The sequence below is a fragment of the Gavia stellata genome, chromosome 5 (assembly GCF_030936135.1).
Source record: "Gavia stellata isolate bGavSte3 chromosome 5, bGavSte3.hap2, whole genome shotgun sequence".
Classification (NCBI taxonomy): Eukaryota; Metazoa; Chordata; class Aves; order Gaviiformes; family Gaviidae; genus Gavia; species Gavia stellata.
In genome coordinates this window covers 9520533-9592621 of record NC_082598.1, presented here as the reverse complement: position 1 = coordinate 9592621, position 72089 = coordinate 9520533, and the positions used below count along the sequence as shown (strand labels likewise).

At 41.1% G+C, this 72089-nt stretch overlaps 2 protein-coding genes across 2 annotated transcripts; one reads left to right on the top strand and one right to left on the bottom strand.

Annotated features, from left to right (window-relative positions):
• Positions 1-3992: 3992 nt before the first annotated feature.
• LOC104256096 (neuropeptide-like protein C4orf48 homolog) lies at positions 3993-13132 on the bottom strand. Its single transcript, XM_009810405.2, has 4 exons — positions 13050-13132; positions 10929-11071; positions 9021-9109; positions 3993-4104 (listed from the first exon to the last, which is right to left on the bottom strand). Exons 1-4 carry the CDS (start codon positions 13130-13132, stop codon positions 4033-4035), a joined length of 387 nt encoding a protein of 128 aa, XP_009808707.2. The 3' UTR covers positions 3993-4032.
• A 26934-nt stretch (positions 13133-40066) lies between these two features.
• Positions 40067-64753, top strand: NELFA (negative elongation factor complex member A). The gene is made up of 11 exons (XM_059817570.1): positions 40067-40291; positions 47778-47949; positions 49125-49286; positions 50230-50319; positions 52168-52298; positions 52485-52554; positions 53426-53514; positions 57384-57495; positions 59804-60060; positions 61147-61246; positions 62768-64753. The coding sequence occupies exons 1-11, from the start codon at positions 40082-40084 to the stop codon at positions 62950-62952; spliced, it is 1578 nt and encodes a 525-aa protein (XP_059673553.1). The 5' UTR covers positions 40067-40081; the 3' UTR covers positions 62953-64753.
• Positions 64754-72089: the final 7336 nt, after the last annotated feature.

Sequence of the window (72089 nt, the reverse complement as noted above, 5' to 3'; positions counted from 1 at the left end):
GAGTCTGAACAGCTGCTTTTTAAACCCATGTAAATTTTTAGCATCAGAGACATCCTGCAATGAGGACTTCCACAACTGCAGTAGGTCAAGAGTGACATTCTCCTATTTGCTCTGATTGTGCCTACAGCTGGTTTCATTCAGTGCACCCCAGTTCTTGCTTGGGAAGGGAGAGCAAACAGTCATTCTCTGGTCACTCTTGGTTTTATAAGCTTCTGTCATCTCCTTCTTCAGTCATTTCTTATCCAGACTGAAGACTCCTAGTCTGTACGTTACTTCAAATTATCCTAGCTGCTTTTGTCAGCAGTTTATCTGGTTCTGCTGTATTCTTTTGCTCTATAAACAGTCTTGACTCTTGACACTGTGTCATTTTAAACCTGAGTTTACATATTCAAATCCTTCAAAAGTTTCTGTTCACTTGCTTAGAACAGATAGCCTGGTTGCTGCGTGCAATTCCCAGAGCTCCCTGCCAATCCTTTTTTAGAACTGGTGGCATATTAGCTGTCTTCTGCTCTCCTGATATTTTGGTGGTTTTGAACAAGAGGTAATACAGAACAGTCATTCAACTAAAGGAAAATAGGTAAGGTGGGTTTTAAAGGATCATACAGCAATTTCCGCTAGGAAATTCCTGGTTGTAATGGATCTTCTGCAGACTGAAAGGAATCTTTAGTTTTTCAGATTCTGAGGAAGAGCGCGAGATAGTTAGTTCCCTTTTCTCATCTATCCCCTCCTGGCTGCTTTCTCTTGGGGCAACAGCTATTATGCCCTGTGTCTCACTACCCCAGTTCTGGTGATGTAAATTAGAAGGTAGAGGTGTAGCAAAATGACTGAAGGAAAATATTCCACATGGTCAGATTTTCTTTTGTTCAAGCTGGTGTCTGTGCAGACACCAAGGGAAAAATTCACCAAGATCTACAGGTGTTTCCAGTTGTGCCAGAACATCTATTACTCAACGCCTGACAAAACAGCAGCTGACCAGGGCTGGGTTCCTGTCCACACCTATAACAAGCTGGTGAGTTTATAGCATCCTCGTGGACAGTCCACGGATTAACTCAGCCTTGGGAGCAGAGTTTTTACCGCCTGAACTGTTCCGGGACTTTCTCCAAGTTCTGCAATGGCAACGTTGGCTTCCCAGGTAAAAAAAAGGCCCTTCCCTACAATGTCTTCACTGGACAGGGAATGAGATATCAGTGTTGCTTGGCACTGTGTTCACTCACTCCATGGTAAATTGTAGTGCCATTCATTGCTCCTGCAGTGCTGCCAGTTGGATCTAAAGGGACTGCTGACCTGAGGAGTATCAGCCCACCACCCACACTTCCAGCGACTACCCACAGAGTCATCAGGACTCTGATGGGGTTCACTGAGAAATCCCTGGGCCTAGAGAGAGGGCAGTGACAGACTGGAAGGGGGAATGGAGGTTGCACTGGAGAGGAGAGCCAAGGCAGGCTCAGAGCAAAACAGAGGAACAAAGCCAAGTCAGAATGAAATGGGGATGACCCAAGTACAGCAAAAGCCAAGAAGCTCTGAGAAGCCATTCTGCTACAGCCAGAAGCAGCTGAAGCCCTCCAAAGGAGGCCAGAAAATGCTCTGCCACGCATGAGTGAGGACTGCTGCCCTTTCCCACTCTCTGGGAGTGGAGCTGCAGGTGAGGCTTGCAGTTAACTCTTATTTTGCCAAGCAGCCAGATATGAGCCATGCCAGTGCTCCCATGCTGTGTTGCTCTGGTTTTGGCTGGGATAGAGTTCATTTTCTTCCTAGTAGCTGGTATAGTACTGTTTTCTGGATTTAGAATGAGAATAATGTTGATAACACACTGACGTTTCAGTTGTTGCTGAGCAGCGCTTACACTAAGTCAAGGACATTTAACTTCTCATACTGCCCTGCCAGGCGCACAAGAAGCTGGGACGGGACGCAGCCAGGACAGCTGACCCGAGTTGGCCAAAGGGACATTCCATACTGTATGACGTCATGATGAACAAAAAAAACCTGGGGGGTGTTGGCCGGGGTGGGGCACGGCTGCTGCTTGGGAACTGTCTGGGCATTGGTCAGTGGGTGGTGAGCAATTGCATTATGCATCACTTGTTCTGTATATTCTTTTATCAATATTATTATGATTTTCATCTTTTCTGTCCTATTAAATTGGTTTTGTCTCAACCCACGACTTCTACCTTTTCTCCGATTCTCTCCTCCATCCCACTGTGGGAGGGAGGGAGTGAGCGGCTGTGTGGTGCACAGTTGCTAGCTAGGGTTATACCACGACAGTCCTTTTTAGCACCCAAGGTAGGGCTCGAAGGGTTGAAATAACAATAGATCTGACCAGAGTGTGTTAGAACAAATTTGTTATAAGCATTCATTATTGGGTTAATAGTCGCTGGGCACAATGTTGATTTATTTGCTCTTAGAATTGTTGTTCTCAGAGTCATGTGTGAATGGGCTTAGTGAAAAACACACAGCACAGGTGCTCCTTGAGGGAATTTGGAAACATAACATCAGAATCCCTGCTCCAGTTCACACTGAGCTTCTGTGTTGGCCTATGTCCTGGTCCCATGCAGAAGGGCATGCTGCACTTCTCAGTGTGCAGGAATTGATTTCCAAGCCCTGGACAGGTTTGGCAAGACACTGAGGCTGTCTATCGTGTTCCCCTACTCCCCCAGCTGTTTGTTACCATACCTACAGCTGCACTGGCAGAGCAGTAGTTATGTTTCCTCTCTCATCCACATCCAGCAAAGTCCCACCAGTTTAGTTAGAGAAGTAAGACCACAGGCAGGCCCTTTGTTCCAAATTCAGCTGAAGAGATTTTGGCCTTCAGATGTCCACCTCCCACCCACTAGCCAAGCCAGGTTAGCACCCCACAGCCCCACTGCTGGAGTGGTTTGAGACAGCTCTAAATCATGTCAAACAAACTCAGAGTATCTACTCAAACTGCTCAGCCTAATTCAGACTTGTGAGTAGACACAGTATCTTCAAATAAAGTGGTAGAGGTGGTAGAGTGGTAGAGTTGAGGATAAAAATCATCTCAGCTTTCAGGTACACAAGTCTGTCTTCATGCCTGAAACAAAAACAGCTTTCAGAGGCAACTACAAGAAAAGACTAAAATGTTCAGAGTTCAGTCCACCACAGAATGGACCAAATATGTGTAACCTAACCACTGTGTTTCTCCTGAAGTAAAATAAGGAGCACTCTCATGAAGAAACTTCTTGGCACTGCACGGACCTTTCCTTCAATGTGATGTTGAGCAGTTGCTGGTGGTAGCATTTGGTACAGCTGGAACTGGCAAGGCTGCCTAGTCATACCCTTATTCTCCTTTTTCTACTCTATCCATTTGACCTGCTAAGATACAAAGCTGTTTAGCGATACGGTGGGTTAAGAATGGAGTGTCCAGGGAAGGACGGGAAGAAACTAAAGGTTTTAATTAAAGAAGACCTCTTATGCAGGATACCAGAAAACCAAGCGCTAAGATATAAACTGTTTTGGTCCAAGTACAGCGCACATATACCTCCTCATGACACATACCTCATTACAGCTGATGATAGAACTACAACATGCCTGAATGTGGTTACAGTGCAGACAACAAACAGAAAGGACTTCCATCATGTTTAATACACAGGCAAAACCTACAGAGACCACAATTTCCTGTCTCAATATAACTGGGTAAGTTGCCACAGAGATATGTTCATATTAGAGACAAAAAATAGCTGCAAGTGTCTTTAGAGCACTGCTGGCCATATTTATCTTGTGGGTTACACTTGGCCAACTCTGATTTAAAAATCAAAGCAGGTACATTTTTCCCCCACTCTAATACCAAGTAACAGATTAACTGAATTGAGCCCTTACTGGCAACCCAGTGGATGTGAAAAGAGGGTACTCTTTAAAAAAAAAAAACAGAACAGACAAATACATAAGACACAGCCCCCCAATTTCCTCAGTACATTGGGGCATACATGCTTGCAACATGAACTCCATAAAGCTGTATTTTATACAGCTGCATTTTAAAAATTTCTGAACAGGTGATACTCCTTAGCTGGCCTCCAGGATTCAGTTCAGCAGATTTGCAGTTACACAGTCGCACAGATTTCTCTTTTCCACCTGAAGAAGCAGAGTTTCTGTCTACAAGAGGGGGGAACAAAAGCAACATCAAAAACCAAGTGTCAGCACTGTAAAACTAATTAGCTCCCAAAGAAAAGTCCATTTTACTTTTATTCTAAGATTTGGAATTTGTTGTATGAGATTAGGCTTGAGGTAAAAATCAGACTTACTGCTTACTGCTCTACAAAATAATTTAGCTTTTGTGTGATTAATTGCCATACCAACATGGCAATACTTCCTGTGATACGGAGAAATTCAGTCTGGTACACATTAATGTTTTTCACATTAGTACATTCAGTATGTGTCTGGGTGCTGTTATTTTTGTTTAAAGTTACTTGTCTTTCTTACAATCTTACTTCAACTGCACAAATTGGAGCATAAGCTCTCAAGTTCATGAGAAGCTTAAACAACCCCAAAAACTTGTCAGAAATTTTCTTTTTACTTAAAAACAGACTCAAAAAATTAAATTTAGAGTATTACAGCCTGGACTCACTGTTGAAAGTTATACAGAGAAAGTAAGGCATAATTTAACCATAGAATATCTCAAGTTGGAAGGGACCCATAAGGATCATCAAGTCCAACACTGTGCTCCTCGCAAGACCACCTAAAACTAAACCATATGACTAAGAGCATTGTCCAGACACTCCCTGAACTCTGACAGGCTTGGTGCCATGACCACTTCCCTGGGGAGCCTGTTCCAGTGACCGACCACCCTCTCAGTGAAGAAATTTACTTCTGTTTTAACTTCCCCTGCCTCACTTGTTATTGTTAATATGCTGTTGGAGCCTACAATAGATGATAGGTGCTGAGCTGGCATACAGCTATCACAGTTCAAAGAAAGATGTGATGAGATTGCTGGCTTCTTTAAGGAAAGGGGTCCCAAACCAGTGAAAGCAGAGGTCCCCCAGTTGAACTGGGGTTCATCAATATCAAGAGATCATTGCTCCTCACAGGGATTTTCTGGAGCAACGAGGGCAGATTGGGAACTTCTCAGAGCTGGAGCTGGGTATGATCAGAAAGGCCTGCACCCTCTCAGCCTACCTGTGCGAGAAGGGCCTGAGGACCAGGGAAGAGACAGCGGAGCTGAATAAGGGAAATTTGGGAATCCTTCCTCTGTAGCGCACATACACTTCGGTTTTCCTGGCTGTTTGGAGCACTTGTGGCTTCAGCAGATGCATGATGGAGCACAGATCTGTTTGACATCAACACTGTATCTTCATCTCAGTTTGTCTATCATGAGCTGAAGCTGTATCTGAGAATCAGTCTGATCCAAGAGAGGACTTCCTCCATATTGTCATGGGGCACACTAGCTGTTGGAAGTCCACTCACCAAATTAATCCCCACTGGTATAACCAGCTACACAAAAAAAGGGCATTATGAAGTCTACCAGCTCTAAATGCCAGTGAAATCCATCCTTAATCTGCCTGTCTTGTGATTTTCATATGAGATGCAATTGCCATGTAATTAAAGGCTGTGTTTTAAAAGCTATGTTATCCATTGAACCACATCAGCTAAAGGCACTTAGAGCAGAGCTAGGCTGAAGCATCCTGCTTACCACCTGCCTTCTTAGTACAGGAAAAGCTATCTATTGGTCAGATGATAAATCACTAGACACAGCCCTGTGGTTCTATATTAAATCAGGTATCGCTTTTGATTGTTTCAGCTACCCTGCAAAACTGGAAAGATCTGATCAGACTTCGCTAATCACCTAAAAGACATTCAATTGCCAACTTCTAACCATCTCCTTGACATCATTTGCAATGGTTTGAATAAGGGAGGTTGACAGCATGTGAACAGCTTTGGAGCTAAGCCGCAAGGCTGCTTACCATCTTATATATCTTTAATAACATTTTCAAGCCTTTGTTTTTACTTTCATGGTCACATCTAACTTAATGTGCTTTGAACATTCCAAATAACCATTGACAGTTTAGAAAGGAATAAAGAACAAAATGAATGGCACTAAATACAGCTTTGCTGACTGTTTTGTGAGCATGATCACAAAACCATTTGCACAGAGATTTGTTATTATCCCCTGGTGGGTTAAAGCATGTTTTTTTAAAAAAAAAAAAAAGCCCACCAGAAAACCAAACAGAGCAGGGTCCAGATTCTGAACCTACAAAAAAGCTGATAAGTTGCAGCTAAAAATGCAGTTCCTGAGCTCTTTAAAGTTGTAATGCAATGTCCACTGGTTAACTCTGAAAAACGTGTTGGAATTTTGAAAATAAGCATCTATAGTGCAGACTTACAGTGACCTGTGTAGCCCATTGACTGGATTTGTTTTCCAGGATTTGTTTTATGGCCTGCTCCCTGCTGGCCTCTGTCTTGAGCAGCTTTTAGATGTAGTAGGGAGCTGGCTGTGAACCGGCTGAATGGTTTTGATGGTAGCAGCTCCATCCCAGCAGTACAAGAACCCTCTCCCTAGTTCATGATCAGAGCTGCACCTGCCACATCCTGCACTTTGGCTGAGTGGTGAATCACAAATATCCCCAGAAAAGATTGCCCAGAGTTAGTTACTGCTGTTAAAACAACTAATCCAGCCTGCAGCCTTCTTCAAGGGGTCAGCAGCAACGAAGGGGTGGAAAACAATATGCAGCGGGGCAAACAGATGTGGTATGTGCATGGGTAGTAGCCAGCCTCTCAGAGGTGGTCCGTGACCCTTCTCTTATGGCATGAGTAAAATGCAGTCAGCTTGTCAATCAGTAAGTGATCATCACATCAGCGTAGGTTACAAGCATGTCTAGTCTTGTAAAAGGAAAGAGATATAGCCTATGGCCCCTATAAAAGGTATGTTGTGACCTATGCTAGTCAGTTTGCTTTGTGAAACACCATGCAGATCAACACAGGGCCAAATTAAGTGTGAAAACTCTTGAGTTGTGCAATAAAACTATATGGTTTCTCCTGCACAGAACTGCAAGGTGAGATTTGCAGGAGGAATTAAATGGGAGTTTCCTTTCTAAGCTTTTGGGAATCCCTCCCCCTCCAACACAGTTAGGAGCTGCTTAGTCATCATCTAAAAATCTTGCCTGCAAACAAAAGAGAGTTTTTCAAGGAAATTAGTGTCTCTAGGGGGAATATGAACAAAGGGAATTGTATTTCTGGGGACAGAAACATTTGCCCCACTAAGGAGCAAAACAGACTAAAATAGCCAAATGTAAAATATATATGTAGCTGAAAGCAATTGTCTTAAAACTCCCAGTTTGCATCAAATTGGGCCACAGCTGAGTAATAAAACTAAGAATTGAAACACTGTAGAAGGCAGTTCCAAGAAGTCTTCAACTATTAAATATTTCCATGTCTTTTGAAAACGTAGGCAGAATTCCTAGCTTAATGACTGGAATAGCCTGTCCTAGTCCAGAGGCATTGAAGGATCTCAGTATGGATTCAATTATTTAGATGATAAGTGATAAGGAAGCGATAGGTTTGTTTTAGTGAGAATATATCATGGAGCGACATTTTCAGGCCTGCTGTCAAATCTACAACTGTGAAAGTCAATAATAGGACATTCCTCTCAACCGAACCTTTTTTGTATCCTCATTTTCTCTCCTTGGCTGTCTTTTATTTTTATTTTTTTAAAAGTATTAAAATACAGTTGCTATCTTTGGGGCTCGTATTGCTACTCCTCCTTTGGATATCTGTAATTTATAAAGCTTCTCTCTTGGTCTGCAAGCTGTAGGTGTCATAAAGGTCACTGCCATAGCCAGACAATCAGAAAAGATTTTAGAAGCTGAGAGATTTTTGAATCAAGATTTAGAAATTCTGGCGAAAAGTTCAAAGGTTTGTAAAAGATGGAAAAGGTATGCTAGAACCACTTTACAGCACAATCTGAACATCTTGTTTGGGCTGTATACAGTGTTCAGCAGTCGTATTCATTAACAAGATTTCTTCATGAAGAACCCTAAACTACATTTGACCTGCAATTACTGAACAGATTTTGTTTAACTGTAAATGTGCTACATCATACCAATCTGGTTCTGCTGGAATGTTTGTTTGGTTTTTTTTATTATGTCACAATTCAAGGCATCTTCATTCCTGCACCTGCATTTTCACCTAATCATCATGGACCCTGCTTGGAGTTAGCTCAAACCATTCTTCAAAGATGCCAGTTCGCAGGCTTTGAACTATGAACAACCTTGACCATAGATTATAATAGCAAAAAAATTTGAGTGCCTTCTGTTGAAAAATCTGTGCAAGTGTAGATATAGCACTTCAGCTAAAGAGTACACAGTAGGTGGGGAAAAAGCTACCCTCCTGAGACACCGCTATCTGACAGCAGCTGGGATACAGCTAGTCACAGATTGCAGGTTGCAGTAGCAAGAGACAGATTCAACTTCCCTCACAGAAGGAAGATACCAACCTTGGCAAATTCTCCACACTGACTGCAAGCCAAACAAGTTTCATTCCCTATGCTGTTCTACTTTGTCACCTTTTTCATCATTATGGAATCAGATCAATGTAAAAACTATCTACAAGTTTATGTTTCTTCCCTTAGCCTCTCCCCAGGGGTAAAAGCATGTGCAGGGGAGTATTTTATTTTAGTAGGCTTTTTGTTTGAGCTGGCTCTCTCCTTTTGGGTAATAAATATAAATTATGCTGTCACCTTACTCACCCTAACATAAAAACAAAAAGGTGTGCGCTCAGCATTTGGAATGAGGATAGCAGTGCTAATGGCTGTAACTGAGCAAGAGAAGGCTAGAGGGCTGAGGACTGTCAGTTCTCTCTTTCCTAAGCTTCCTAGTGTCCCTGATACCCCAAAGCAGAAGAATTCCACAGATTATTGCATAGAGAGGTGAAATGTAATTACCCAGCCTCACCTTAGAAGATGATAGGACAATATAGTTGACTATGTGTCTTGTGCAAAATCCATCCACCTTACCTACTTTCATCCACAGCATTTTCTTCCATATTATAAAGAAAAAAGAAATTGAACATTTCCTTACCCGTGTGTCTAGATTATACGCTGTCTTCTTTAAATCCTGCAGAGCCCTCTGCATGAACTCAAACGCATGGCAATCAACACAGGGACGACCTAGGAGAGCATTTAGTAGAGCATTTAGTAGAGAATCATGACTATATGGCATGAAGTATTAAGTAGAAGGAGTAAACTGATTTTGAGTATGAGAAAGAGCTACAGAAAAGAGTCCACAGAGTATTGATGTATGTACTCTTGAAAAATCCACGTTATTGTAAATGGCCCATCATGATGGTCCACCCAGTCTCTCAATGACAAAATAATTACTTCAACAAATTTTCATTAAAAATTTTCTTCCTCTGTTATTGCTGTTCCCTTCGTCCTTCTTTTGTCATAGTTCATAGTGTGGAAACACTAAACCCATAACTTGAGTCTTTCATTCTGCTCCACCAACCCTGAGCACATTTTCAACCTCATCTTCAGATTTTTCAGATTTTTCAGAAATTACCTCTGAAACCATGAACCTGTTCCCTGAAAAATCTTGTCTCGTAATCTCACAAACTTGAGCTCTAAATAGAAAACTAATGGAATAAAATTGACTACATTATCACAAAGACAGATCACTTAGCCTCTAACTTTGAATATGATACAGCTTTGTCCAAAGCTGGTGAAGCAAGCAGCAGATAAACACAATGTCCTGTCATTAGTGGGCATTGCTGATAAGCAGAACTGCTGCATTCTGGACTAACTGCAGTGTTTAAGATAGTATTCCCATATCTAGATATCCAGACTGAAGGTCACAAGGCTTGCTTTGCCTTGATCATCATGTAACACAAAACTGTGCCCTAACAGATAGCAGTACTGAGGCAGAACAAATATAGACATGATGAAATGTCTTCGAATCATCAGGCTCTACATATGCTCTTATTTGCTTCTCAGTGCCTGTGCCTCTCTGACAACTTCATAGGAAATATTACGCAAATGAGAAATTCTGAGCTCAGGTTTAGTTTGCTCTTTGAGGTCTGGTAAGGAAGAAAGGATGAAACCTACAGTGCTGTTGGAAAATCCTGTAGTGTCTGTCAGCATATTTTGCAAACACTTGATATTTGACTGATTACTACATGCCTCTGATCAGCTGAAGTATGAGCTTCCAGCTCATGATCTGTGTGCTAATCAGCAGACAGGAATCCTGCCTGCTGGAGAAATGGAGTCTGCCAAATTCTTTAACTGGCTAGGAAAAAAAAAAAGGTATAAAAAATAAACATTGAACAGTATTACAGACCTCCTCTTCCATTGTTGTACCACCACCCAACCTTAGTGTTATTATATATGGACCAGACATAAGGAGAGAACAGCATTTTCCACACCAACAACTTGATGCAGGGACCTGCCGTTATGTTTATGATGTAAATTAAACTCAACACAGATCAGCAAAGGAGAATTAGGTGGTTGAAGGCTGCAAAACTAAGTGTTGACAAAGTGTGCTTTCTTGGCATCTTTATTGTGAATTTTTTTAATAAAAACTACTGACTTTAATATAGTAGACATTACCAAGAATGAAAGATGTAATGAACAGTCAATGTCAGTTGAAAAAAGCAAGTCTCAAGAATGTCTCTGAAAAGCAAACAAGGTGACTCCTGGCATAGAAAGGGCTAACACAATGAAAGGGCTGTACAAAAGAAAAGGTGCAGAACAGTGGCAGATTTCAGGTACAAGCAAGACAGCAACAGGCAGGAGATAAGGGTAAGAGAGTGGAGAGCCTTGGATGCAGGAGAAAAACAGCACCGGTATGCTATCAAGTTGTGATTTTAAAAAATCATAAGCAAGACAAGTCCAAAATAGTTTGAATTATTTGGACAAGCTTCAGTGATATCAAGTCCTGCAACATTAAAACTACAGTATAAGCTGTATGAGAGGACTGTAGGTTGGTACATACTTTCAGCTGGTATGGCTGTTCCCGCTTCTTGATCAGATCTAACACACTCCGCAAGAAGCAGTGAAACCACAAAAACTAAAGGAACTGTAAGGACCACTCTTCTCAGAAGGCAGGGTGCCAGCATCTTGGGAATGGGTGCTTCTCTGTTTATCAAGAGACACAAACAAGTCAGTGAGGAGCATTACAGATACAAGGCTTTGTTATAAAGAACTTAATGTTCCTGATGGCTAAAGCATTGGCAGTCTTCCTTTGAAAGAAAAAAAAAAATATCAGGAGATCTAGAGCATGGACAGAAGTTCTTTGTACTTTTCCAGCAGTGCACATAAAACCCAACTGGAAGAGAATGTCCCTAGATGTGAAGGAGATGATCAGAAGTTCCTAGACAGTTTTTGGTTTCATTTGCAAGCCAGGATGCCAGCAACTTTACCTGTGACTCCAATCTTTTTTCTAACTACACAGTTCCAGAGCAGCAACCTTGATGGTTGGACTTGATGATCTTACAGGTCTTTTCCAACCTTAGTGATTCTGTGATGAATCTGGACAGCTGGTTCACTGTTAGACTTTGAGATCAAAACTGCAGGGATTATAGAGCTGGCTTAAATAGACCTGAACCTGGAAATGAGGTTTTTACCCACTGACTTGCTTTATTGATGCACCCTCTTTTCACAAGAATAATAACTAAAGCTAACCATTATCATTAACTACATACCACAGTGATCATAAAAACTTATTCCTTTATGAAAGTAGCTGAAGGAAAAGACTTCTGTTAAACCTCCACTAATTCATAGGTAGAACTTCTAATGGTAAATGCATCAAAAATCTTTGCCCTTCCGTTTCCCCTCCTAATCTGGGCTTCAGACCTTTATTTGCAGCCAATCATTTGTTCCTGAACATCACAGCCAGACCACTCCATGCCCTGAAGATAGGTATAGTCTCGTCCAGCAACACCTCCTCTTCACACAGAGGTAAATTTTTTGATAAGTACACAGGTTTCAAATGAAGTATTTTCTTGATCCAACAGGTAAACTGTTTAGATCAAGAGGGAACACAGGAAACTTGGACTGACTTAAACTGCAACTTTCTATTAGAGATTTCAATCCAAGCCTCAAGGATCCTGGCAAACTGCTAGGGTGGTCCTTAGTTCAGCCAAGTTTACCTTCCCTTCCTGTATGTTTAAACGGAAGAAAGAAAGAATCAAATAAGGTTAAGTCGTAGCAACACGATAAAATGCACATGAAAATTCTCTTTAGATAAACCCAGGAAAGCAGGACAACATTCTGTCGCTTCCTGATTTTTAAGTTGGTGCATACTAAGCAAAAGATGTTGCATAAGAACATCAAATCTGCATGTGCTAAATGCTTGAGTACAGCAATCCCCAAAACAGCTTGTATGGATGGTTCAGAAGCAAGAGACACACACGTACATATAGAGTCACAGATATATTTTGGCCCATACCAAAATATAGATCTGGTAATGTAACTCCTATAACCCCAGGACTGGGGTTCCTATCCCTTCCACTATTTACAAGTGATCTGAGATGATCCTTTTTCTTATTTCTACACTCCTTAAAATAAAGGGATTAAAATCATAACAAGCGGTTTGATTTTTCTGTTTTAATTAATGGTGATCTGCAATCAAACCAAGTACAAAGACACCAGGCTTTGCAACAGGATGCAGCAGAGTGTCTCCAAGTAACAGTAAATTAGGATAATACCGCCCTCCTTTGAAAGTACCTAATGCAGAAGCCTCCTGGTCAGTAGGAGCAGAGGCTATTCACGTAGTTGACTATGAGTGCTAGAAACGTTCAACAAAACAAAGCAGATACGCTGTTAAACTTTTTCATAGGACCTTACACATCACCCACCCCAGCATCAGCTCAGCTTCATATGTGAGCCCTGCTGCAAAATAATTGCTCCCCAAATGCAGGAATCGCCTTAGGCCACATCTGACTACTGGCTCTTAATTATTCCGCGGGAATTTGCCATCTGCAAGGAATAATGATGACAGGCTTCAAGGGTGGTCCCTCTCTGCAGTGCAACTGGGAATGGAGACAGATCTGTGCATGGACTTCTGTGAAAGAGAAAAGTCACCCCCTCTAACAAAGGAAAAAAATATCAGTACCTGATCTCTCTCTTGTCTGTGATGGTCTCTTTGAAATGGCCGCTGCAAACTGCTAACGGAACAAGCGCAGCATTTCTGAGCATGTGCACTGTCTCTTTTTAACCTTCCCTGAAAGAGGTTATTACTAAGGGGAGATTTCTGCCATGGCAACAATGCAGAGCACTGCAGCACATAGCACAGATTTAAAGAGGAACAGGCTGTGTCTCCCAGGTCGGAGGAAGGATGTTTCTGCTTTGACATGCAAGCTCCAGCAGTGACTTACCTGCTCTGGGTAAGGTTTTTAAAACTGGGCCATTTGATTCATCTCTCTTGAAGTCTACTGAATGGTTTTCCTGAAGTCTGCTCAGCTGGATGTGGTGCCTGATTCAAGCAACTTGCTTCCCTGGTGCCTAAAAATAACCATGACAAATTACACCTGCTTTTGGGGAAATCAGGAAAAACCATGGGATTGCACTGAGAAACTGCAGGACACGTCACAGGTGAGACTTTGGTAAAGGCCAGGAATTGTTCAGTGCACAATCTGCCATTTCAACGGTTCTCAGTTACAGGGGTCATAACTACTCATGACTGCTTTCCTGGGCGTTCCTGTGATCCCAGTCTCAGGGCTGCCAGGAACAGCTGCAGGAGTGCAGGCACTTAAACTCTGAGTGGGAACTTGAGTCCGAACTCAGAGTAAAGTTCACCCCCCTTTTCCAGCCTGCACCTTGGATCCCCTTTCAATGCCTCACAAGCTATACTCCAGAACAACAGATGGTGCTTGTGCTGAATGCAATACAATAATGAAGCGCAGATGATAAAAGTGCTTTGGTCAAAGCAAAGCTAAGTTTAGGGGTCCCATCTGCCCCCCAAAACACATTTCCCATCACAAATTAGACACTAGCAGTTCTTGTTCCGGAGAGAATGAGCAGAGCTGAGGGCAGGCGCAACACTGAGAAGCATGCACAGAACTTCAAAGGGACCATGCTCTGTGTTTGCTTTAGCTTGTTCAATAGGGACACAATCTTAAATGCTTTCGTGGTGAAAGTTGGGGACACTCAGTGTCCAGGAAGGTCAGGTACACAGAAACTCCTTCTCAGAATTATGACTAAATTGCTGGCTAACGTTTTTCTTTTCAACATGCTCTATAACCTGTCTCTCCTGCACAGCCCTAGGGGAATGGTTTGCTCCCATTAATTCAACTTTTTAAGTAAGACACTAAAATTTCAGGTTGTTCAGTGTGTAACTATGCTGCTATATGAAGTTACAGCATCCACAAGCAGAGTCAAGAGGGGATTAATTATGGTACTGCCATCCTTATAAATCACAAAAACAGAAAGAAGAGGAAAATAATTTTTAGAGACTGTTCTTTTGGGCAAACAAGATGTAGCATTGTTCTTGCAGAGATAACCATACAGGATTTGGTCTGATTAAGTATCTGCCTATGCACAAACTACAAATGCAGAACTTTATTCATGATCATTCTGAGCCATCTAATCTCACACCTTGGCCTCTCTTCCTGATAAATAACACAGATATTCACATACACACACACACACACATATGCTTTTTCTTAACCTGTGCTCCTGATCATTACCAGTAAATTTTACCCTGTTCTCATGAATCCTGTCCTTTCTCTACCACAACAGCAACACCAAGCAGCCAGCCCCAGTAGCTTGGGTGTTATCAATGATTCATTCTTCTAGACGTATGCAATGGGCTTCTGACTCCATTAAATACAATTTTTAAAATCTATTTCTAACATTCTCAGCTGCCAAATTCCTTCCTGTAAGCATCTCATACCAGCTACTGTGACCTCTTTAGCCTTGTCCTAAATCTACTTGTCCTGCAAGGAACAACTTCCTTTTTAGCATTTTAACCACATCTCCTCTTTATTCACTTCTCCCCACTCTGTACTGTGTTAAGCATCGGCTTTTCTCTTCACTGAAGCTCATATTTTCTCAACTGGAAAGTATCAGTTCACCAAAGAGGAGATCTTCCACAGAGTAGGTAGAGACCCCATTTTAGGATATTTTTATTTGAAAAATGTTTTCAAAAAATTATTCTGACAATTTTCAAATTGATAATTTCTGTCTTTCTGCTTCAAAATTATTTCCTTTTTAAACTTAAGCTTAACAGAGTAAAAATATATTTCATGCTCAGTTCATAGAATTGCAGAGTGGAAGCAGCTCTTATGTTAAGTGTATTGGGGCACATCCCCACCAGAACATTACAACCCCAATAAAATCTTTCCTGCTCTTATTCTCCTCATGCACAAAGCATGGGTGGTACAGATGCTAGTCCAAGGGCACCCCAAAACTGGAAGTACAGACCAGAACTGGTACTATACAGCACCTGCACAACAGCCCTCAGTGGTGATTTCACTGGTGTGCCCAAAGTTGCGGTGGTGGTTATGCGTCACCTCGGGCTGAGCGTGAAAAGTGACATTTGGGTGAAAGCTGGAACATCCTGACTCCCCAGCTGCCCTGGGGGATTATTCATGAGGTAAGCAGAGAGAATTTATAGTTTCTTTTTATAATGAAGTCAAACACAATGGACTTTTTTTGAGATCACCACGAGCTAAAAAGCATCAAAGCACTGTTCCTGAGATTTCAATTTTTCATCTTGATAGCACATGTTTTGATACTATAAATATTTCTGTGGGATTGGGAGAAAAGCTCAAGCCTTTACCTCTAAGCCTCTTCAATGCTTGGTCTCTCCTTGGCTCTTAAATCTAATACTCTGTCACAGCAGAAAACTTTCTTCCCTCACTAAAGATAACAGATTCTGTCACTTCTCCTGCAGACACTTTTATGCTTTCTCACAGCCTGCCCTCTAAAACATGGTAAAAATCTCCCCACAAGGTACCATCTTGTCTTCCATCAAATCCTCTTTTAAGCTTTACCTCTGCCATGAATCCTACAAAGCACTGCTGCCTGGCAGAGCCTGGGGAGAAAGCTGGCTGTGACTGCTGATGGTATGCAAATGTGCTCGTTATACCAATATCTTGCTGCCTCACACCTCCCTCTGAGTCCCCGCCTTGTCATCCCGCCACAATCCCAGGCTGTGAATGCTTGAGGGCAGGGGCTGTGTTTGCACTTGTTGGCGCAGCACCACCAGGCTGGAGTGTTGATTGAGGCTTTCAGGCAGATGTGATGAATAATAATGTCAAACTACCTAAAGCTGCTCGCCTTGTCCCACACTCTGATATATGAGCTATTCATAGTGCAAGCCTCTTATTCTTTTCCTTCCAATTTAAAGCTCTTAGGAAGTGTCAGAGTGACCAGATTAAGAAATGAAGCCTTCCTTTGTTCCCTGAACAGGTCTCGCATATCTTGGTAGCAGCAAATAATTGAAATTGTTCCTCCTTCCATTTTCCCCACCAGTAGTTTTAGGAATAATTTCCTTGTCAGTAACTCTGATTCCTGCAGTCCCTATCTGTCAGAGTATGGCTCATCTGAAATCATTCTAGGCTCCAAAAGTCTTGAGTTTCAGTGCAACACTAAGATTGGGCTCATGTCCAAGGCTGAATTTTCCACACAGCACTCAGGGAGACCTGCACTGTCAGAACTACTTACTACTTTTTGAATGAGATGCTAAACTGAGGTCAAATCTTTCAGCATCTCTCTGGGAATTGAGAAGCATTTAAAAATCCCATGGCAATATTCAGGAAGGGTTAGCATTAGCTGAGCTATCCTTGGCTTGCACTGTCCCTATCCACCCTCCTGCATACATGTCTTTGGGGAAATAAGCTGTGTTCCAAGCTGTGCTTGAGCTATTTCTAGGTACATAATAGTTGCAACTTTAACTAGTTTGCTAAGTCCACAGGGATGTCTTGAGTACTTTGCAGCAAATATACAAATATGCATGAATGGGCTTTGAACAGGAGGGGAACAAACTATCCTTCCAAGCTTCCCATTCTAGAACCAGCCTACAGAGTCCAGGGGCCTCTTCTACCATGGGTGGCCTAGAAAGGTAAAGAGCAGATCTCATAGCCGAGAAGCAGTGCACCATTAGCCAGTTTCCTTGTGAAGGCTGCCTTGAAAAACAGCAACTGAGGAAAATAAAGGAAATGAGATTGTTAAAATTGAAACCTTATCAATGACCCTTTTTTTTCCCAGAATATGTTTATTATCCAAAGCCTGCATAAGGACTCTTCAGCTTCAGAATCCAGAAGACCCACAGTCAGGGGGCTCCAGATCTATTCCCTGCTCTAGGAATTAACTCCTTCACAGCTAGTCACCTTAGACAATTGATCCAGGATGATTTTTATGACACCAATACTTGGATCTCATTAATAATAATTCTGACATTAAGATCTCTATGATTTAGTGGCTTAAAGATGGATGTACCTGCATACATTTATGTTTGAAAACAGCATCTTTAACCTGAGTTCATGTTTACAAGCTGACAGATATGGCTTCTCCTTTTTACAATTTTTTTCTCCTTTCTACAGTCACAGTGCTACAAATTGCAAGCTGGTTAGTGCAGTACTATCCTGACGTTGCACTAACTGACTGCACAGTTTCCAGCTATGAGCTTAGTCATGTGTGCCTTCAAAATGTCTTGTGAATTAATTCCTCATTTGTGATCCAGGGATGTTTTTAGACAGTGGCCAGTGACAAATAAGCAATTAATATTCCTTAAGTATCAGTATAGTGGTCACAATCTTGACTGAGATGCTGGAAAACAGACCAGAACCACCACTGCTAAAAGCATGGCTAATTACAGCATAAGCGACTGAGTCAAGAAGCAGTGATCAGAGCTGGGACAGACTCCCATCCTCAGGAGGTCTAGAACTTGATCTGGGCAGGGATCAAGTTCTAACACACACTCATTAACAAATTATATTCCCCATAGTCCTCAAGATCACCTGGTTATCATTTTAGAAGGGAGACACGGTGACCACCAGGGCAGAATGGGTTATTTGTTCCTTGAAGAACTTTTTCTATCTGTTGGCAAAAAAAGTGTAATCCTCAAGCCAACAGACTGGGTTATTCTTCTGAAGGAAAAAGCATGAAGAATCCTATGTTAGTCTTCTCGTTTACTAAGTTACAGTTAGCAGGAGCAACTACTGCCAACCTGTGTTAGCACCCCCAATGCCAAATGTGCTGTCCAAATGCACTGTAGGGCACTTCCCACACCACAGGCGACTGCCTTCCTACACTCTGACATCCAGTCTTGGTTTCTAAGCAATGCATTCTTTCATTTCTAGCATTCCGGGAAATATCTTTGCTTTCTTCCGCACTTGTCCTCCTGGTTATGTTATTGGCTTTCACTGCACACTGCTGTAAAACACATGAATGTAAGCAGAAAGATGGCATCTAGTCTCTAGCTAGTACAAGATCCCCATCCAGTTTTAAGCAGACAAATGCATGGTAGCTCTGCTTTAAGACTGTTCGTTTGCTGTCCACTTCCAACACCTGTTAGAATACACAAGGCAGTTAAGTATCTCATGCTCCAGTAATAATCAAACTCATCTTACGAAACACAATGGCAGTTCCGCAGCTCTGAGACTATGCAGAATGCACTTTAAGAGAGCTGAGAACAAATCAATCTTGCTGAGGGCATTTGCCTGCACAAGTAACTTCGGAAGAAATATGGTGAATCCAGAGTCTGGCCAGAATTAGAAAATACTGCAAAAATCTTCCTCTCAATAAAAGCCTTTCAATAACCAGCAACCTCCCAGGAGGTTGAAATGCTGAGATGCTCCACTGAAATGCTTCTTTCTTTCCTGAACTCTTTCTAATCTTCACATCTACCCACTTAAAAAGCAACAAAAATCCCTACCATAGGCAAAAAAGTGTATTCTAAGGGGATGAGGACGTAGAAGGGAAGCAAATATGCCATGATGATAGGTGTATTTAAAAACTATAAAACAGATGGATATATATTATTTTAATGTCAGGCTGGATCAGGCTTTGAGCAACCTGATCTAGGGAGAGACGTCCCCGCCCATGGCAGGGGGGCTGGACTAGATGATCTTTAAAGGTCCCTTCCAACCCAAACCATCCTATGATTCTATGATTAATAGATGGCAGAAAATCTTAGAAAACTGAAAAGCCAGGAAAAGGAATATTTTCCTCTTATGGACAAAAAATAATAAGCTGCCCATCCATACAAAGAAAACTCTTTGTACTCCCATCCCTCTCCATGGAAGGGCAAAGATTCATCTATAATTCATTTACTGATATGAGAAGGAGATCATGATAAAATTGTCAAGTAGGCTGAAGGACATGTGGGGAGTAGCCCCACATACAGGTCGAATTGAAGGGAGATTTCCTTTTGCAGAGAAAAGAGTAAGCACGGTCATGCAGGATGCAGACAAAAGTGGGGAGCTGAAGTTAACACAGCCACAAGGCAAAAGTGGTATGAGATAAGAAAGTAGGTTGGGTAGGGGAGAGAAAAAGAAGGGCTAGTTTAGCCGGAAAAGTGGAGGAAAGATCCATTTTATTAAACCTCTCAAGTCCTCAGACGAGACTGGTATAATTGTGATGGACAAGAATGGTTTGTATTTGGAGGTGAACAACAAATAATTTTTTCTAGACCCTCTCAAATATGTTAATAGTGATACACAGCACTCTGAGGAAGAAACAGATATCCTGACTTTGAAGGTCTAGAACTGATCTATGAACTACAAAGTGTTGCTAAAGGGATGTAGACATCAGGGTGACACATCATAAGGAATGGGATGCCATCATGCAACTTCGTTGTATGGGGTACTCTCTAGATATGTCCCATTACCATGACTTTTGTGGATTACTGTTTTTAGAAATTTAAACCTCAGCAAATGAAGAAAAACAGGATTTTCACTGTTATGCTGGAACTCAGAACTGTCAGAAAGCCCTAAGCATGTCTGTCTAATAGGTGAATCTGCCTGCCAAAACAGCTGAACACTTCTTCCAAAACTCAGCACTGCCTGTGTGGGAGTTGGACAGATGCTTATACAATTTTACTAGATGAAACAGTGCTTATGTTTAAAAGCGGGAGCAGGTTATTTACAGTGCAGCCAAATTTTCACACTGAGGAGAAAAAGAAATCACAGAAGATATTTTACTGGGTGCTTAGAGATGTCCATAGGACAGTATGGCAGCTGAGAGAAAAGGAAAGCGGTGTCTGTCAACTAAGCTCTTCCCTTTCTTACTTGGCCTCTTGTTCCTTTCATATACTCCTCTTCTCTCTTATACAACTTCTACTACAATTATTCATTCTCTCTATCTCTGTCTCTTAGTTCTTTGTCCCCCATTTGACATCCTTTGTTCTCTCAGCCCTTGTTGTTCTCCTGCAATCCTATGCTCAGCTGCAGTGTGTGAATGCTGACCCCTGGTTTGGGCCCTCAGCTGTCTCAGTGCAGTTTAGCGACCCTCCAAAGAAATAGTTGTTTGTGCACCTCTCCACCACCTTATCCCTCTGCCAAAATGCTACTGTTCTCTAGAAAGATGGCTGGAGCAAACACATTGGCTTCTCATCCCTTTGTAGTTGATAGTCTGGCATACTATGCCAGAACGGATCATACAGTGCTTTGTAAAGGGCAACGTGGAGCATCACTGAATGACTACATGCTTGTCCCATCTGCCAGAATTAGCATCAGCTCAGCTGGCTTTCTGCTCCTAACACGGCTAGCTCCAAGCAGTGCAGACTGTAAACAAAGATGTAGCCAAACGTAAAACAAAGAGAGACTCCTGTTTTTAAAAGTCATGTAACCACCTTGAGAACTTCAAACATGCGTGGAAGTCTCTCAAAATACTGCAGATAGTCAGTGGTGTAGGTTCCCTGAGATCAGACAATAAATCAATACGGGTAGTGGGACTGTGCTGAATCAGTGCATATCAGCTATTTGGGGACAGTAAGACACAAATATACATTTTTTTAAAAAGGAATGTTATAGGCAGGGTAGGGCTGCGAGGAAAAATGTGCTCAATCCATCTCCCAAAAAATAACAGCTGGCTCCAAGTCGAACCCTCAGCCATTAGCAGGAGGCCGTAGGACTGCTGAAAAGGCCCTCACTAGAAGTTCTCCACCTTTTCCACACCGAGGCCCATCTTGACTTTTCTACAACTTTCTATGTATTTTTAGGGATATAGGAAAGACAAGGCAGTAACCACCTGGTTATTCCTCTTCATTGCTTCTGGATGAGGAGTCTGCAACAGAAAGGACCGCCCTGCCCAGGAATGTGGGCAGCCCACAGTACCATCCTGCATTATTTTAAGTGCTATGTTTGAATCTATGATAATGCACAAACTACTTCTCATCTCCACATCTCAAAAAAGGAAAGAAGGTAACAAGGCAGAGCTCTCAGTTGCATAAATACTTTTCTCTTGCCAAGGAATCTTCTCTGGGCAAGCATCCTGCATTTTTATCCCAGAAAGCAGCATTGTCTCCTCAGAAAGCAGGTATCTTTAACTTAGTTTCTCACTACATTCTGGAAACTGCATCAGGAGGGAGAAAAAAGATATTATGCGAGGGTTAAAAAATCCAATTTTTCAAAGCAAAAATTCCTGCAATGTCTATGCTAATGGTGCACTTGTGATATGCTAATTTTGCTAACATGAGCAGCCACCTCTCAGGAATTACTGTCTAATCTAATATGACCCTGACTCACTACGGGGCAATGGGTTCACATCTAGGGCATGTAGTTGTCACATGGGGAGATTTTTTAATAAGCAATTTGAAGTAAATATTTTTCAAGTTTTAAAACCAATACCTTCTAGTGGATTTATGTCAACTTTACAATATAGTTGAGGCAAAGAAAGGTTTTTAAGTAACATTAGATGAAGCACCCTTTTGACAAAGAGGTACTAGGGCTCTCTACACTGTTTGAAAAAGCATGCACTATACATGGCAGATAAATGTGGCTACAGCATACTGAGTTGTTAAAGCTGAATTACAGCTTTTATTGTGATCCTCACTTAACCTCTCCAATTGCTAATTTTTTCATACACTGTCCCAGCACAGAAGTTAATTTAGAGAAAGCACCTTAAACAGAATTGATGCACTGGTGTGAGAACAAAACAAGCCTACCATTCCTCATTGGTTCCAGTGGGTTTTTTGACCCTGACACACTCCCACTTGGCTCAGCTGTTTTTGAATTTAAACTTGAATGGTTTTGAGTAAAAAATAAAGAACATCTGTTCAGCAATTTTAAAGCTAGAAATATTCAACATTTTTCCCTTGATGTGCACATTTTGATTCACTGCCCTGTTGTATTGATGTTACTAGAGGGGCTTTGCACACAATTTAGAAGACAGATCAGCAATGCAGGACACCCAATATGGCAAGTGGGCAGACAGCATGCTGTTGGGCTGGTGCAGGGCCAGGAGCCACAGCTTCTTTAGAGAGGCATTTGTGAGAGGCAGTAGTTGTCAGCTCCTGGTTCAAATTGAGTTCTGAGCCCAGCAAGAGCTGCTGCCTTCCAGAGAGGCAAAGTACCTCCCATTAGCCAGCCAGCTGCAGGACATTGTTTCCTTGAGAGTCAGGATCACCTGGTTCCAGCCAGGTTTCTGCAGGAACACATACCCTCTTTTTGAGGAGAGAAAAATGAAGCACTTCCAGACCAGCAGTGTAGCCCTCTTTATCCTGAACCTCAGGACTGCCTCCTCTCATTATTATCACTTAGACCTGCAAAGTTGCTTTTCTGCCTAAGGCTTGCTGAAAAAAAAAAATAAAATAAAAGCATACATGTAGTCTGAAATTTAAAAACTCTGAAAGAGAGGAAAATATTTGCTGGTTTACTATCAATTATTTTTATTAGTTGGACTGTTTCCACTTATTCAACTATTTTATTTATTGGAGAAAGTGTCAGATATATTTTTTTAAAGGCTGTAATTAGGCTCAGTCAGGAGCCATTAGATTATTCAAAAAGCCTGCTGCTTCCCATTAACTAATAGCAAGTACCAAAACAAGGGGGTTTTTTATGGACTAGGCCTAGCTCTAAGCGTAAAAGTATCTTGGAGGGCAAAGGCATACACTATATTTAGAGATCCCATCTTCATGCTATAGAATGCTGTACTTGGCAATTAGTTCCTTCCAAGCTGGAGTTGAAAATTGCCTCTTTCGAAACACTGAAATTAACAGAGGATTAAACTGTCACCTTTTGCATAAAAATGATCTTTGAAGATTGATTATGCCATGAGTCACCTTTTATCTTGAGATCAGCCATTTAAATCTGATGCAGGTTTTACTGTTTTGCTAGCACTTTTTATCTAGGTGGAAAAGACACTGGATATTGTGGTGTGGGATGTTTCTGAATCAGTGAATTCTGGCTTTTCTATCTTTTAACCAGTGTTAAATTGCAAATGTCATTGGAGAAAAAGAGGAGGGTATAAAGGTAGCAGAAATGGTAACTCTCCAGAACAAAGAAAATATAGTCTTAAGACCCCATCTTCATCTGAGACAGACAAACGTTAAAAAATACCTTTGTTGCACCAGCAAAAAAAAAAGCCATAAGAAAATGTTTGGGCGCTGTTCATGTCACACCATACTATGTTGGCATTTCCATTTGACACGCAGACTTGTCAGTTTTGAGCGTAGCTGTGAACTACAGATGCTTTTAAAATAAGGGATAGAGGAAAATAGATTCCCATTCAAAATAGAACCTGTGCTGAATGTCTATTCCAGGTCTAAAAAGGTCTGAGATTTACTAGTCATACAGACAATTTTCCAGCTGCACTAACACTGAGGGAGGGAGAGAACATACTGAGGTGCTCTCTGCCCTTTACCTTTCAAGACGATCTTGAAATCTCCAAACAGAAATATTTCCTCTGTTTCTAGAGACCAGCTGTTCAACAAGAGGTGGGAAACGGAGGGAGCAACAGAGAAGCAGCTTTGAAATCTGCTCATATTGGCATGGCTGAATTGTATTAACTCATTCCTTGGCTGACAGCATGTAAAATATAAGACAATTCACAGAGAATTTTCCCACCTGTGCATTTGTAAGTACGTAGAGGAAAATTAGTTATAGTCCCTTTTTGCTGTGTCTCCAATGCTAGACATTAAACCAAGTGTGACTGGCAAAGGGCATCCTTCATCCTGCATAACAGACTTGCAGTGGCTGGGGCTTAGCATGTGTGCCACCTTTTGTTGGTTATCATCTCCAGCTGACATTGTAGAAAGGTGACTGAACTGAGGACAGATTAAATAGGAAGGCAAATTGAAGGCACTGACAGGCCAGAAGCAGTTACTCACATAATAGAGAGCAACAGAAATACTGCACAACAAACCACCCACCTGCTGCTGTGCTGCTGAGGAGCATCTTGATACAACCACCACATCAAAATCCTCCAGCCTCCCTCAAAGGCATCTATCTCTACTTATGACAGACCCAACCTAAAGCCTGGAAATCATCCTCCATATGCGCTTTTACATGGCCTCATTGCTGTGTATATTTTAGTACTTTACATTCATGTACTGGGCTAACATCACGTAAAATTTTCATTTAAGTATTGTTGTTCCTCTTCTACTCTTATGAGGGAGAATATGATGTTTGGGGAGCTTTTTTAGTTAAGTGTATGATGCTTTCTCAAGTTGAGAGACTTTATTTACCCTTGTGATAAAAAGCTTCATAGTGCCTCAGGAACAGTACTGTTAACTCTGGCCAACACCCCTGAGCAGTATCATTTACAGTTCCCAGGCCAGGCCATGGCGCAGCTGGGAAATCATGACTGAGACTCTGGGTTTGAGTATGGGAAGCCAGAGTAGACAGCAGGAATCAGTTTGATATACATGTGGGTGATCTGAGTTGTTAAGGACACACACTGCAGTGTTCTGTAACAGTCATGTTTCCTGAGTACTTGTGGCATCATGCCAAGTATACAGTACCCCTGCAGATCTGAGAGCAGGTTATGTTTCCGAATGCTTTCCTCAGCCTCCAGATCTCTTTACCAGCCAAAATGGGAAATGGGTGTCTCTGGGCGTCTTTCCAGAAGCCTCTGAACTGATGCGCTCATGCAGCAAAACTCAACTGGTATATTCATGTCCTTTCCACCCTGGTATTTGCACTGCATGAAGTATTTGCCCTACCTTTGCCACTCCTTTGGATGCCCACTGGCCTTTTGTCTAGCTACCAAAGCAAGAAGTACCTAAGTAGGAACAAAACTGAGTTAAAGTCTGACAGATCAATAGTATCTGCCAGTTACTATTGTCTTGGGCTTCTTAGCAATCATTACTGTTAATAAAAGCCTTAAGCTCTATAGGTAGGTGTCCCTTCTGAAGTTACACCACCGAGCTGAAATTTAACCCATCTTCACATTTCCAAAAGTCAATCAGCCTGTCACTGAAACAACAGAATAAATCACCAGTCCTTGATCTATTCCTGTTTCTATTTAAAGGTGATAAACAGTTGATTTCACATAAGATCTCATCAGTGTTCCTTAGTCAGCATGATTCTTCTGGACTTCCTGGCATTCTGACAAACTGAGCAAGTAAGGTTATTTAGGAGCTTAGAGCTAGTATGGATGGAAAGGGAAAGCAGACAATATGCTGCCACCTTTTGGTTATAGAAATGAGAACAGGTATTATCTGGACAGATCTATCTAGTGGAAATTAAAAGACATCTATGCTTGTTTTCTGTAATGAAACAACCTGAAAGTCCATATAGTGCAAGATGCATCCCTTCATGTTCTAAACTGTTGCTATGAGCTTAGCTCACATATTTCACATGTGTTCAGTCTTTTTTGGGCTAATTAATAATTATCAATCAATAATTAATAATTTCTCTCATTTAAAATATATAGGGTTGAGTTCACTCATCTAAAACTAATGCTTTGCATCACTAAACTGATTTGAGGAACATAGCTGCAGAAATAGAAGTACAAGATCTCATGAATTAACAGCTTGTAAAAGTAAGTTACTGCATGTCATAACTCCCGTTTGGCTATTTACATGGACACACATAGTTAAGGCAGCCTGACACTTTAATTACTAGGTTCATTATCAGTACAATCAGTACATTACAACTTTTAACCTTAACTGTTCAAGTGACACTTTCTGTGCCGGGTGACTGCTGAGGACCTGAAGGGTATTTTGTTTGTTTGTTTATTAAAATGTTGGTTCAGCTGTCTATGAGAATAAAAGATGGAAGAATGCCCATCTTAATGAAAGAAATGCAAGTTTGTTCTATTAAAAAGTTTGTGCACCTTCTAGTTTGATGCAGAGCCTCGAAATTTAACAGAGGAGCTATCTGTATCGGGGATGTGCTTCTCACTGCTCCTATGAGTCACTGCACAAATTTGGGCCAAGCAATAAACCTTTGAAAATCTCAGTTCAAATACATTCTGTAAAGACTTACGGGAGCTTGTAAGCTCAAGTCCATGAATATTCTGTTACTCTCAGCTTCCATGTGCCAGAGGTTCTTTACATTTACTGCGCATGCAGATTCACTGAGCGTGCCCCATCCTGGGGCACAAAAATCCATCGAACACTTGATCATCTGTTTCTCAATGCTGGCACTGAGTCCTCAATCTCTTCTCCCAGCATTTGGGTAATGTAAAGGGGGATCCTGTCTGCCTGTACTGCAGAAGGGACAGGAATTCTCCAAGCACCATCAAAGCAGTGTTGGTAGGCCTGTAATGCCCTACACCAGTGATACATTGGTCCTTGAGACCTGAAGCCCTTAACAGTCTGCAAGACCTAGCTCTGGGAGTACTTAGCAGGGTGCTGATGGGTCCCTCAGGTGGAACACCAGGACAATATACCCTAAGGGTGTCTGGCCGTGAGATCACCTTACAGGTCACTGTTCATGCAGCCTATGCAGACTGCACTTTGGTGTGCCTCCCACCTGGAGTAGCCCCAGTCACTCAACCATGAGCAAAGCTGTGCAGCAGACCGGAACTAGGCCCTTATGCCACACCATGCCGTCCTTACACTTCACACATGGGTGCTTATGCAAAATGTCCCTGTCTCAGGAAAGACTTGCAGACCTTTAAGATACTAATAGTGCCACCCTACACTGTCTGCTGCACCACACTCCAAAAGCTGGGAGTTAGAGAGCACCCTTGTACCATGAGGAGTTCTAGGCTCGCCTGCCATTTGGAATAGTATCTAGAGGACCACAGACATGAGAAAACTACTAGGAATTACGTTGTTTATGCACTGATCACTCACTGACAGTCGCAGCAGAGGCACTCAACAGCTTCACAGCCACTGTCATATAAAGATCAAGAAGCTGAAGGAGAAGGCTGTTGGTAGGAATTTTTAGGCAAAGCAATCCCCACCTATGTGTTATCACTTCTTCAGGGGGTTTAACTCCATCACCCACCAGGAAAAGGAAGAGAGGAATGGATTTTATCTTGGTCTTTTTAAGGAGGGAAGCAGTGCATTGATTTACGGTGCAGTGCCATGCTTAACCTCTCAGGATGGAGGGCATCCTGTTATCTTTCACAGGTCAGGATCACGCCATTAGCAATCTGGGTCAGTGGCGCGAAACAGCAAGACACATCCTTCCAGAGGTAAATAAGTCCTCTTTTTCCTACCAGTAAATTCCCCTAAGCCTCTTGGCAACCAGAATTCCTTCTCCCCATCTCAAAACTCATCTTCCACACACCTCATGAACTGTTTTTTACCCATCTTCCAAGGGTAGTTTTTTTATCCATTTACCCTACACACTCAGCGCCAGCACAGACACGCAGTTGCCCAAAGCAGTCACTGAAGCCACATCAAGTTAGAGAGGCAGGGAAATACCTGGACCATCAGGCCTGCTAGAAATACTTAGAAATACTCACAGGGATGGGCTTTTTTTTTTTTTTCTTTTCTCTCCTCCTGCAACTTTTCCATCATTTTTAGGGAAGCATATCTAGCTTGTTGGTATAGAGCTGTATATAGCTACTCAGTGCACAGAATGGTATGGAGATGACTCAGGATTGTGTAATGAATCAGATCTTGTCCAGAGGATCCTGGCTCTTTTCTTGCAGAAAGTGAACACAAAGACTGCAGGAAGAGAAAAAGCGGTTGCTGGCTAAGGCGTTCATATACTGCTCAGAAGGACTGGATTCTGCTTTTGTCTTTCGCACAGACTACTAAATTAGCCACTTAAAAACACGTTTTTCATGGGTGGCCATGAACTGGGTGCAGGGTTTTGCTGAAAGCCTAAATTCAAACCTTGTTCTTTTATGGCTAAAAGTGTAGCTGCAATGTAACGTAATGAGCTGTAATGCTATCTTTTCCTTACTTTATGAGGATGTTATCAAAATACTTTGAATTCTGTTTGCAAAACTCTCAGCTTCTACACTTTCGTATACCACTGAAAAGTCCGTAACAAAATTACTAACTCTGTCTTTGGAGCAGGATTTGAACAGTAAGCAGTAAGGCACGGAATCCCACATCAAGCATCAAAAAGAGAACAAAATATTGAATAGCTGCTCATTGAGTGACTACCACCATTTCTGTGCACTGAATGGGCTCATGTCTTTAATTACTAGCTTGCAATCAAACACAAGGGAAGGCAAATCAAAGTTCTGCAAACAACATTAATTCTGGCATTTGCTAACTTCAGAATGCTTGACTTAGCAGCCTTAAAAGTTTTCATATGATTTTTGTGTGGCATTTAAAGATACATTATGTGAAACAAAGCATTAAGACCCATAAAAGGAATCCCTGTAGATTAAAAGGGCATTAAGACTGACATTTCTGAGACTTTAACCCTGATTATTGTGGATTAGTTTAAACCTATATATTTATCAGAGCGAGCTTTATCATAATATTAGTATTGTAAAAGGGTCCACAGAGTTTTAAACTAGTTGAACTAAGCTACTGTCAAACAGTAATGAGGCAGTGCAAATCCATGTATAAACAGACTTTAAGATAATAATGAGAGACATTTAAAGAGATAGGGAAAGTGTAAATTAATATAGAGTATTGCGCTATTTTAGCTAATTATTCCCTTTGGAACACTACACTGATGCCTGTAGCTAAAATATTTGAGCATCTATGTCCCATGCTTCAGTGCACGAAGTTGACACACTTGGTCCTGGGTCTGTCACACTGCAGTGGGTTGGTCTTTAAGCTCCTTTTCTATATTCATCAGGATATGGGTTGTTTGAGCTGTCAGTAACAGATCCTGCCTCTTAAATTCAAGGTGTAGGAGGTAAGATACAATCCCAATACATCAGCCAACAGGATAGGAACACACTTGTAAATCAGCTATTAGAACGCTAAGGATTTTCATGTTTATGGTTTTACACAGAAGATCTCTCTCTATACCCACCTTCATCTGTCCTCATACCTCACATAGCTGCCAGAAATATGTTTTCCAAAGACCTTTAACTGAATTTATTCAACGATGCAACAATCCCATCATCTCTGCACGTGTGACTGAATTGCCCTCCTCTGAGCTTCCTCCCTGGATTCCTGCAAGCTATTCTGAAAAGCTGGTTCTGGAATCAATTTTGTAAAGGTTTGTATGTGAATCATCAGGACCTTTAGCATTTCACCTGTGAAGATTTTAACAGTGAAAAAGCAAATAGCAAATGACAGTAAACAAAAAAAAACTTAAATCCACCATTGTTTTCATGTTCATCACCACCACATGCTTGGCTGAGATCAGCTTTCCCTTTGCTTGCTCATTCCCTGTTCTGCATTTTCCTGCCATGTTGTCAAATGTGCGAAGAACTGGTTTATCCCTGCCCCACCAGCATCAGCATTTTACCACGTTATTCCCCCAATTACTGTGGAAAGGTTCTGTGTGGCCTGCAGGTTAAGACTGTGATATTTCTATTTCAGTTTCAAGGCTTGCATTTTAAGTGCTAGGAATAAACTGAGATCTTTAAAAGGTATCTGGCAGCTTTGCATTTGGCAGTTTGCAAAGAAGCTGGGTACCCAGTTCAATGGTGGAGTTACTTTCCTTGTTCTATATCAGTTGATATGTAATTAAGATACAATTGCACTACCAGGCTTTCCGCATGTCAGCATACAATCTATTCCATCTAGTCACAGTAAATTACATACGCATCATTATCCTATGAAACAGCATAGTACCAGTGAGTCAATTATACCTGACGGTCAGGTTGCTGTATTCAGTATCTTCCTATTATGCCTGATCTTCTTGCCATTAAACTCAATGATGGTCTCCTATTGATTTAAAAAAGTAGGATTTGAAGATATTTTAAGAAATAATGTGAAAATAATTGTTATGATTAACTTTTTCCAAAACATTTACTGAAATAAAAAATATTTTTTGTAATTACTGGGTTTTCTAATTTCCTCCTGGGTTTTCTCTTCCTTCTTCTGCTCTTCTCACTCCCCTCCTCCATCAGTTTGAAAACCTAAGTCCATAATGTTGCCTTTGAAAAGGGCTTTGAGAGCTGTAGATCAAAAACTCTTCTACGTAAGTCTCAATACAATCCATTTCAAAATATCTTCCTTCAAGCTAATTTACGTCACCCAACAGTAAAAAAGGGATTAACAGATTAAGCTAGATTGAAACATCCCCCTCATTAATACAACTGAAAATTGTTAAGAGTACAACATTATTTTTAACTCCAGCTTTCTCGTCCTTGGTTTAGCCCAATTAAATTTCAGAAGAGGAAAAATGTAGAGTAAAAATCAACGATCAGATGCTGGAGAATTGAGTTAAAGACCTGCCTCATCTAGTTTTCTTACCTGGCCCTAAGCATATAATTTTGTCTATCCTACTCCTTAGCTGCCTCTTTGTTAAACAGGGTAACACATGTACGAATCTCATAAAACTGTGAGAATCCATTTTATCAGGGACTGAGTCAGTAAAATCCAATGGCAATTAGAACCATACCAACAGATACAAACAGTACTTGTAAACCAAGTTCAGGTGTTCTAAAGCTCCCTGTAAATGTGTCCATCAGGACATCACCTCAGTTACTAAAATACAACAAAAGTCTTGCTAAAGTTATAATAATTTCATAAAAAGCAAGAAAATTCTCAGCACATCTGAGTGAAACAAAAAATACTCATCCAAAATCCATGGAAAAGTAAAATTGTTTAAAAAGTTAATTTACTGGGTCTATAATGGACATGCAATATTAGTTTGTACTGAGAGTAGCAATGTCTCAATAATTCATAAACAATCACATACTAAATACTGTAAGTTTGCCTGCAAAAACTGCAGCCAATTATTACAGTTCTAGAGGAAATCCAGCCATGCTGAGAAAATCTGTACTGAAAAAGAAAGTTTGTAAGAAGAGGCATTATGTTTTATTAGATGAAATCAGACCAAATATAAGGACAGTAAGCTGGAAAGCTTGATTTGTCCAATCACATCTGATAAAATATAATGATGTCTTCCTACAAGCCTAACCTTTCTTATAGACTACAAAAGTATTACTTTAAAAGTAAAGCATTTACAAGAAACGCTTTTCTATGGTTGATAAATATTAACAAACAAATGGACATATGAAATGACATAATAAAACCTGTCCATTTGGAACCCTTCCTTCACTAATAAAGCTTAAGATAACTTACAACTGAAAAAGATCAGAAGATTTATAGTAACTTTCGCTGCTCTAAATCTGTGTAAAGCTAGTAATTTTCCCCTGCTTATTTGGATTTTTCTCATAGCAATGAAAAGAACAAAAATAAAAAAACTTTAAAGAGTCATTGTAAAAACACAAAAATGGGTGGAGAAAATTCACTGGCATGAAAACACTTGAAAAGCTTTCAGTCCATTTTATCTTTAAGCGACTATAGTTCAAGTTCAGAGTATCCCTTAAACTATGACCGATGTTTTGATTTCAGCCAGGCTCTTCAGTTATGCATATCTTGTCTTGCTCTTTGGAGGTCTCTATGCTTTTTCCCAAAAAGTCTTTCAAAAAGACTCCAGTTCTCAAAGCAGTATCTGAACTAACGCTAGAAATCTTTATTGCTAGGCGCTAACTGACATTTACTGTTTATTCAGACAAGCTGGAAAGTGTGGATGCATTTGAAATTTATTGTGGGTTAATTTGTATAATTTTATGATTAATGATTTGCATCAAATGATTTTTTTTTTTAATTCTCTGGCTTTATATGCACTACTATTAGAACTTCTTTGGAAAACGTATTACTCAAACAATGCCTATTAGCCCAAGCATGTCTTACTGAAACACTACCCTGAAGCCATCGTTCTGCAATTGCTAAGCGGTTCCACTGGTAAAAAAACATTATTTTGCTGGCTACCCGAATTGTCTTTTCTATCACACTTACCGATTGGCTCTACAGCCTGAAGCACTGGTGTTCCAGTTTCTGACACATTCCGGTACCAGCAGACCTGTGTCTGTACAGCCAAGCCTCAAGTGTCAGTATGGTCTGGTACTCAGCTCTGATTTCATTGTCCTCAGAAAAGGAGTGCATGCCGTCCCACTGGAATCCTGCCCAACAAGCTGCACAAATACAGAAGCAAATATCAACAAATGAAGGAAACAATCGGAACATAAGCAAATACTGCCATAAGGAATGTCTCTTTTAATTGTAAGAGTAAGGAATACATCAGCAGTAACTCTGGAAAGCTCACTGCATCAGTAGCCACCATTAAAAGCAGGAAAATTTGCCTGTGGGAGTTATCAGCTTGTAAATCCAAGTACTTCTATCTTGTGTCGCTACTGATGTTGATACTGACCAGGATCCAGAGCAAGCAGAGATGGACTGTGAAATCCAGGTTCTCCATTGACTCATAAATATGGAAAGAGTTTCAGGCCCAGATACCTACATCTCTTAAATCACACCTAGAACATCCAGCTGTATCACACATGGAGACTCTCAAACAGTGGAACAAGGTATGTACAATACAATATGACTTTATGGTAAGATTTAGATACCCTAATTCTTGTCTGAATATTTTAGCATGTCCTTTCTATGTCTCCTGGGCTTTTAAATCTTCTCAAAGTGCTCAGTGTGGGATCTATGCCAAAAAATCTACAAATGTTCAGTTATCTTCTACTTTAATTTATACAGTGACACAAAAATGGTCTTTTTTGAGAAAGCATGGGCTGAGCCACCCGTTTGTCAGATGGTTTGAAAATTGGCTGGACCGCCAGGCTCAACCAGTAAAAATGAATGGTTGACATGTAGCTAGTGAAGAACACAGCATTCAGCATCTTGATCAGAGGCCCAGATGATGACACAGAATGCACCCTGAGCAAATTTATGGACACCAAATTAAGGGGTGGCTGACATGAGGACTGGCAGAACTTAATCCAGAGAGATCTCGATAAATTTGAGGATTAGGCCAACAAACACTCAAGCTCAATAGAGCAGAATAACCCCAGGCATCAGGACAGGCAGGAAACTGGCCGAGCATCAGCTCAGGAAAAGGACCAGGGGATCATGGTAATGTCAGGCCGAACATGAGCCCATTTAAACCAACAGTGCACTCTCACTGCAAATAAAGCAAACTGTACCCTGGACTCCATCGTAAGAGATGTGGCAGGGAAGGTGTTATCCCACAGTTGTTAAAACAGAGAAATTAGGAGCAAAAATTTTCACAGAGGCTGCTAAATTCTACTTTAAATGCTTATCCAGTATGCATAGAAAGAAAAAGAGCACCTTTTCATAAAAATGGGCATAATCTAGCTGGGCAATTAGAAGGAAGCAATCCTTGCCAAAGCAGTGAGTTTCTGGAATAGTTTTCTGCCTTCAGTAGCAGGGTAAAACAATCAAGCTAGTTGCAAAATGGAGTTTAATAGTTTATACAAAGACTGATGTAATAATATTGCACGTGAAAGCAAGTGGTGATGTAGGAGGTCTCATCCAGTCCTACATTCCTGAATTTTGCAGGCATAAAGAGTGATAAAAAAAAAAAATAATATAAAGAATAGTTTCTGAAACATAATAAAGAGGGAGAGAAAAGGGGAGAGAAACATACGGGTGTTGGCAAACTAAGTCCCTGGGAGGTAATGAAGAGGGAAGCAATCGTCATTGAAAACTTGGTGACTTCCTTGTCAGAGATCACAATGTTGTCTCAATGTGGCCTGATGCCACCTGCCTTTAATACCCCTCATTTTGAAGCACAATATCATTGTGATGACTGCTAGAAACATTACTGCTTCTAGCAAAACAGCAATACCACATTTTATACAGCATATGCCATGGGATGCCAAGTAACAGATGATCCTGAATGATTCCTTTGAATCCCTTATCTACAAAACAAGGCATTTCTACCATTTGGTCATATCATCATAGGCAGAGATGATTTGAGGCACCATGCATGCACAAATATATGACTTCAAAAAAACAAGTTTGTTTGGGTGCAGCACTTCGCATTTTAGGTCCCAGCGGTTTTTCAAAACCCCTAATGGTTTTTAATTTTGCACATTGTTTTGCCTGATTAATGATATTTGTACTGCTCACAGTGATTGTGTTCTTGTTTATTATAAAGTAATTGAGAAGGTAATTGAGCTCTGCATTCATATTTTTATTTTTTAAGTAACTATTTAAATGCCTCCTTTTGTTACAATAATACATTAAAAACTTAGTAAAATCAAGAGCGAAAGAAAGGCAGCCTAAGAGGTGGCAAAGGCAAGTGAGCAGCCCTGCTATGTCAGTGGCAGCAACAGCAATGGCTGTAGGCAGAGATGTCCAGAAAAAGCTAAAGGAATACTCTTCAGACAAGCCCACCAGCCCCGAGAACAAACATCCTTTTGATGACATCTGAGGTCAAATGTGGGAAGCAAATAAGACTCTAGTGAAATCTGGAAATCCCATTAATCACCCCATATGCCCTGCTAGCTATGAGGGCAGCACCTTCTCCAAAGCAGTGCATACTAATGAAGTCAGGGCAACCCTAAGGATGATGCACTACCACCACACTGATTAGCTACTACTGAGTGACACATGGAGATGGGGGAAAGTAAAAGGGGAGTTTCCAAACAGATGGCTGTGTTTCCTCAGGGATGGGACCTGTCACAGAGGTATGCTGCTCTGCAGAGACTTCAAGGAAATCGTTTCATCACTGTTGATAACCTTCAGTTTTCAGGCCCCATTAGCTACTACTAGGTGTCAGAGCCCAAGAGTGGCAGTGTATCAAATGAAACTGCTCTAGAGCAAGATAGAAAGGAAATGACTGTTTTGAGTTCTACCTCTCACTCTTCATGGGCCTTTATAATCTCAGGTCTGAAGTCACTACACCATTTTGAAGTTTATTTGGGGGAAAAATAATCACAGAATCGTGTGGCTGAAGTCGTAAGAGGGTGTGACAACAATGTAAGCATAATCTTGGACACAGGTAGCCAGATGGAGCACCATTGCAATAATTACTGCCCATCATGCCACGCCAATTCACAAGAGAAGACGTATCCAGGACACTTTTCATAGCTTTTATCTTTATTGATCTTTATTCCTGCCAGAATAGAGTTTTATCAGTTTCAAGAGACTTTGCCTGCCAGGGAAGGTAGCTGGCTGTGTCATAGCTGACACAAGAGGTTAACATAAGCAAGCTTCCCATTTGACTTGAGGAAGTTAGATAATCTGGTTTTGTTTGATTAAATTCTCAGACAATGTTTCCTTTCAGATCCCATCACTACAGCAAAGTTTTAAGATGGGTCAAATAAACTCCCACACTAAATGATACACTCACACAAAATGCAAATGCATAAACTCATAATGAGCAGCATTTTATGAACTGAATCAGTATAAAAATGTACTGACAGGTATTAAAAATGACAGTAAATACCATTTTATAAAATGCACTACTGCTTAATGATAATTCAATTGTATATTCAAAGGTAGTGAAATGGATTTTCCTTAAAATTATGTGCACCTTTGACCCACTGACAAACCTCTATTGCCAGTTAACGTAAAGGACATTATCTTGTTACTACTACCAGTTACTCCATGAGTGCCCCTGACAGCTCTAAAGGTTTAACCATGCAGACAACTTATGTGTCAACCTGATACCACAGGATAAAATTTGTCCTCTTATTAGGCTTCGAAAACCTGCAAAACTGCACTTTAAAAACATACTGAAATATTGAATGTGCTAAAAAGTTGCAGCATTTAGAACTCCAGTTACAAACATGAAAGTAAAAGCAAAACTGCAGAAAAGCTCAGTTATTCAACCTTGATGGAAATGTTGCGGGGGCGGGATGGTGTATTCTATGGTAATACACAAACTACTGCTTTGTCTACCTTCTTGGGCTGGCCCCTGTCGTCATGTCATGAATCACAGCCTAAAGCCTTGTTGGCTCAGAAGCTGCCATACTTGCCATTGCAAGATGGGATGCCAGTGGGAACTTAGTGCTAATGCTAATGCCATATTTATTGCACATGCCTCAGCACTTCCTAAAACACAGTAAAAGCACCTTCTTGTTCACTGAGAGCTCAATGCATGCCAACACCAGCCTGAAACCTCTGCGTATCAGTGTACCACTCCTCAACTTGGGTGCCCAGCTGAGGTGCGCTGCTGCTTCCCCTGAACTGGAAAACTCCAGGCTCTATCCCTGTAACGTCCTTCTGAGTATACACAATTATTCTGAGTCTGATAGGGAACACAGCACTCTGCACCCAGTAGCACAGCACTATTTCCCCTCAGCATGTATATTTTTCAACAGGTAGCAAGACAAACAGCAGGTTGGGAAATTCCTGGAGCACTGGTTTTGGTATGAGGTAAAGTCACATCTCTCTTAAAACAATAATAAAGTGGATTCAAAGAGATGAATCCTTGCCTATGTCTGTTTCTTATTTGAATACTGTCACAACTGGGCAAGTGAATAGAGGTTGTCTCCCCCAAGTCCATCTTGTAGCATGCTCCAGCTCTTCTCAATAATCTGATATTCAACATCACCGACTTTGAAAAAGGGACTTGCAACTTAGAGGAGAAAACTTCTGCAGACAGTTAACTATGTAATGCAACATCATGTGGGATATAAAGCACTTCCAGAGAAATCAAGTAGACACTTTCTATCCCCAGGAATCCCTGAGGAATCACCACTTTTATATTTGCCGTATTACTCTGAAAATCACTATTCAAACTAAGCAGAATTTAAGTAAAAAATAAATAAAGCTTTATCATATTCAAACAGAAAGTTAAGGTACTAGTAACTAGACAGGACAAAAGCATGCTCTCACAGCTAGCTGGCACTTTGGCTTAATCTCCACAGCATCTGCATGCCCATTCAGTTAACAGCTGATAGGGACAAATTTGCAGGTGATAGGACTGGAGCCAAATTGACTATGCAAAACCTTATATTCCAGATACATATCACAGAATAGGCTCTCTTTTCAAGTCACACTTCAGATAAGAACATAGAAGCAATTACAGTAGCTCAGACTAGACAGCCATGCAGCTCAGAGCTTTAACACTTGACAGTGTCCAAAAATGGATGCCTCAAGGAAAGCACAGGAACAAAGAAAGTATGTAATAATACTCCCTTAGCTTCCATCAGTGCGCAGTTTGGCATTGCCTGAGAAAGCCAGTACCTGATCCCACACAAAGTTTACCAGAATAAAGTTACCCTTTCAAAAAAACATTCAGTCCATGTGAGGCTGTACAACTGCACACTTTGCACTATGGAGTTGTAGAGCATTTATCAGGTCTGATGCTTAAAAACCATTCATGCCATCTCATGGAACTAGGTCAACTCTCTCTGTTAGCTATCGCTTGAAGACAACCAGCTGCGCAAACCATTTCATGTACTCCGATTCACTTCCTCCAACCCATCTTTAAAAGCAGTTGGTTATTTTTCTCCTCACATTTGAAGGTGAGAACACTGCTAGCTTTCCTTGCTTTACTAGGTTTTTTTGTAATTACACTACGTCATTTCAAAAGCAGCTGACAGCAGAAAGCAGGGTTAAGAGTGAGATATTAAGCTATGCCTCACCAACTGGTTTGGGGAACTTTGTCACAATTGTGCCACTTTGCGCTTTTTTATTTTGAGAATGCTTTCTCACAGTAGAGTCCATGCCCTTAAGTAAAATCAGACCTAAATCTATGAGGGGCTACGTAAGGTACAGGAACACACACTCTCTATCCCACGTCACCCGCAATCCAAAGCTCACTCTCCTGCCATGAAACAAATAGTTCCAGTAAACTCAAGGGGATTTTGCACTACAGTTAAGTACCTAAGTCTTGCCAATATTGGTTCCTACTTTAAACAGCTGGGTATAATTAATGGAGGGTAAAGGTTATTAGTGATAGTGACATGTTAATTATATGTCTAAACTAATACCATTCATTTACAGCTGTTTTTAAAACCTTTTGCTTAATTCATTTCCTAGTCTGTTTTCAATTTAATGATTTATCCGAGTCTCTTATTTACATTTTTTTTTCTGTCCAAACTAACAGATGAAAAGTTACTTGTGGATAAATAATTCTCCCACAACTATGTACTGAACTAACATACAGAGATAGAGGTCAACCAAAATTCTGGACAGAACAATTTATGTGCTAGAAAAACTGTCTCAACTTTGATTTTTGTGTTCTAAAATGTCAGCTGACTGTACACAAAAATTTTGTCTTAAATCACATTATTTTTGAGTATACATTGATAGTACCAACAAAATGCTTGTGTGTGCATTTGCACACACATTTTAAATGATTAGCTGGGGAAAAAAAATTCCCAATGTACTAATATATAATTTATTCACATTGAAACCCTTTGCTCTAAAACACTTGCACGCTGATAAAAGTCAGTGTTTCGTAGCACCCAAGAGCTGCAGACACTCAGCATTTCGGATATTAGTAAAAGTTGGACACAATAAAGTGTAACACTCCACAACACCATATTGAGGAAATACAAAACACCTCAGCAACAATTGCTCTGCTCTCCTAATCAGGTTGTAAACAACCTCCTTTAAAGGAAGAATGTTGTAAAGAAAACTGTTTCATTCAAAAACGGAGAAAGAGAGAAGGTGAATTTGATACGCACTCCTACAACTCCCGTGCTTTAATTTCAATTAGACACTAAAATGAACCCTTTACACCGCGCTCAAAACACTCGGTCTTCTGGGATTTAGGCAATTGATTAATGTTTCGTATTTAAATAACAATGAGCTGAATCGCGAGGGAATATGAACGTATGCATACCAACCCCCAGTTTCTGAGTGCCCGCCGCGAGCGTTACAGACACTGAGGTAACCTCCTACATCTCTGAAGCACCCAGCACAAAAAATCTCTGGGGGAAACGATGAAAAAGACACTCAGCTCTGCTTGTGTCAAACCGTAGCACGACCGGGGGGCTTCACCGCCTCGCACCGCCTCGGCAAGCTGCGCTAGCTGGTTTGGGCGAGAAGAAAGCCAAGGGCTGACAGGACCTAAGGACACCACGGAGGTGGGTGCGCTTTAGGGTGCTATTAGCTCTAATAAGCTCCCCATGGTGCTGGGTGGGGATAAACGGACTGCCTTTTCAACGCAGGCCGACCAGAGAGAGCAAAACCGGTGCTGGCAGGGGCCTGGTGTGCCCGAGCGGGCGCCGCTGAGGAACCGGGTTACCCACCCCCTCAGGGCCATGGGGGCTGTGAGCAAAGGAGACGTGGTGCTCTCCCAAACGCCGTGTCCGGAGGCCTGGGGGCCGGCCCAGCCCCCGGGAGGAAGGGCGGGCTGGCAGAAGGGCCCTGAGCCCTTCTCCCGCCTTCAGCGGCAGCCCCTCGCCGCGCCGAGCCAGTGAGGCGGCTCCCGGGCAGGAAGGGGAAGGCGGGACCGCCGGCTGGGGGAGGCCAGCGTCCTCGGATGGGAGGGGAGGGGCGGGCTCCGGCCTGCCTCCGAGTTGTGCCGCCCGGCCCCGCCGTGGCTCGGCACCCCACTCCTGGTTGTCGTCTCTTTTCTGCCTAGGAGAGACCCGGAGAAGTTAGGGCGGACTGTGAGGAACAACGAGTCGGGGCTGACAGAAGCTTCTCTGGGGTGAGGCGGCGCCATCTTGCAATACGGAAGAAAAGCTGTGGCGGGCGCCATTTTGCATCTGAACGAGAGATAAGAGCATCACTATTTTTCGCCGCTTGGGTGCCGCCATTTTAGGTTACGGCAGACTCTCCGCCTTCCCTAGTGCAACCTCATAGGGCGCCGCCATTTTGGCTTACGAACAAGACGGCGACCCGCAGGGGTCCTCACCCCCTCCCTTCCTCCCTTTAGGTGTCTTCATAAAATGCCCGTGGAGAATCCCCTCTTTTTTCGCCCCGCTCCCAAGATGGCGTCGATGCGGGAGAGCGACACTGGCCTGTGGCTGCACAACAAACTGGGCTCCACAGACGAGCTGTGGGCGCCGCCGAGCATTGCCTCGCTGCTCACGGCTTCGGTGATCGACAACATCCGCCTCTGTTTCCACGGCCTCTCCTCGGCCGTCAAGCTCAAGCTACTCCTGGGGATGCTGCACCTGCCCCGCCGGGCGGTGGATGAGGTGAGAGCTGGCTAGGAGCTTAGGCGGGAAGCTTAACCGGAGCGGGGTGCGTGTATGTGAGGGGGAGAGGTCGGTCGGAGATGGCGTGAGGGGAGAAGGGGGGGGCCGCGCCAGCACCACCTCCCCCGCCCGCCCTTTTCTTTTCACATGGAGTCTGTGGGGAGGGGAGACTCCGGGGCGCGCCGCGGTTGCCGCCTCACGCGGCCTCGCGCTGCCCCCTCCCGCGCGGCGGGCGGTTGGAGCGGGCAGCTGCCTGCGGCAGCCCTGAGGGGAGAAGCCGAGCAGCGGCTGCTCCTCAAGGGCAGGTGCCCGCCCGCACTTGGCGCGGGGTGTATAGTGAGGCTGGTCCCCACAGACATCCCTGCTTCTCCCTTGCAGCCTTTCTTGGACGGGGATGGGGAGGAAGAGGGTCTCGGCTGGCAGAGCGGTCTGTTGAGGCCCAGCTTAGAGGACTCGGTCCTTGGTGTGAGGAAAAGCAGTCAGATTCCCCGTGGTAAGGGAGCGAGTGGAGTGGAAGCTTTGCTGCTGCTCCTCCTGCTTTTCGGGGAATCTTTGGTTGGCACTGGTCTTTAGAAAGCAGTTTCGACCTGTAATCTATCTTATGCCTCCACATGGACTCATAGTTGTAGGGCTATGTTTTGATACAGTTGGCGTGCCTTTGGGGAAGAGGGCTTTTCTGAGGCAGGGGTTGTTCTAGGCTTAGGACAGAGAGGCATGATCATTTAGGAAGACTGTGTGTTAGGCTCTTGCTTCACTCTCCTTCCTTAATGCTGGCAGCTGTGTAGGTGTCCCAAGCTGAACATCTTAGCTTTAGGAAGGACAGCAGCAAGTGCTGAAACTTTGGGAACAGAAGATCTGGGGTCTGCAGTGAACAGTGCTTTCCCCACCTTCTTGGAGTCAGGTCTTGCTTGAGGAAAATTGCCATGCCTTTTTTTCTTTTCTTCTTTTTACCTTTCTGGGAACAGCTGGTGCTTTCCTTTACTGTCCTACCCCAGCTAATAAGCTGGCTGGCTCGAGTCTGAGCTGGTTCTGCAAGCAGTCATCATAGATCCGGAAAAGCTTATTCATTTGGCCCTGGACCATACCTCATCTGCAGCTGGCTTATTCTTACCAGTAGGCAGCTACTGATGTTTGGGGTAGTAGTTGGAGAATGACTGGGGAACATTTCAGTTTCTTCAGCCAGGTTAGAGGAGTTCCTCTCCTGCTTCCACCTTGATGGTATTGGTTCCTGGTAACAATCACGGAGGTGGTGTGTAGTTAATCCTCACCTTCTTGTCTAGAGTATCCTCAGCTGTGCTTGCACTGGTCTCTTTCTTGTCTAGGACACAGCTGCTGCTTAGACTTAATATATGCTAGGCAGGGTGTGGGGAGATGGTATGTAACTTGGATTATTGTATGCTCAGCTTTTGTGTACTTTTAAGCTGAAAATGCACAAGCATCACGTTTAAGCAATAGTTACTAGTGTATGTCGGTGTCTGTCTTGCCACATGCATCTGTATGATAGATCACTGCGTTACATGTAATTGGTGTAATTTTAAAAAAATAAATTCTTGTTCAGCATGTTTACTCTAATTTTTAAAACATGATACTCATGTTTGGTGCCTGTCCAGTGCATAAGCTGTCGTCCTTGTGTGTGACAAATACAGTTGTGTTTTGGACAAACAAAATAACCAAGGCCAGAAAGGGGGATGGGTAGCTATGCATAAGCTCACATGAACTCTGAGTATGCAGAGTTCTTCTGAAGTAGTGTGAAAATCCAAGTAGCTTGGAAGAAATGAGTATTGCAGTGTTTAGAAAAAGCTAACAAATTAGTGATGTTTTTGGATTGAAGGCAAAAGAGCTTAAAAAAAGCTTAAGAACCTTCATAAATAACACTCATCCCAACTCTCTGAGGGAGCAGCATTCAAGCAAACCAAAATAATTTGTTGAAATGCTGCAAAAGCGTTCCCTGGGTCAGTAAAACAACTTTTTAAACTGATTCTGAGGAAGGTGGTAGCCAGCAACTTTACTTGATCTGTGCTTTTGTTATCCATGGAGGTAAAGTGTATGTAAAGAAGAGCAAGTCAGTTGCTGTGCCTCTTAGTGTATTGTTAAAGTGATCAGTTGTGTTCCAAATATAAAGCTCTTGTTACTGCTGTAACAAAAAATACTGTGGGATTTTTCACTTGTTTGGTAGGGTTTGTGAATTCAATCATAAATTTAATCTTTCATGGTAAGCAGCACACTTGATTGAGATCTAGGGGTTTAGCGTATTTTCAGTTCTTTGCGAGATACCTTTAACATTTTAATTATTTCATGGGCATGTAATTTTTTTTAACTGAGAGGAAAGACTTAAAAATGTTAAAAATTAAAAACTCGCGAGGCAGAAACCCTTAACATTGTTAGTAGGTCTGCTATTATCATTATAGACTTCCTTTTATAAATGGTAAAAATAGCTGTTGTAGCCAAACTGCTGACTGAAAGGGATGTTGCCTTGTCAGATACTGATAATTTGTGGTGAGTATGCTAAAATAGGTTGTATTTATGGAGATTTGTTATGTAACTTACTGTCAAGATTGGGGATATTTTAACTAGCATTGGGTATCTTACATATGATACCCAGAACGTACATAAATACATATCTATCTATCTATGTTTGTGGTCAGTATACATGCACTGTGCTGTGTACTTCTCTACAGTATTCTCTGCTCAGTGGATTGTGGAGTGCTGAACATGGTGTATTTCTGCTAGCAAAAAGACACCAGTATAGGATACTTGTAGCTGCCTGGAAGTGAAATTCATCATTTGAAAATTACTCCCATATCTGAAAATTATTAAACTTAACTGTGGAAGTACTTCATTAGTCTCTTTGGAAAGTCATATATGCGTTTTCCATGCCATGTGCCAGTCTGTATCGATCATGTGTGAGAAGCACTGAGCTGGCATTTGGAAACTTAGTAGTATTGGAAAATATATTGCATCAGCTTTGTAAAGCTTTGGGAATCTTGATAGTGGATGCAGGATATATTACTGGTTTGTTATGTAGCACGTTAAATTATATTCCCCTCTCTAGATAACAGACTGGATTTAGTTATTTTCAACAGTTTTTTTTTTTCCTGTTTTCTCTATAATAGTATTTTCGCTGAGGCATAGAATAACATGGAAACCATTTGGGAGCAGACATCTGAGTTAAGTTATGTGGGAATCAAGAAAAGTGTGGTGGTATTTGGTTTAGAAGAGGTTTAATTGGCTGCTGGCCCTTTCCAAATCTCTGTGAAAGCTTCAGTCTAGACAAGTGAATCTTCAATGAGCTCTCCTGAAAGCTCAGTCCTTTGCTTAAGTAGCTTTTTTCCCTCGAATGTGATATCCTTCAATTTTCATAGTGTTTTCATCCAACACTCCAAATACTGTATAGATATAAGTGACTTAATCCTTATAATACTCCTGTGGGACAGGTAGTAAACCTAAATTTTTATCATGCTGTGAACCTCATTACTGCTTGTTTGTTCCTGCTGACTAATAAGAATAATTGGCTCCCATTTTCATTTTAAGTTAAGTGTGTTTTGTAGGCAGTTATCAAAAATAGCCTTTCCTGCTGTAATTCTCTGGGCAGAATTTGCTGACTTTTGAATCTCGCTGCCCCCCCCCCCCCCCCCCCGCTTTTCATCTATTAAATTTTTTCCACATAATAATGCTTATTTGAAATTATGCCTAAAGCTGAGTGTAGTGCTGACCAGAGTTTCAGCTGTGAATTTGGCAGAACAGTTACTTCTGTTTATTTTGTATATTATATTCTTGTTAACCTGATTCACAATGGCAAGTGCAAGTTTTCTTTTTGTGCCAGTATTTTGTTTTATTTGTTCAGGGTTAGACTGTGATGTTACAACCAAGTCTGGAATGAGGACTGTGTGCTTCTGTGCTCTCTGAGTTATCTTGAGAGGAAGACACTGCCTATCCTGGCAGTGGCCTGCCCTTTTATTACAGTAGCTGTAGAGAGCAAAAGTCAACACTGTTTCTTCTTCCTTGCTTGTGTGAATTGGGAGTCCTCTATTCATGCAAGTGGGAATTGTGGAGTATTAGTGCAAAGGAATAAGAGGGCGCATGACGCCTGCCTTTCCTTCTGCGTTCAGAACAGGCAGGCTGCTATGCATCTTTCTGGCCTGTCTTTAGTAGTGTTAATTTTTCTGTGATGTAATATGGTATATTTTAGTCTAATACTACTCTTGGCTGCTTCTGATTAAAATACAAAACATATATGGTAGTGATATTTGATTCATCCTAGTTTTGTATCACATAAATATTAATACTGTACTTTCAATCCAATCCTTTTGGCTTAATGAAAATGCTCTATAATAATACAGATACTTATTAAATATCACCTTCTCTATGGCCCCTGAAAGATTAAAACTTGGTTGGGTTTATTAGCCAACTGTTGATGCAATTGTCTAAAGGTATAGTCAAATGTATTAATTTAGGCATAATATAAAGCAAATGAATGGGAATTCCTTGCAAGAAGTCATCTTGGAGCTATCACTTTGCGTGTTTCTAGTAACATTTCCTTTTTTACTCTTTCCCGTGGTGCTGTTTGTGTATTCTTCCTGCACAGCCATTATTAATCTCCCTTTGTCTCTGTTCCCAGGCTTTTTCCACCTAGCCTAATTCTTTCTTGTTAGATGTTTCTAGTCATGCCCTATGCTTTTTTTTGTGCCAGCAGGCTGAGAAAAATACTTAAGATCCTTAAGTTTTAGATGAGAGAAATGCCAGAACATGTTGCATCAGATCTTGACATTCATGCTTTACAAGACGCTAGTTGGAGCTGATGGGAGTCTTACCGACCTAGTGTTGTAATTTTATACAATTCAGAGCTTGGGATTATGGCTGTGCTCTGTAAAGTAACAGAAAAACTGTACGTAGGATTGTCTGTTATTTTGAGTTACACTTCATGCATTCTGAAACCACAAATTAATTTTTTTTCCAGCTGCCAGTTCAACAGTGAACTGCGAACATATATTTAAATTGCTATTTGAAGACAAACTTGAGTCAAAACTCAAATCTGGGCTTGTTAAATACAAACCCATATTCAGGCAAGGTCTCTGGTTAGCTCACAGTACATGTTAGTGTGCTCTGTGTCCCTGTGTGTGACAGTGACTGTTTTTTCACCATGTTCTTTCTGCCACGAGGCCTTGTGATAATATTATTTGAGCAGTGCTAGGCAAACAAGTTGTTTTCTGGGCTCCTTTCTTGAAAGAACCGGTCATGTGAAATGGTGGGTTGTGGCATAAGTAGGGTGCCTGAAGTTTACCTGCCCTGGGAGCAGTGTGGGTGTAATGTGCCCAGATAAGCTCCATAGGAACATACATAATATAGGCATGTAGCTCTGTGAATTTTTGGTACAAATAGGAGTTTCACAGTGCAGATATGAAGGGTAAATTGGGAGGATACAGGAGACATCTTTCCTCCAACTATTGCCTGAGCTTGCTTTGATGGAGGAAATTACATTCTATACGCTCACCTGCATTAGTGGTGTCCAGATAAAAGCTTGTAAAAGAGCTATAAATAAACTCTAGCTTCATCAGCTCTCATGGCATGGTTTAAATTTTCAGGTGTTTTGTATAAATCAGTACTGTAATTCGTATAGGATGGATAGGAGAATAAAGGACTTAGTTTTAATAGTATTCACACTTGTCCTCATTCACTGTGGTACAAGTGATTTCTGATGAGCAGTTTAGGGTTGGAATAGAGAGATTGACAAGTCTGTGTGGAGTCTAGGTGGGGTTTTTGTGTTTACTGAAAAAGAAATGAACAATGGAGGACAACAAAGACTAGAACCTTAGAAGTTATTCTCTCCATTGGGTAATTGTTGGCTAAATTTGACAACATGTTAAACAGTGCATGGTCATGGTTATGTAGTCAGTTTAATCCAAAGCAAATCAATAGTGCTGCTAAAGATGGTAACTGACTGTATAGTGTCTCCTCTCTGCTCCAGTCTTTTCATGGTTCTAGTGTTTGTGTGACTGTAGTCAGCCACACCAAGGGGCTGATCAAGCTTAAAGCTGTAGAGAAATGCTAGTTTTTGGTCAGATGAACTGATCTGGTTCATTTCACAAGCATATTACTATGAGTGCTAAAACATGCAAGGGGTAAAGGACAAACTGCCCTTATAGTGCACTTGTAAACCTTTCTGAAGTGAGAGGGCAATAACATTGTGTGGGTGAAAGGAATTGAGAAATGCCAATGTTTGTCTGCCTCTGAGCTTTAAAAGTGCTTGGGGAGAAAAATGGAGAGCAGAAATTTAACTTTTATTTCTTAGAGTTGCATGAGTAGAGTAAGCTTATTTTAGTAAGCTCTCGTATAAGAAGAGGCTGGTTCTAAATAAAGGGGAAGAAATACAGCATAAAGGTGAAGATGAATCTCTTGCTTGTCTCCCTGTGTTCAGAAACATGTAGGCTGTAACTAAGATATATGTGCCACAATGGGTTGTGAAAAATCAAAATTGAAGTATTGTAGTTTTACTGTTGTGTTTTGTGGCTTGCTAGATGCACGATACAACTCAAACGTCTTAGTTCTGTGATGCTAATGCTTTAATGCTTACATGAAAGTTTACTTAGAAAAAAAAGCAAGTGTTCAGTCTTTATTTGGGGGTTTAAGCTTACCTGTGAATGAATGAATTAAAACAGTGAATTTAAGAGATTCACTGTGTAAACCCCTGGCTATAGACACCTTGATTTTTATTTCATTTCATAGTGCTAACAGACATGTTGATCAGTAATAAAAAAATTTCATTGTCATAGTAAATTTTTTAATTAATCTTATGCATTATTTCCTCTTTTTCAAGATAGGTACTTAAAGAAAAATAACTTTTTTTCTGACTATAGAAACTTTGGGTAGATGGAAAACCTTGGTACTTGCGGCATGGGAGGGCTGGGTCTACTTTATAATATGTAGTGTTTGTCAAACAATACAGTTCTGATTAGCCTGAAACATACTATTTTGGCCTAAGCTTAAGTAAAATTTTGAGGACTTAGTTTATGTTCATATGATGCAGATGTCTGCTTAATTGTTCTGTAGCCCAGAAAGGGGCACATCTTCATTTAGATGCCTGTTCTAAACAACTTGTTGTATTCTAGCTGCATGTTCTTATTACTGAATATAAGGTGTGGGTACACTAGGAGTGTAAGTGTAGAATATAAGGAGACAGTAATGTCAGAATCTGGCCTGTTGCTTTTAGTAAAAACGTTCAGTGCTAAACAAAGCTTCGAGCTGCCAAAAGCTCAGAACAAACTTGGGTTAGATTGACTGAAAGCAATAGAAAAAATTATCTTGGTTCATTCTTTACTTAGTTCTAGAGTTAATGTATAACTGTGTTGAAGTAGTCTCCCTCTTCCCTTCCCCAGTAGTAAAACATTGTGCATGTTTATGCTAGTGTCTTTTTAAAATAAAAAAATCCAGCTATAACCTGTTTTAAACTGTTTCCAATTGGCTGATTTTCTTTTTCTTTTTTTGTTAGATGAAAGGGGCACTGACTGAAATTATCCAGCTCGCTACCTTGGATTCAGACCCCTGGGTCTTAATGGTAGCTGATATTTTAAAATCCTTTCCAGATACTGGCTCCCTTAACCTTGATCTTGAAGAACAGAATCCCAATGTTCAAGATATTTTAGGAGAGCTTAGAGAAAAAGGTAAGCCTTTTCTGTTGATGAAAATTACATAAATATGATGCCTTTTTTCCAGAAATAACCTGTCATTTCACAGGCAGTCTTGCTGTCTTAACAGTATTGGTATCGGGACAAACACTATGTCTTGTCTCTCAACTGCCACAATTCATGACCTGGCATGTTACTGGACTGGGAACTGTGATATTTGAGGAATGGTAACTTCTTAAATTATTTTTTTCATACATGATCAGAACTTACTTGTCAGGTATTACCCTCAGTGTTTGTGAAGGGCACCACACAAGTTAATATGAATTCATTATTGTCATAGACGGGCTGTATGTGCACTGATAGGTAATAACTGACTGCAGCTCAGTAAGTTGAGGTTTTTCATATATTGCTCTGTCTCATATGTTGTAGTACTAAAGAAGACAGGCTCTTTCTGCAGTGCTTGTGTGGACAGCCTTCTGTGTGTGGAAGCACCACCGTTGTATGGGGCAGGTGGGGTGCATATCTGCTGGAAGTCCTCCTCCAGGCAACAAATGATAGGTGCTGTGCAGGAGACTGATCAGAAGTGTCATGCTGCTGATGTCCGACTAGCTATGGATTGCCAACTGAAAATACTGGCTCAGGCACTTGCACAGCTGCTGCTTCAAACAGTGTAGTAAATGGTGATGCAAAGCTACTCCTACTTCAGTGGGTTTGATTTAGCACATTGCCTAGAAAAAGTCCTCAGGCATCAACGGACAGGCATGGTCTTGGAGTCAGGATTGCAGCAGACCAATAAGGAAATAACTTGGAGGTGGAAGCATTTTGTTTTCTTACTATAAACGAATGATCATTTGTTCACACTTTTGGTTTGGACTTTTGTTTAGTAGTTTTCTTTCTAGGTGTAATTTTTAAGGAATCTGAGAATTCAATCACTTTTATCTTCTTTTATTCTGACAACAGTAGCATAATTAAGATTCCTATAATTTGACTAGGTATAATTAACATGGAAGCTCTTATGAAGCTAATGTAAAAAACAAACATCCTAATAACTGGTTATATGCTGTGTAATAGTTACTAACTAAATTACTCTTGGTGTTTAAATGAGTAATCTAAACTTAAAAACACCTGTACAGTCTAGTTGTAAAATGTTTTGTAATTAGCTATCAAAGAGGTGCTAATACCCTTTTGTACTGTGTTAACTCTTTATGCAGTAAGTGAATGTGAAACTTCAGCTATGTTGCCGTTGGAATGCCAATACTTAAATAAAAATGCCTTGACAACACTAGCTGGGCCACTTACTCCCCCAGTGAAACACTTCCAGCTGAAAAGGAAACCTAAAAGTGCCACTCTCAGAGCTGAACTCTTGCAGAAGTGTAAGTAGTATTACAGCTAGTTGATAAATCGAGCAACAAATTAAATGTTGAAAGGAAAATTTATATTCAGTCTTATTCTCCAGTATGGGGATATACATTAAAATTTTCTGTTATAAGAGCTTTGCTGGCTGATTTTTTTTTTTCTTTGATAGACTGATATGTGTGGAAGAGCAGGTGCAAGTCATTCTGGCCATGGTTACATTAAAATGCTAATCTTGATTTCAATGATGTTAAGATTTCAGGCATACAAAAAGCTGTGGCTTTTTAAAGCACAGATATATTCTCTCATGGGTATATTTAACATGCAGTTGTGAAGACTTGTGAGGGACAGCTTTGGTTAAAGCTCCTGAAACAAAACTGAAATGAGAACCTAGTTTTATTTTGCCATATTTTTTTGTAACAGGGAGCAAGAGGTGTTAACTAATGCTTTCTTTTGCTCAGTATGGCTATACAGGGTGTGAAAGCCAAGAGGGTTTTTGCTAACAAAAAGGCAACATATGTGTACATATATGTATTGGTAGCTACTTGAACTAAGCGATCTTAAAATAGTTTACTGTACCTGCTGTTCTGTTGCAGCAGTGTGCTTCTTTCTTGCATGTGACTTGAGTAGTTGGTCTGGTTAAACACAAGATTTGTAACTTTTTATGATGTTATATAGAACTTTCTTTAATTATTTTAAGCCCTATCGAGTAAATTGTCTACTCTGATCATTTCTTTTAGCTTAGACCATCATGTCAGTTGCATAGTCATACTGATTTTGCATTTCTCCAAATACTGTGTTTACCTTGCATAAACAACCTGGGTTTTAATTAAAATAGAATTCATTCTCTGTTGCTATTCCCATCTTTTTATGTGTTAGTTAATAACATTTTTATATAAGAAGCAATGTATTGTATTTTTTCAGCACAGATTCTGTAATAACTAAAGCCCTTTTTCTTTTTAGCAACAGAAACTGCACAACAGCTCAAGAAGACTGCAGGAGTGCCTTTCCATGCCAAAGGCAGGGGACTGGTCAAAAAGATAGATACCACAAGTATGGCTCACTTTCGTCACTTCCCGGAAAGAAAAATCTGATAAAATAGCCTTGATGAAGAGTAAAATTACCATCTAGTTTTTAAAAAAACTTAATTCTTTTTGAAGCAAAGGATTTCTCCCTTTCTGTCTCTCTCTATCATGATATTTAAATATTTCTGATATGTCTTGTCAGAAAGAACAAGAGTGTGGGGTTTTTCTTAAATGGCAAGTATATCTCCCATGCTTCTAAAATGTATGCAGCTAGATCATGCCTATAGACTTTGGTAAGAATTTAGTTTGCATCACTCCAGGAATAACTCCTGACTAAGCCATGTTGCTCCAGAAGGGAGCAGAGTGGATCACAGTAATCTGCTGTGCTCTTTGAAATGCTGTGAAGTAGACTGAAACTATCTTGTATTGTATAATTCGGCATGGAGAAAGAAGAGGGGGACAGTGGTCTCAGCAGCCAAGGCTGTGCCGTGGCTTCTATTTAGTGGACATGATGAAGATGTATAATCATTCTTCAACTTTGCATTAATAGATTTCAACTGTTTGCTGAAGTTCCTGAACTGCTTGAATTTTTCAAATAAGTTTATGACTAGGAGCAACAGGAGGGTTCAAAATTAGTTACATACTTTAAATCACTCCACAGGCTGACCACCAGTATGATGCTGAGGTGTAAAACTTGGGTGATTTCTCAGTGTGGTGGCTAGAAGCTATGAAGTACTTTGTGTCGATGCTATTAAGATGTGGTTTTGAGCACCAAAGTTTGGCCACATGGTCATGCAGGAAATGCAAAAAGTGTAGTTGCAATTTGAATTAAAAATTGTCCCAGTATAGAAATTGACCATTAGTTCTTCTTGGCATTCTTTTTAGCTGCTGAACTAATAAAGCTAGTTTTTAGACTTGGCCTTTAGAGCCAAGTGTTGTGTAGAAATATGAGTTATGGGGCCAGCTGGGGTTTACTCTGCTGAAACTTACTCACATTGGTCAGAGAAGATTGGCCTATGGTGAAAAGGTTTTTGGTACAATATACAGAGGGATACAGTGTATCTAACCTCAAACTAAAATCCTGTGTTTATCTTCAAATTGTAGGGTATGATGAGATTGTCAGGAGGCCCAAAGACCTGATAGATGTGTATGTGTGTCCCTAATCTTTTAGCAGTTGATGAAAGAATGCCGTCTTCAGCGCTTATATTAAGTGTGAGGTAGAAGGGCAACAGTGTAAAGTTGAGGGAAAACAGCTCTTACAGGTGTATCAGTTTTTACTGTGTATTGAGACAGCAGGTTTTCTGTTTGCAATATGACCCAAATTGGATCCTCCTCCTTCTGCAAACAGCAGCTCCAGAATTTCAAACCCCTTTGTGAAGCAGTAATTTACCTTTCCAGCAGATCACAAGCCCTTAGCCCTGCAGAAGCTTGGCTGAGAAACTTTGATTAAATAGTTTTACCAAGTAACTAGATCTTAAAGTTCAAAGGGCAACTTTGGCAATAATTGGATTCAGAACACTCATGCCCAATACCTTTTCATGTGTTTCAAGTTTATTTGTTATAAGTAAGGAAAGCATCAATGTATGTAGGAAAAGTATATTTTGATAGCAGTGCACCTGTTTGATTACTTTGTGTAGAATGGGATTGCAAGCATTAGCCTAGAGATTGGCTCTTAACTCCTTGTTTGAGGGGTAAAACCTAATCTGATCTTTGAGGGACATGTGTATTATAGACAGTTCCCCATCATAAACATTTGCAGTTAAAGGGAACGGGGTGCGTGCGTTAAGAAGGGGAAAAGCTGAAGAACTCCTCATTATTGTTTTTGTAACTAATTAAACATATATTACAATTGTTGCCTTTTTTGATCTTCCCTAAGCACCACTCAAAGGAATACCAAAACAAGCTCCGTTCAGGAGTACTTCAGCACCTAGTGTATTTAGTCCTTCTGGAAACAGAACTCCTATTCCTCCTTCAAGAACACCTTTGCGCAAAGAAAGAGGAGTAAAGGTAGGTGTGCTCTTTCTTAGTCTCTTGCTTTCCTGCTCGGTTCTCCTCCCTGATCTAAAGTGAATTTCTGATGCTGTTTTGAAACAAGTATCAATATATTATAGAAAAAAATGAAGGATAATATTTAGAGATCAACTACCTAAATTTAGCAATGGTTATAAAGTTCTCTATGGTCTTTCTTTTTAGCTTCTAGAGATCTCTGAGCTGAATATGGTCGGTGCTGGCCGTGAAGCAAAGAGAAGAAGAAAGACATTAGGTTGGTATAGCATGCTACTTAAAAAGGCTATTAATATACCTGCAAATAGGATCTAGATTTGTGACCATTTTCTTCTGCACTTGTTAAAACTCATCTTCAGCTAAACTTTAAAGAAGGAGGAAAAAAAAGAAGATAAAAACTCAGACAAAAAACGCTTTAAGGGAGGATATTTGCTTTTCTTTAATGCTCTTAATGATATTGCTATGTAATAACTTGACTCAGTTGCATGAAAGGATTGAACTAGCCAGTTGTGCTTGGGGCAGCACATAGGTGTGTGAGTGGCTTCAGTACTGGAATTGTTCTGAGATTCTGGTATGCTTATTTCTACTGGCTGTGTGGCTAAGTTCATTAATTGAAAGTAATGTTGAAAAAATGTATAGCACTCTCCAAAATGCTGGCTGATAGATCTTAACAAGTGAATAATATTTGATATACTGCTCTTAACTCAAGTGACAGTGCAGTGCTCTACTTAACCATATCAGGAAAATATACTAGGCAGCATATTTGCCCCAAAACAGCCTTTTTGTATTTATCACCGAAAAAATGAGTACTACGTCAGAACAAAATCATGATTGCAGTTAAATTTTTACTTGGATTTTGATGCTTTCTAATACCATAAAATTAGCCAGTTCTGCCTAATTACTCAGTTACTGTATCTTGATGGATATACGTTGTGGTTCAGCTCATAATTGGGTTGATTATAAAAGGTGCATGAAGATTACTGTATCTACCAACCTTTCAGCATATACCTCTTTAAGCATGTTTTACGAGACTTTGAGAAATGCATTTTTATATCTTTGTTTAAAAAAAGTACATCTAATTCAATATTTCAGAAAATTTCCTTGAACTGACTTCTACTTTTATGCAATAGACACAGAAGTTGTGGAAAAGCAAGCCAAAGAAGAAACAGTAGTAGAAAATGCTACCCCAGATTATGCTGCTGGCCTTGTGTCTACACAGGTAAAACCAAACAAAAACCTAACAAAAAAAGAGGAAACCATGATGTATGTTATTCTAAAACACGGTAACGATATTTTACTAGCTTGTTGAAACATGCCTCTTAATTTAAAAATTTTAACATCATTATTTCAAAATTCCATTATATTTTCACTAAACTAGATAAAAAATTCAAAGCAGGATGAAGGTAAAGTTTTCTGTTGTTTTCTTGTTGTTATCTTAGGTTTATGATGGGCTATGGCATTTCTGTAACAGGTTTGTAGTCTTCTGTCAGAGATGAAAGGGATAGGAGGGCTCTCTGACCCGAGAGAGGTAGAATAATTTTCAGGAGTTCCTCCAGGTCTCAGTCTGTGCCTGTGTATGCTTTGTGACCCTAATGGAACAGTGTCCACAGAAGTCTCAGTGAGGAGCACTTGTCAGTGGCCTGTGGCCAGGAGGGATAGCTGAATTTAAGCAGCCAAGTAAGAAAGAAGGCTGAGGTACTTAATGCCTTCTTTGCCTCAGTCTTTAGTAGCCAGACCAGGTATCCTCAGGGTATTCAGTCCCCTGAGCTGGAAGTCAATGATGGAGAGCAAAATAAACTGCCCATAATCCAGGAGGAAGCAGTTAACAACCTGCTATGCCACCTGGACACCCACAAGTCTATGGGGCCTTATGGCATCCACCCAAGGGTGCTGAGGGAGCTGGCGGAGGAGCTTGCCAAGCCACTCTCCATCACTTATCAACAGTCCTGGTTAACAGGGGAGGTCCCAGATGACTGGAGGCTTGCCAGCGTGACGCCCATCTACAAGAAGGGCCGGAAGGAGGATCTGGGGAACTACAGGCCTGTCAGCTTGACCTCGATGCCGGGGAAGATTATGGAGAGGCTCATCTTGAGGGCGCTCACGGGACACGTGCAGGACAAACAAGGGATCAGGCCCAGTCAGTATGGGTTCATGAAAGGCAGGTCCTGCTTGACCAACCTGATCTCCTTCTAGGACCAGGTGACCCACGTAGTGGATGAGGGAAGGGCTGTTGATGCTGTCTACCTGGACTTTAGTAAAGCCTTTGACACTGTCTCCCACAGTATTCTCCTGGAGAAGCTGGCAACTCATGGCTTAGACAGGTGCACTCTTTACTGGGTAAAAAAACTGGCTGGACGGCCGAGATCAGAGACTCATGGTGAATGGAGTTAAATCCAGTTGGCAGCCAGTCACAAGCGGAGTCCCCAGGGCTCAGTTTTGGGGCTGGTCTTGTTTAATATATTTATCAATGATCTGGATGAGGGGGTTGAGTGCTCCCTCAGCAAGTTTGCAGATGACACCAAGTTGGGAGGGAGTGTTGACCTGCTCGAGGGTCGGAAGGCTCTGCAGAGGGATCTGGACAGGCTGGATGGATGGGCCCAGGCCAGTTGTGTGAGGTTCAACAAGGCCAAGTGCCGGGTCCTGCACTTGGGTCACAACAACCCCATGCAACGCTACAGGCTTGGGGACGAGTGGCTGGAAAGTTCCTCTGCAGAAAAGGACCTGGGGGTGTTGGTTGACACCCGGCTGAATATGAGCCAGCAGTGTGCCCAGGTGGCCAAGAAGGCCAATGGCATCCTGGCCTGTATCAGAAATGGTGTGGCCAGCAGGAGTAGGGAGGTGATCGTGTCCCTGTACTTGGTGCTGGTGAGGCCGCACCTTGAATCCTGTGTTCAGTTTTGGGCCCCTCACTACAAGAAGGACATTGAGGTGCTGGAGCATGTCCAGAGAAGGGCAATGAAGCTGGTGAGGGGTCTGGAGCACAAGTCTGATGAGGAGCGGCTGAGGGAACTGGGGTTGTTCAGCCTGCAGAAGAGGAGGCTGAGGGGAGACCTTATTGCTCTCTACAACTACCTGAAAGGGGTTTGCAGAGAGGTGGGTGTTGGTCTCTTCTCCCAAGTGACTAGTGACAGGACAAGAGGAAATGGCCTCAAGTTGCACTAGGGGAGGTTCAGGCTGGATATTAGGAAAAATTTCTTTACTGAGAGAGTGGTGAAACACTGGAACAAGTTGTCCAGGGAAGTGGTGGAGTCGCCATCACTGGCAGTGTTCAAGGAGCGTGTGGATGAGGCATTGTGGGACATGGTTTAGTGGGCATGGTGGTGTTGGTTGATGGTTGGACTTGATGATCTTTCAGGTCTTTTCCAACCTTAGTGATTCTGTGATTCCGTTAAGAAGTCTTTACAACTCATCTGTCTTCTGGCTTGAGAAACTTACTTCTGAAAGGGGAGGAGAAATACAGTGGAATTGATTTCTGTCCAAATTACCCATGGCTTATAAATTTGTGCTTCTGAAACCCTGTAAAGTTCAAAGGTGGCTGCTCTTTCTCTTAACAGTGTTTTTGGGGTTGTTTTGTTTTTAATCCAAAAGTTGTTTAGGGTCTACTGACAAAGCTAACCTGTTGCTAGAGGTAGTTCAATCGGGGGTGGGAATTGGGGGGAGCTCTGTGTAGGGTTTTTTCCTATTCTTTCAGTTATGGTACATTGGAAGAACCGTGATGCAGCTTTGTTGTCTTCATCAGGACATAGCTTTTACAAGAATGTTAGGTCTTCCCCACCACTTCTGAGTTAGAAACTGTCTGCTCTATTCCAGCAAGCCTTGGCCTGGAATTAATTTGGACAACTGATTTCTTTAGATAATTTGAGGCTGCTGCACCCAGTGTTTGCAAGCCTCTCAGGATGGTAGAAATCCATCTCCAATCTTAAGTGTCATCTCTTGTTCCAGATTTGAAGTGGTTGTGATTACCTCTGCCTCTTTAAGTCCATGTGTTGACATGCAATGCTTGCATTTGGAGAGCACTCCATTTAAAACACCTGTGGTTTGGTTGGTGAGCCAGGCATTTTTTCTCTCTAGAGCCTAATGGTAAGCACATGCAACATTGGTCCCATGGTTATAGAGGTAGCAATCTGTGGCACACATGCCCCAAACAACATATAGGCAGATACTGGTAGGCCTGTGTCAGGATTGAAGGTCATTGCCTGTCTTTCTGTGGAATGCTAAGAGTATCTTTTTTGGCAAGCTCTGCATTTTACACAGTATTCATCTTTTGTCTGGTAAGGCTACCTTAAATAATTTGTCTGCTAGGCTTACTCCCCCAAAACTTCTTTCCTCTGCCAACCCCTTATGTTTAAGGTTGGATTGGACTAAAGTGAAGATCTTGTTAGAGACACCATGCTGTTGTCTTTATGCTATGTGTGCAGTATCATGTATAGTTAAGTACAAAATGTGGCATTTTCTTTGGCTTGACCCTAGATGACATCTGTCATGTTGGTGTTGACTGCCTGTTTCAGTGGAAACAGAGTTTTACCTGTGCTTTTACTGCTGCCTTCTGCTTGCTTATGTCCTGGAGACCTTTGCGTTCTCCTGGGTGATATTTTAGTAGGCCTTTATGCCCATGGATGAACACTGATTTCTGCTTGCTAATAGCGAAGAGCATGTTTGCTCAGGCAGATCACTTATTGCTATAGTGTAATTCTTCAAAGAGTACCATCTGCACAAATTTCATCATCTGGTCTCCACACTACTAGATGAGGAATAGGACAAAGGAACAGCAGCTTGACTCTCTTTGTAGAAGTACGTTCTCCGTAACAGTGTTTTTTTCCTGGCTCAGACTGTGCCTTCGGAAGCAACTTTGATCTGAATTAGGGGAAATAAAAGCTGCTTTTTTCCCTCCTAGGGTAATTCTAATGTCTGAAGTTTGTATAGGGAGTTAGGGTTGAAAGGGCAAACTTGCCCTAACAGAGGAGTCCATAGTTAAGTTCCCAAAAGTAATATCGTAGGAAAACTAATGTTGAAAATATATTTAAAATGCAGAAATGGTGCATGAATGTATGCAGTACGGCTATAACAAATTTCTTTTCTGTTTTACAGAAACTTGGCTCATTGAACAATGAGCCTGCACTACCTTCTACAAGTTATCTACCTGCTACCCCCAGTGTGGTGCCGTCTTCCTCATATATCCCAAGTTCTGAAACACAGCCAGGTAAAAGATACTTTTTTGCTTTTGGGACCTAATACCTCCAACTCTATACAGTTTTATTGTCTAGCTCTTCTTCTATTTACAAACCTACTGTCCTTCAGCTCTAGTGAAACTTAACCTTAGCAGTCTAAAAATCCATTGCAGGAACCCAGCCTTTGGGTTTTGGGTAACCAGGCATGTCATTTAACCTAAATAAAGAAGATGCCTGTTGTTTTTGTGTCTTAAAATGACTGCTAGTTAAGTCAAGCAAGCAAAGCAATTTACTGTTTGGGGTTTTTTTTCTTACTCTGTAATAGAAAATCCAGCATTTTTTTAATCCCTAAAGAGACACCACTAATACACATAAGTCTCCATACACACATCCATATGCATGCACTTACAAAACAGTTGCTTTCAAGAGTCAGATACATTTCTAGAGGCAAGAATGTATTAGCTTTCACACAGGCTGGGATCAAGCCATCCATTTTCCTTTTACCTTTTTATAACAGTCTGATAGATAATAGTTGAGCTCCTGCATATTTTGAAAATGCTACTCACTTTCAATTCTAGAAAATTAACGATAGTAAAAAATAGCATTCATATATAAATCCTTTATTTCTACACATTTTATTTTAACACACTTGGTTTTACTTTTCCTTCCCTGCTGCATGTAAGTCTTAAAGGAATGTATCAGTTTGCACTAACATATGTGCATGACTGGGATTCATTACCAAACCTTGCAGTTAACATAGAACCAATGTTTCAGTTTAATGCATTATTTTTACTCTTGCTTGTTGCAATTTGGTACTGTAATGTTTGTCTTTATGTATGTGACCCGTGGCATGTTGGTCATTATAGAAAAATGTGTATGCAAAACTTGATCATTTCACTTGGCCCTGAAACAGTTCAGAATCTCTCTGAAGGTCCATGCAAATCTTTCTTTGGCAGAAAACTGGCATCTCCAGAAGGAACGCAGCCAAGAGCCACATCAGTGTTGTCAGCAGCTAGTATTATTTTCCAGAGCTTTGGCATTGTATTCAACAGCAGGAAAAGCCTAGTTTAAAATTCTTTATTGTCTTTGTTCTCCATGTTTTCTAACTTATTATTTCCTCCTGGAGTTTGGGGTATCTAGCTTTTCTTTGGATAAGGAATATAAAACTCTTTCCTTGATATAAGATGCATGCAGAAGATCTACAGATTTGGTCTCGTATAATCTGAGGTTGCAAAATTAAGACATGTTACTTTGTGCAAGTCAGTTATCCTGACATGAGAGGAAGCCAGTAATAAAATTTAAGAGATTTGTAGAAAATTGAGAGGTAACTAATTGTTACAAATGTTTGTCCTTTCAAGTGTTCACTGTCCTGTTCCACATATTACTGGATAATAGCCATATTGTTAAAACCAGTGCTGTATCTGTGCCTAGATGGAGAGTGGTAGACCTCTCATTCTCTAAAATTTGATCTGAAAGGCATCAGTGTAGGTGTGGTCTGTATCTGCCTTTCAGTCTACTGTGGATACAATGTGAATAGGTTAGCTTAAATCTCATGAGATTTGTGCAAGGTACTTCAGCAGCTGCGCCTGTGTCTAAGAGCTGCAAAAGAATGTAACTGGCTAGAGTGTGCACTGGGTAATTACTGGACAGATGGTAACTTATGAAATCACAGGAACTTGACCATATGTGTAACCTCTACCTGCAGCCAGGTTTGGAATAGTAACTCCCTTAAGTGTAGGTGAATGGATCAACTTTGAGAAATAAGAATTAAGACTTCTCAATACTGTGGGATTTTAATCCTCCTAGCAGTTAGTGTTTAAATAATGAGTGATTTGTGAAGACTGCATTAATTCTGTCATCTGTTCAAGTATTTGTGTATTTTCAGTATTTGTTACTGGCTGAGACTTAATTACCATTTCCTTTGGAAGCTGCTGCTACATTAGGTAAAAACCGATGAAATATTTTTGTGGTTTTTGGCTTTTACATAACAGTACAGCAATAATCCTGGTAGGGTCAGAGTACAGTTGTTACAGCAATATAAGCTAAAAAGTAAACAAAACCATTTCAATTTAATAAATAATATCCATTAAACACAAAATTTGATGCTAAATGTAGTGTAATCTGTATTGGACAGCTAGTCACTCAGTTGTCTAATTATTGCTAAAGATAGTGGAAAGAGCATTAGCTCTTCAATTTTTCATACAGATATTAGATAGCATATTGAATCATGGTGCTGAAACGGAATAATCGGAATTTTTAGTTTTCTTTAGAAGCCGTTGGTGATGCTAATCCCTGTTAGTGGGTTATAATGTTTTTAATTATCCTGATTGGTTTTTGCAGCTGGCTCTGCACGAGAGGCCTTGCAGACTAACAGACAGACTGAAGAGCCTGCAGCTCCAAATGCTACCACAACTCTTCCTGCACAATTCAAACAAAGAACACCCATGTACAATAGTAACTCTAATCCACCTGCAGCTACGCCTACCTCACCCCTAACACCTACCACACCTCCTGCCATTTCCCCTGCAGCACAAGCACCACAAGTGGCCCCCCAAACTCAGCAACAGCCACCACTGAAGAAAAGCCTCTCTCTCACAGTAAGTAAAACCAGGTTCTTTTTGACTGCTGCTTTTGATGGAGATTGGAAAACACAAATTTTTATTACGGATCTCATTTAGTATGTGGGCAGTTCTTGGCCTTTGGATCATGGAGTGGTTGAGGCTGCTTTTTTATAATCGAAGATAATGAAAATGTTTTGTGGCTTTGTTATCATTGCTGTCTTATAAATGTTAATCATGACAGTTTTAGTTGTGCAGTGTTAATGTTACAGTAAGAAGTCTTTTATTTACTGCTGTTTACTATGTAAAATAATGTCGTGTTACTTGTTATAAAGAATTTTTGGGAGAAAGGTGTATTTCCAGCAGAGCTATCACCTAGCCAATTGCATATAATGTAAGCTGCTAAAAAGGATCCTGTCATTGTAGCGGTAGGAGAAAAGGTATCAAAAGCTTTCGCCTTAGAATAATCTATTATTTCTTGATCCCCTCACCCTCCTCATTACACATCTTTTAAAGCCTGAGAGTGGGGAGGAAACTAAATTCAACAGCAATTACCTAAGTCCTGAAGCTTCTTATTGCTGGTATTTTGGTATATATTATGTGCATGCTTGAGGCTAAGCAGGTAACTAATTCAAGATAAAACTGATTTGAAGACTTTACTAAGCACATCTGTAAGCCTGGCTTGAAAGATCTGAACTTTAAGAAACTGGGTGACTTTTTCAGTACCTCTACTTCATTTATTAAAGAAAAAAAAAGTCCTCTGAAATTATTGCAAGCTTGGGTTTGGACTGTAGAGGAGAAGCATTGGATTTTTTCTCCTTTTTTCCTGAAGTCATAAAGGACACAAAATTGATAATGTAAACATTAAGTCTCTTAGCACGTGTTTCTATAACTATTTAAAGGTGGGTTTTTCCAGTTTCAGAATTCAGTTGTCACTGCTCTTAAGTGTTAGGTGTAAGCATTAGGTATAAGCATTAAAGAGGGAAAGCCTTGAGGTTAAGGCTTTTTGTTTACTACTTGTAGGTCTACAGACTTCCAGATTTTATGCTTGTCTGGGCGTATTAATATGGTACCTGTTGGCAGTGTTTTCGCCACTGGAATTCATATTTGTTGTATCTGTTGCAGAGAGAGCAAATGTATGCTGCACAGGAAATGTTCAAGACTGCAAACAAAGTTACCAGGCCAGAAAAGGCTCTTATACTTGGATTCATGGCAGGATCCAGAGGCATGTATTGAGACTAATTTAGCTTGCTTTTGAATACCCAAATCTGAAATACAGCCTAGCATTTCTAAATGTGCATATGTGAATGCAAGATTCTGCTTTAACTTTACTCTGTATGTATGGGACTCTTTGCTTTACTCTGGTCTGTACATAGTTAGAACTGTAATCCATAAAATTACTTTAGTTCTACCTGTAAACGGGTCTTTAGGGTCTATTTCCAATAAGTCAAACAGTCTGACAGAGTAGCTGCTAAACACAATACATATATAACGGAACACATGTAATATCATGGTGTGGGGGTTGGGGAGAAACAAGGCAGCCAGTTAGAACAGTGAACAGACTGGTTAGGTCCGAATGTAAGTTCTTTCGTGGCAAGTCAGGGTACAAGTTGGGTAGTACTGAGCCTCTTTGCTAATTCCTTAGCATTAGAAACATAGCAACTGTTGTCTCAGAGACTTTAGGTAACCACAGGTGCTGTGAATCACAGGGAAATAAGCTGCCTCATAGCTAGATCCTGTCATATATTGGCCTTGATAGACCAAGGCTGTTTCACCCAGAAGATTATCAGGTGTAAGATGAGAAAGGGCTTAAGAGTCCTTAAGTGAACTCTATCATCTGCACTAGCTCTGGTTTCTAATTTGGTATTGAGGGCTCTTATCACTGGAGTGCTGGAGCCTAACTGTGACTCATGCATTTGGATTAATGCAATACGTTATTGAAGATGACCAGGGTAGAGTTACTGCGGTGATCCTTGGGCTTTAAGAAAGTTTTGTGTGTCTTGTTTTAATGATGGTGCTCCTAGTCCTAAGATGCTACTTCAAATTGCAGTAGGAGGGAGTACTTGGACAGTTTTTTGTAATGCAAGGTAAAATATTATTTTGGAAGTGTGCACATGGGTGTGTTTTATACATTCACATATGCATATATAGGTAAGTAGATAACAATATCAATTCCTTCAGTAATAATGTCAGCACCTTCTGAAGGTTGGGTAAATAACTGCCAACTATGATACTCTTGAGCTTCCTGAGTGTCAATTCCAGTACCTTGAAATGCAACATTCAATACCTCTACTGGAATGGAACTGAGTCTTAGATGAGTGATTTCAGTGAAGCTGTTTGGGCTTCCTGAACAGCTGAAAATTGTTGAGGCTTTTAACTACAAAACATATCCCAAATAAAGTAACTCTGGTAGTTCAAGTTTACCAACTCCCATTTAAATATAAGCTTCTCTTACGGTTCTTGAGGCAGCCAGAAATGACACTGGCATGCTTTACTCCCCCTTTTGTTGTTCTTCCAGTTACTTTAGCCTTGGGGTTCATCTTTTGGGGTCTGGTTTTGTTATCCTTAAAACTCAGTCTGTGATGTATGGAGGGAGGAAGATCTTTGTGTGGCTGCGTACTAGTGACATTACGTGCTTGGTTTTGGGGTTTTTCAGTGTAAGGTTTAGAATATCCATCAAGTGCTCTTTACCTTTTTCTAATACAGTACTGAAATGTATAATTTGTTCCTATTCTTGTTTTTACAGAGAATCCTTGCCAAGAGCAAGGTGACATCATCCAAATCAAACTTAGTGAGCATACAGAAGATTTACCAAAGGCAGATGGCACTGGCAGCACCACTATGTTGGTTGATACAGTCTTTGAAATGAACTATGCTACTGGTGAATGGACCAGATTCAAGAAGTACAAACCTATAACTAATGTTTCCTAAGAGATGCAGCAACAGCAGACTGGACCAAATCAAGCTTAGAGTCAACCAGCTCATAGAGTATGTCAACTGTACAAAATGGCATTCATATGTACATTTCTTATTACCCTTCAGAGTAAAAGCTGTGGCTCTTCAACCTAACTGGGCTCAGTGAACACAGAAGAAGATGGTGTCAAACTTGCTTTTTTATTTTAATCTTGGGAGAGGGAAAGGTGATCTTAGGGGGGGGAGTTTTGGTGTGTTTTTGTTTTCCTACAGTTTGAGATGCTGGAGAAGATCACAACTGAAAGATTACAGATTGGAGCAGTTTACTTCTGAGTACCGGAAGAGAAGACTACTGCGCAGTCATTCACGGTTTACCATTAAACGAGGGCACAGATGTTTATTGTAAAAATATTTTCTTTGGCTACATGGGTTCCATTGTAAGAATGGACATTTAAAGCACCACTGGTCAGTGCTTGATTATTTTGTAATTCAGCTGCAGTATAACTAAATATTGCAGGTGGCAGATGTCCAGTGTCTAATGGTACCCACTGTATGTTTAGCTTATTTATGCTTGGGTCATAGGATGGGATTGAGCAGCTTTTTTTAACTCGCTATGTTGTCAATGTCCATGCCCAGCATGAGTTAATCTATATTTGGCATTATTTGAGATTGAGATAAACTGAGTATTGTAACTTTCTGAAGAAACAAACATCAAAATTAAGAAAAAAGTAGTGGTGGCTTGTCACTGCCTGGAAGTGATAGCTCTTTACCATGCAAGTCTTACGGTAGAAGTTGATCTATGGCACTTGCATAGCAAGCCCTTTGAACAGCATAACTTACCTGAGAGGAAGTGGTTCTATTACATCTCAAGTCCAATTGCAGCTTAATTAAAAATGGCCCTAGGAATGGTTGAGTGACACATACCTGAATATAGATGGTTGGGAAGATTTGTTGTCTTGAGACAGTGTTAATTTATGTTTAGTTGAGCAGTCATAAGGTGCTTGATTGCCAAGCCCTGATCCAGAAAGTTTTGAATGACTGTAGCTGTGGTTTTTACCAGTGTTGTTACATCAGTATAATCACTAATGTGGCCACAATTATACTGGCATACAAATGTGCCTTATACTTGTCCCCTTCTAGTAGAAGCACATTTTTTATCTATATAACTGTGTTCACACCACTGGTATAATCTGGCTTTAATAGTACAAATAAAGCTTGTATTTATTGAGAGGGCTTATGTACACAGTTCAGGAGTCATCCTTTGGAGACTTGGCTTCATCATGTGGAGGAGAGTTGGATTACATGTCTGGTTTCTGCCAGTACTTGTATGTGGAGCTGTGCTTGTTGGGAATGGTGCTTAGAAGGAAGAAATACAAAGATGAGCAGCATAATGGTTGTTTGGTGCTGAGGAGGTACCTTGGGCTGACTAGAGGTTCATGTTAAAGTGGAACTCTTAGAACAAAATGAAGCTTTTCTTTTTTCTGAAAAGAAAGCAGACCAAATCCCATAAGTACACTTACATGCTAACAAAGATGTTTAGATGATTCGTTAGAGTCTTTTTGTATTGGGGAATTTTTATTGCATTTTATTTTTAGTTTTTCAAACAAATTATCCAACAGGACAGGGCAAGTATAAATAATAAGAAAATCTGTATTCTACAGTGTTTTAAGATGTGACCAAAAGTATATAGATTTCTTAACTTTATTTAAGCAAATATACAGAATGTTCTATCTCCTGTAGTGGGCAAGTTTTTTGATGGTACCTGCTACCATTACAGACCGTTGTGTATGTATTAGTGTGAAAGTTACTCACATATAACTGTCACACTGGGGGCTCTCCTCCACATAATTACCCCATTTCAGAAGCAGTGTAGATTGTGATTCTGATTGTGATTTTTCTTTAAACAGCTAGAAACCAACCTGACCAGTGAGGATGAATAGTGGGTTTTACTTTTTTAGACTGAGTTCAGTAGAAATGCATTTTCATGGTTGTAATTTATTTGATTATAGTATGTTACACAGTAAGGGCTAACAATAGAATATAGAAGTATTCATCTTTTAAAAGAAAGGTTTAAAGAAAAGTGACATTCCTTTTCTTGTCTGCATTCAGATTTTTAAAGTTTTCTTATGATGACCAGTTTCCTGTAAACACGTACGATACTTCTATCTTAACTGTTCCTGCTTGCTAGATAAGCTGCAAGTACCAGACATAATTTTTAAGAAAGAACTTTTAGAAAATTGGCTGATTTGAGGGGCATGTGCTATCATTGTAAATAGTTAATGCAAGACTCTGCAATTCAGTAGTGATCAGGAGCTGCTGTGTGATGGCTCTTTTGGCTTGCTTGAGATTAATGGGGGTCCCTCACTAAACTTTCTTAGTCCACAGACCTGTGCTGTTGGGATGGAGACAGCAGTCCCTCTCCTCTTCAAGAAGCTCTTCTAGAATGCAATGGAGTCATTTGAGCGTAGTAGCGTGTAGGAAGCTTAACTATGCTGCTGCCTATTTGTATTTGCTGCGTAACAAAGTTGATCTCCAGGCCTGTTTGTCTAAAGTCAGTCATATGCAATAAATTGAAATTTTAAATAGAACCATAGTATATTTTTTAATTCCGTTAAGTCATTAGGATGAGACAACACTGCAAAAATAATTTATTTTTAAAGTGACTTTATGACCCTCAATACCAGAGCATTACTTCAACTTGATCTGTGAATCTAAAAGTTTTTTTAATGCCTAGAGAAAGGGAAGTTTTTGCAACGTTGTTAAAATGATACAGTAAGAAGTAAAACTACATGGAGTTCTCTGGTTCAGAGAATGAAATCATTGAACCAGTGCCCTGAAAGTAAGGGATAATGCCAGACAATTCAGAAAGGGCAACATCAACATTTAAATTCCATTATAATGGAATTGTTGCATACAGAACAAAATGTGGCCCTGGAACTTAATATTTTTTGTCTTGAGTATTCAGTCACTTGGATGTTAGCTGGATTCCATTCAGTGAGGCTGAATGTGTGCTGTAAGATTAAACAAAAACATTTGTTGACTCTAGAATCACTTACAGATGTACTAACAAATTGACCAGAGTAATAGTAGTTTAGAGTTTTCTTAAAGCTTTGTTTGTGTCCTTTCCTTGTTCCCTTTATCCAAGCATGAAGTTTTAAGAAATAGCAAGCCCAAACTTCAGAAGTGCATTACTGTACCTCAGCAAGGCAGGACATCCCAGCTTCTCTTGCCCTTGCTTGTAAAGAAGCACCTGTCTGTGCAAGCCTAGGCATGATATGAATTAGCTTATTTGATTTTAGAGTGTGGAATACTGGAGAAAGAAGCAATGAAAGTGGCTTTTTTTTTTTCCCCCTGTCCAAGCTTTTTATTCTTAGGAAAGAACACATGTGCATACCCAGGCTTCTTTAACAACTTGCCCTACAGCAAAGTGCTGGGTTTCTTTAGGGTCCATTTTCTTTCATGAGTGCCATGAGGACCAGAAAGAGTGAAATGAGTGTAATGAAGAAGGTGAGCCCAAGGAAGATGCTGAGCAAGAGTTCTGATCACAGAGTGTTTTTTCCTACTCTAGTGCTCTGTAGTTATCTCCACACGAAACAGTCTAGGCTTAGTATGGTTAACACTCTAGTGTTGGGCCAGTATTTTGTGGGTTAACTTGATTTTTTTTCACTGGCAGCTTTGCCTTTTAACCTTTCAGTTAAATACCATAGGATGCTTGATGCAATGGGGGAGGAGCCTTTGGTAGTTGCTTGACATCTCCATGTGAAATTGGTCACTTCTCTCACTAAGTTGTGTCAAAGTGCAGACCACTTGTCTAGATGAAAGAAGCTTGAGACTTTGACATTATACAGTTTAAGAGTGAATCACATTTTCATAGTAAGATCTGACTGGAAAAAAAGACTAAAAAATGTTAAGCCAGAGCCCTCTGGGAATCTGGTGCCTTTAACAAGAACTGTCATTTTGTAAAATGTTACATCTATAGCATAGCCCGTATGTTTTCTATTGTTTTTGTACAGTTGTAAATTCAAAATATTCTGTCTTTGGGTACGTATTTTCAGTGTAATACAATATGTATAATAAAAATTTAGATTTTCTAAGGAAATAGACTGATAGTCTTTTTAATAATCAAGTTGCATATTGTACTAACAGTTGGGTTGGTGATGAGTACCGCTAGCCTGAGACCAAAAAGCCAAATTGCATGATAATGTGTATCCATTCTAGATTGCTTCTGTAGATGCATTTCAAAATTGACTGACATAAGCTAGTTTTGCTGGTTAGGATGTTTGTGAGTAGGAGGTGTTACCAAAATACCTGCCCTTCCTTTCTGGGAGGATTTGCTGAAAGCTGATTAACCTTGGGTGATGTATCTCCACAGTGTGTGGGTGTGCATATACTGAAGCACTCGAGCCACAACCTAGACCTGATGGTACGAGGAAGGTATGCCATGCACAGGTTCTGTGGATGGCCCGTGTGGTATGAAAGTGTGGAATAAACCCTATTTTTTTTTCAGTGCCACCTTTAGCTGAATTACAGCAGTGGCTGCTTCTCTCCATTTTAGCATGCTGCAGAAGGTGGGTGGGTTTTGATGTTGTTTTTGCTTTGGAGTTGGTGGGTTTTTTCAAAAATTGTTTTCATGCTCAGAGATACAGTTTCTATGGTCTAGTTTATCCCGTGATAAACATGAAGGCTTATCTTACAATGTGGCGCTATATGGATGTGTGTGGCTGGCCTCATTCCAGTTTTCTTATGTACAGCAGTGTGACGTGGCTCTGTTATATTTGCCTGTGCTGGTGCAGTGCCAGGCATAGTCTGAGGTTTTTCGTTTCTGTGTCGGATCGACCTTATCATAGCTGTGAAGGGAATTCTGTTCCAGGTCAGCTGCTCTGGCAGAACGCTTGGGACAAAGCTTTGAGAATAGGTTGAGATGCACATTTTGTTTGTTACTTCGTAGGGCACTTGCTCTGTCAAAGAGACTTCCTGGTGCCCAAATGAGTGACTCACTGATAATGTTTTATATGAATAGGTATGTGCCAGTTTGCCTGTCTTCTGAGAATGGTCTGCACAGAGTCAGATCCATCTATTTTTAGTGATCTCTCTGTCACTAGACATTTTGGACAGGGTTAGCTGGTACAAGCACATAGGGTTTTTTTAATGTTTAGGATGCTGCTCTAATACTAACTCTCGTGACTGATGACTGACCAAACATTGACCTCTTTAAGACCCAGACAAACTAGTGTCAGATACTGTCCTAAAGCTGTCCTGTATTCCTAATGCCTTTAGACAGAACCTAAAACATCTTGGACTTTACTCTGCCCCTGTGCATGCAGGTGTGCATGTACAGGTAGGTTCTTCTGGCAGCAGGAAAGGAAAATTAAGGCAAGAAGGAAAAAAAGTGATTGTTCTAAAGTAGATGAGGCAACATTGTTTTCAGAACCTTCTGTGTTTCAAGACGCTTGCATGTGTATTGGGTTTGCGTGGCAGCGCTTCGGTAGCAGGGGGGGCTACAGGGGTGGCTTCTGTGAGAAGCTGCTAGAAACTTCCCTTATGTCTGATAGAGCCAATGCCAGCCGACTCCAGGACAGACCTGCCACTGGCTAAGGCTGAGCTAATCAGCAACAGTGGTAGCGCCTCTGTGATAACATATTTAAGAAGGGGGGGAAAAACGGGAAAAGGGAACCAGAGAAGAGAGGAGTGAGAATATGTGAGAGAAACAACTCCGCAGACCCCAAGGTCAGTGAAGAAGGAGGGGGAGGAGAGGCTCCAGGCGCCGGAGCAGAGATTCCCCTGCAGCCCGTGGTGAAGACCATGGTGAAGCAGGTTGTCCCCCTGCAGCCCATGGAGGTCCACGGTGGAGCAGACATCCACCTGCAGCGCGTGGAGGACCCCACGCAGGAGTAGGTGGATGCCCGAAGGAGGCTGTGATCCTGTGGGAAGCCCATGCTGGAGCAGGCTCCTGGCAGGACCTGTAGACCCGTGGAGAGAGGAGCCCATGCTGGAGTAGGTTTGCTGGCAGGACTTGCAATCCCACGGGGGACCCACGCTGGAGCAGTCTGTTCCTGAAGGACTGCACCCCGTGGAACGGACCCATGCTGGAGCAGTTCGTGAAGAACTGCAGCCCGTGGGAAGGACCCACGTTGGAGAAGTTCGTGGAGAACTGTCTCCCATGGGAGGGACCCCACGCTGGAGCAGGGGAAGAGTGTGAGGAGGAAGGAGTGGCAGAAATGTGTGATGAACTGACCGCAACCCCCATTCCCCGTCCCCCTGCGCCGCTCGGGGGGAAGAGGTAGGAAAAAAATCGGGAGTGAAGTTGAGCCCGGGAAGAAGGGAGGGGTGGGGGGAAGGTGGTGGTTTTTTTAAGATTTGGTTTTACTTCTCATTATCCTACTCTGATTTTGATTAGTAATAAATTAAACTAATTTCCCCAAGTCAAGTCTGTTTTGCCCATGATGGTAATTGGTGAGTGATCTCCCTATGTCCTTATCTCGACCTATGAGCCTTTTCCTCATATTTTCTCTCTCCTGTCCAGCTGAGGAAGGGGAGTGCGCGAGCAGCTGTGTGGTGATTAGTCTGGTTGGGCTTAAACCACGACAGCATGGTGCCAGACCTTCTCCTGAGGAACCTGGGGACATTCCTTCATCTAGCTCTCAGAATATGGTTCCTGAGTAGCATTTGGTATTAAAATACACTTACTCCTTCCTGGTAGAAATTTCATGAACAGAAAACAATCCATTTCTCTTAAGAGTGGTTGATTCAAACCTTCAGTAGCATTTAAGATTGGTTCTAGTGTCTGATCCATCATTTGGTGTCATTAAAGTCCATAATCTCTCTTCTTTTTCTTCATCTTTCAATAAAAATCATTATTGGCTGTTTCTTCATGTAGGAGACACAAGCTCTCATGACTGATCTTGCTTGTGCTAAAATTTTGTGGTCATACTCTGCACTGATCCAGAGCTGTTGGCTAGATGGTTACTCAAGTTGTACCTAAATGGAAGATCAGCCTTGCTTCCTCCTTCCCTCCCCAAAATGCTGCAGGTACTGACAGCAGAAGCAACACTACCTGCACTGGGTTTTAAATGTCTTTCTCCTCTTTTGGGTAGAACATAGCTATTGGAAAACATTTTAGTCTGTTGGAAAATATTTCAGTCTCTTTTCTGCAAAAAGCTTGGTGATGTCCATTAAAAGCTGTCTCACTGAGTTATAAATAGATTCTGTTTTCTGTCTCTTCTATGACAACAGTGCCTGTAAAATCCCTTCCCTGAAGTATTTTGGTTTATTCTCTCTTACAGACCGCCAGCTACCCTTTCAGCATTTCTAAAGTTTGAGGCCAGGGGAGCTAATAGCTGTAGACATGCTAGGTATCATACCTGAGTTGTCCAGGTAAGAAACATTGCCAGAGCAGTTCTCCATGCCTTTTTTTGATGTCTGAAAGCTGCCCATGGAAGGAATGTGTATATATGAGCAATGACTTGAAGGAAAATGCAAGGCACCTTACCTTAGGATTCTTTGAGCTATATATTGACAAATGCATCTCCGCTTCTACAGAGTCCTTTGTTCTGGATCATCGTTTGAATCCAGTAGAGCTGGAGCACTGTAGGAAGGCCCCATCCTTTTATACATGCTGTTTTTTCATGAGGGAGGCAGGTTGTAGGTATGCCCTGGGAGTTGTTGCTGGAAAACCCGACATCTTCAGTTTGGATGTTTAGGGGTTTAAATCCCCACAGGACCTACAAGAATATGGGCAATGTGTTATAGAGTCTCCAGCTGCTGATGAGTGACCTTCCTGACTTGGTAATGCTCTTAGTGTCTCAGCTGTGTCTGATCCTAGAGAGCTGCATTTTAGGTAACTGTGCACACTCCCTTTTACCTTTATTTCATTAAATCATGCTTTTCTTCTGTGTATTCTGCTGTAAGGCAGCTGACCAATTCGTATAATTTTTCTTTTTTGCCTAGAGCATTAGATGGGTTTGACCTGCATCCTTAACACTGACTACAGGCAAGACTGGTTTATTTTGGAGTTCTTCACCTTTTAAGACCATCTTTTTATCTGATGGGGACTAATTAAGAATTAAATGCTCAGTACTGCTTGGGAGAAAATTTCTGGACTCAGTTCACATATTATCATGCCTTTGATTGGAGAAACCATCAGATCTCTGCTGCAGTACCACACCTTTCCTTTGGCTATCTCTACTTTTTTAAATTATTCCTTCTAAATCCAAGCCCAGAAGAAACACATTTTAAAAAGAGTTTTGAGTTACTTGTTTCAAAGTGACTGTAAACTCTTTTTATTACTTAAATTCCTTCAGCTCCCTTTTGTGGGTTTTGTTATTCTATCTACACAATGCCGATGATGGAGGTTTCTGCTGGTGCAGTTTGAGAAGAGCAACACTACATTTTTGGTTGAAAGGGTTTTAATCTTGACTCTGAGGTGTAGTGGTGTGTCCTCGCTCACCAAAGCTGTGGTGCCATCATGTGGCCATTTGGTCAGGTACAGGTTTTAATGTCTCTTCAGCACACAAATCTCTTGTATACATTCTTTCAGAAGTGCTGATGGCTTTGCCTTGCTTTTCTTTCTTGCTTGTCTAAGTATGGCAGAACTTCTCTCCCTACCTGAAATGAAGGAAACTCCTGGTGGCCTCCTTCCTGCTCAATGAGTTCAAGATCTGCCTAGAACTGTTGAGGATTCTGGTCATAATTATGTAGCAAAGGTCCTCCTGATTGGAGGCCCATCCACTGCATATGCTCATAACAGTTTTTCAGGTAAGCTACTGAATAGTCTTCAGAGGATAAGCTGAATTTACATTGCTGACTTGCAGGCTGTTGACTGGTCATTAACCTCTGTTCCTAAGCTCTGAGCTCCTGTGCTGTTTTACAAGAGTCAATTTATACACCAGGGACTTGGAAGAACCTTGCATCTGAAAGGGGGTTCTGGATTCCCAGTTGCTTCCCAACCCAGCCCATGGCGTAGTGCATCCCATGAGTGTCAGGAATGCTTCAGTGCTGCTTTTGTTTTTTTCTCTACAAAGGAGGAAGTGGTACCTGATGGCCAGGACCTCCTCCATGTGCAGCCAGGTTGTGGTATGACTGGCAAGCTGCATTGCTTGAAGAAAAGTCATTTTCCAAGAAGAGCACCTGTCAGAAACCAGCTTGCACTGTTTCTG

Bases quoted from the DNA above. Each gene is read 5' to 3' on its own strand.
- NELFA (XM_059817570.1), top strand. From the start codon at position 40,082: ATGGCGTCGATGCGGGAGAGCGACACTGGCCTGTGGCTGCACAACAAA. The intron at 52,555-53,425 runs GTTGGTATAGCA...TTTATGCAATAG, and splicing joins GAGAAGAAGAAAGACATTAG to ACACAGAAGTTGTGGAAAAG. The intron at 60,061-61,146 runs GTAAGTAAAACC...TATCTGTTGCAG, and splicing joins AGAAAAGCCTCTCTCTCACA to AGAGAGCAAATGTATGCTGC.
- LOC104256096 (XM_009810405.2), bottom strand. From the start codon at position 13,132: ATGCTCAGAAATGCTGCGCTTGTTCCGTTAGCAGTTTGCAGCGGCCAT. The intron at 11,072-13,049 runs GTACTGATATTT...CTTGATAAACAG, and splicing joins ACAGACAAGAGAGAGATCAG to AGAAGCACCCATTCCCAAGA. The intron at 9,110-10,928 runs GTATGTACCAAC...ATGCTCTCCTAG, and splicing joins AACAGCCATACCAGCTGAAA to GTCGTCCCTGTGTTGATTGC.